The 72,089-nt window shown below is 30.0% G+C and overlaps 1 protein-coding gene across 2 annotated transcripts; it reads left to right on the top strand.

The window, feature by feature from the left end:
* Positions 1–15,217: 15,217 nt before the first annotated feature.
* LOC107451815 (coronin-2B) lies at positions 15,218–43,058 on the top strand. 2 transcript variants are annotated; one of them, XM_087166287.1, is made up of 12 exons: positions 15,218–15,377; positions 16,649–16,846; positions 17,456–17,572; positions 22,129–22,281; positions 22,820–22,984; positions 26,837–26,956; positions 28,572–28,676; positions 32,321–32,530; positions 35,377–35,490; positions 36,236–36,405; positions 38,856–39,006; positions 40,774–43,058. In XM_087166287.1, exons 1-12 carry the CDS (start codon positions 15,339–15,341, stop codon positions 40,906–40,908), a joined length of 1,677 nt encoding a protein of 558 aa, XP_087022413.1. In that variant the 5' UTR covers positions 15,218–15,338; the 3' UTR covers positions 40,909–43,058. The 2 variants fall into 2 exon arrangements, with proteins under 2 accessions (XP_087022413.1, XP_087022414.1); XM_087166288.1 differs by lacking the exon at positions 35,377–35,490.
* Positions 43,059–72,089: the final 29,031 nt, after the last annotated feature.

Below are 72,089 nucleotides of genomic sequence, written 5' to 3'. Positions count from 1 at the left end.
CATGACTGGACAACAAGGACTGCAAATTTATGTGCCGGATATAAAATCTAATTTAAGATTCTTAATGATAAAAGACAATGAAATATATCTTCATTCCTCTGATTAACTATTTTAAAAATAGCATTTTTCTTTAAGTTATAACGTTAACAATTTCTTTTATAAACTTTATTGATAAAGTTGGGTTTCCGCCTCAAGAAGGTTGACTATTTGGAGTTTCGTAGTCAAAAAATTGGAAACCGCTGGTCTACACAATTTTTCTATTTTTTTTTTTTTTTAAATACATGTTATGAACTGTTTTATTTTAATCAATTTGACATCAAACAGAAGATCATATTCAAAAAAAACTTCCAAAATTGCAGCAAAAGTACTGAAGCCACTCATTGAAAACAGAAAATAACACACCTATTTTTTTTAATTGGAATTGTCCAAAAACTCACGGTTTTTGTTTCAAGTTATTTTTTAAGGTAAAGTAAATAAATTTAAATCTGTTAGTAAATTAAAACTGTTAAATAATTACTTTAAAATACAGTTACTTCAAAACTGCTTTTCCAAATTAAAATTTTTTCACCCGGCACACAAGATTACTTGATTTCTAATAATTATATAAAATTAAACCTTGGTAATTTGCTTGAGCATAGAATGTTGTTCATGGCATGAGACATGGACTTTAACAAAAAGGGAAGAGAAGTTATTAGGAACCTTCGAAAGGAAGGTCCTACGAACCATCTTTGGCGCTATCCTCAATAATAACAACTGGAGAAAAAGATATAATTTTGAAATATATAGGATCTTTAATAGTGATGATATCATTAAATCTATTAAACTAAGTAGAATGAGATGGGCCAGGCATATAGTGAGAATGATCCCAGAACGAACAGCATTAAGAGTCTTTAATGCAACCCCCTACAATAATAGGCCAAGAGGAAGGCCCAAAAAGATATGGAAAGACTGTGTGGATGAGGATTTTGCCATCCTAAAAATAAAGAACTGAAAATCAATTGCTGGGGAAGGGCAGAATGGGAAGAGCTTCTGAGGATAAGGCCCAGGCTCACAAAGGGCTGTCGTGCCAATGCTGATGATGATAGAATGTTGTTTAAGTTTGATTAGCTTTTGAATATTGATATATATATTTTTTGGAAGAAATATTTTTTTATAAACATTTAAAACATAGAGTTTTTTTTTAATTTAAAAAAAATTAATTTTCAATTTTTCTTGAGCTAGGAAACTTTTGGAAAGAGCATGTTTGAATACCTAATAATTTATTTCGAAGCATATGATTTTTATGAGTTTAATCGCGCTTGCAATACGACATGGCATCTTTTTTTTTCCCTCAAATTTTAGCTCCAAAGATAATTAAATAAGAAAAATTTGTATACCGAAATGCTTGCATTTAAATAATGTATATGCTTTTTTAAAACTGCTGTAAAAAATTACGACTTCTTAGTGAAATTTTAGATAAAAAGCAGGAAAAAAAAGTTCTACAATGATCACCCTATTGAAAAATGATGCAGAATATTTCTCCTTGGCCTTGACTATGACTTCGACTTAACGGTATCGGTCGAGATGAGAAATTAAAACGCAAATTTATAAGGGTGGTACGATTTTTTTTTTCATATCAATTGCCGTTTTAAGTTATATAAGCGTTGTTACATTACAGTTCAATAATTTTTTTTTAAAATTTTCATAATGTGCAAAAAAAGAAATGATTTTGAAAGAGTCGTGTTTTTGAAATTTGATACCTCAGAAAAAAAATACACAATCAGTTTCTCTAAAATTTTATAATTTGCAATTTAAAATTTTATTTTTAAAATGATGCAAAAAACTTTATACATTGAAAAGTTTAAACAGTTTTTCGACTCTTATTAAAAACAATAAAAATAATGAATATTTATTAAAGTTATTTTTTGCGTATGGAATTATATTTGGGTGAAAGAGTTTTATAATTATGTGCAAAAGTTTTTCAATTTGCAAAAAAAAATTTAAAAAAAACTCGAGATATGGCGAAATACGCAAAAAAGTAAAATTTACCTTAAGGCGTCCAAACTTTGGATCATTCTCCTGATCAAATTATGGGTACCATATTTCCCAGATTGCAGCTACCCCTTATATTTTGGGGGTCGGAAATCCGAATCCGTTGAACAGAAAGGTGTGTTTATTCAGAGAAAGTTTGTCTTTGTGTCCGATTTCGAATTTTAATATATCGACTTCACTAATTAATTATCATATTTGAAGTCACCCTTTCGAACCTTTAAGATTGAGTCCTAGAACGTGAAGATCAGATCATTAAATCTAAAGTTATTCAGGGTGTTCTGTTTTTTATTTTTCACTCCGTACAATAGATATTTTGTTTTATAGCCGTCGTTGAACAGCCGACCCAATTTTTTGTGTTTACGACTACTAATGTTCAATTCCGTAATTTTATAATTTTGAACCCAATCCAGAAGACAAGGAAACTTCTGGATCAAATATTGAGAGAAATTTGCATCTTGGAGGACTTTTTGATGGAGCTAACCAGCATTGCAGCTAACCTGCACATGGAGAAGAAAACCACGAAAACATTTCACGGTTATCCTGACTGTAAGGGGACTCTCTAACGCATGATGCATCTACCTCTGAAGATATTTTACGTCAGCACTGTTGTTGATGCTTGACTATCAGACTAGTCTTATATTTTCGGTTATTATTCAACCTATGTAATACGACTGGGTGGTTGGGTCGTATCGAAGTTCCTTGGGTCGGAATCTCTAATCAAATCTTTATCTCTGAGGCAAAAGTATTTGTTTTCTGACCCAGATTTTGAGCATAATGAAAATAATTTTTTTTTTTTTTGTGAAAAGGTTGTAAAGATCTCAATGTATTTGCAGTAAAGTTAACATATTTAAATACTGCTATACAAATAAGAATTTACCAGAAATATAATTTATTGTGGTAGGATGAGAATAAGAGCGTGTGAGCTGATTACATTCTGTACCAAACTAATCTTTGAACTTTCAAAAAAGCCATTAAATCTTCCTCTTTTTAGAATGGCATGCTACGTATTTAAGTTCAGACAGTTATGCAGAAAGTTCTAATCAATGGGAAAAAAACCTGCTTATTAGATGACCGTTCTAGTAATAGGTAAATTTTACTTAAATTGTACTCAATACCTTAATGTGTATCTTAATAGTATACAGGGTGATTCTAAAAAGATGGGCAAAATTTTAGTACACACCCAAGCAAACAATTTTTATCAAAGAATGCATGGTCAAAAACAAAACGCAAAGGTGCTAGCTCATTTGGAAAGTTGTTTGATGCAAACGTGAAAGCTCCGTTCCTGTTGCGAGTTACTGCGCTGCGTTACTTGTCGTCAAGCTTTCGGCCGCTGCAGGGAAAGTTCGTGATATGCCTGGTGTGTTTCAGAATGTTCGCCGTTGTACTGCGTGCATAGCCGCTGCCGCCACTGTTTTGAACACTTATTGTAATCACATGCCATTAAATTTGCTTTTATAACTTAACGTCATCGTTCTTTGTGCCTCATATAAGAACATAAACTTTGACGCCCTCTAGCGGTTTTGCGTTTTGTTTTCGACCATGCATTCTTTGATAAAAATTGTTTGCTTGGGTGTGTGCTATCACTTCCTGAAATTTTGCCCATCTTTTTAGAAACACCCTGTGTATAAGTTTAATTTGAGTTCAAAGAACTAAGTTTTAAAAAGGTCATTATATTTTGAAAATGCGTTAGTTTATTGTGGAAAAATTTTAGTTGAACTTTCAATAATTCCCTTAAATTCTATTTTACAAGAATGCTAAAACACTTCCGATGAAATCCTAAATTATAAATTTATAAAAAGATTGAACATTGCGGAGAACTATGTCTGGATTAATTAAAAGTATTTCCTTGTCAGGAATAAGAAAACAAAATTATGAAACATATATTTAAAGCAGAGATATTATAGACTTTTACAAAATAAGCTATCAAATATACACAATAAAAAGAATATGCCGATAAATTTAAAATAAGCAGCTTGAAAATAAACAGATTTAATTCGGAATAATTACTCGCAATTACTCAAAACATTTTACAAGCTCTTATAATAAATAAAATCTAAATTGATACGGAATTTTACGCAATATTTTTACAGTGCTGAAATTTACTGAAGTCTACGTGATATGAGGTATCTATCTTAGCAGTTTGAAGGTATGAACCGGAAGTTTTGTCATTACAATAATTGGGAGTGGTAGACGGCCGCTCTGCTTCCTTTTACTGTTTCACACTCTTTCAGCAGTTTCGGAGCTTCTCGACTCTTTCATGCAAGCTTCTGAGGTAGAGCAGTATATCCTCGTACTCTGTAGAAGGCTTCTGAGGTAGAACAGTATATCCTCGTACTCTGTAGAAGGCTACTGAGGTAGAGCAGTATATCCTCGTACTCTGTAGAAGGCTTCTGAGGTTGAGCAGTATATCCTCGTACTCTGTAGAAGGCTTCTGAGGTAGAGCAGTATATCCTCGTACTCTGTAGAAGGCTTCTGAGGTAGAGCAGTATATCCTCGTACTCTTTAGAAAGCTTCTGGTAAATCTCAGTAGCATTAGTTACCGTAGACAACATGCGAATATGAGCAGTTTTCAGTTAATATTACTTTCATATTTAATATTAAATATTTGCTACTGTTAAAAACGTTTAATAGGTTCTATGCTTTTACGCTAAATTTTTAACTGATTTCATTAGTAGGATGTTAAATTTTCTAATTTGGAATTTCTATTTCAAAAATTTTAACTTCAGGATAAAGCACTTTAAAACTGAAATACCAAATTACTAACAAATGTCAAATTTTATTCAGTCTGAGCCCGTGTAAATGCTTTGTATTTAGCAATTTACTCATGCATAAGAGTTCTTTTAAAACACAGTAATCGTTGGCATAGTAATTAAGCTTTATTTAAAATAAAGTTGTCTAGTATTCAAATTTAACTTTTTGTGATTAAAATTTAATTTCTGCAACCTATAAAATTGCTTTAAAACTGTATAGTTGATCCATTTGTCGTGAAAATTTAAGTCATATCCATTCACTCAGACTTTTGTTTCTATGTATTTATGCATCATATTATTGAATTGGCAATTTTAAAATAAACTATGCATTCATCCCCTCTTGTAAGAGACCAGATGCAAAAAAACCTTAACACTGCTGGTTAAAATCAAGGTGTTTTTTACAAAGCATGTAAACTAAGATATTTTAAATAATGAAGCTAATAAATTTTTAAAGAATATTCATAATGGTAACAAACTTTACTGCTTTTCGAGATGGTAGTTAAGATTTTCACCTGGAAATTTGCAAAGGATATAAACTGTAATAGAAATAGTTATTTTCCGGATCATATGCTGTAACAGTTTGTTTTAAGTAAATATTTAAACCATCTCTTGTACAAATACATTGTTTTATTAAATGTAAACTCATGTAATATCTTGAATAAATTTGTAATTTTGAAGTTATTTTTAGTGTTATTGCTCAATATTACTTCTATATAATATATTTAGATTTTTAAAGGCCATTCAAATATTATAATAGCCAGTTTTTGGAAAATTTGCACTCGCCCCTCTTGTTAGCAATTGCACTTCCATCTCTTGTGTAAGAAGGTCTAAATGTTTTTTCACTAACCTGACACTAAAATAATAGAGTGAGAAATCGGCTTCAAATTAAAATGATGCTAGTTAGCAAAACTAAAGTGTTCAATTTTATAAAATTTCTTGTTTAATATTCTTTAGGAATCTTGTGTTTACTTTCAGTGGTTAATTCTTGACATCTGAAGAAAAGAAATTTAGTCCAATTCTTCATTTCTTAACTTTGCACTTGGAAAACTTTATTTCAAATATTTTTTTTTCATTTTAGAAGTTTTGAAAATGTGATTTTAATATTATACTTAAGCATTGCTCATACTCCTCACCCTTGTGGGCAAAATAATCTCAAACCCCTCTCAGTTTTGCTTTTGTAATATTTGAACGACCCCTTATGAATTCGAATAGCAAATAAAATTCCATAATTGAGCTGCTCCTTAAATGCAGCCTTCCTGAAAGACAAATTTCGCACTAGATGCTCATGCTTTCAAGCACATACTGATGGAATTCGTTTGGCGTGCTTTTTATGGAATTTTCGCCAATAAATTCTGCCTTCAATTTACATCGGATACTTATTTTAATGCATATTAATCCAAATTACGGAAATATTGACAAATGTAAAAATAAATTAGTTAAATTTGAAAAATATATCTATACTGATATTTTTAAAGTACAGCTTGATAAACATAGGTGCATCAAATACGAGAATATCACCTACAATGATAATGAATACGAAAAAGTCACTATCATTATTTGTAACAATAATTATCCATTGTTAGGAAATTTAAATGTCAAAGATAATCTCTATATATATTTCTCTTACACGGCGACAAAAAAAAGCCTCATTACAACTCCCCGAATGGCAATGCTAGAAAATCGACCAATGATTGCCGCTAAAAACGTCACATGCCAAATCTAGCTGAGGTGACTCAACATATGGCGCTTTTAAAAACGGAAACTGAAATAACCAGAGAGAGCATTCTCACCAAGTGTGATCTGCTGATGACAACCTAACCAATATGGAAATGAATGGGGGGAAACTGGATCCTACCACGTGATTTTCCGACCAATAAACATGCGCCGACAACAATGGAAAACGCTGTCAGACCATTATGATTTTTTGTTATATAGAGAAACGTTTTCCTATAATACTAATCTTTTTTTTAAAAAAAATTGTATTATAGGAATGGTATTATAGAATTTGGGTTGCGAAGATTACGTAACAATTTTCGGGAGTTGGCGAACGTTAGCGAGCAGGGGGCGCAGCTCACTAGTATCTTAAATTATTGAATACGATATTGTGAGTCTTTAGGAATTATACTTGTTGCAATGAAAATATCGACCGATGCAAAACTATGAATTAAATTGGACAAATTGGTTTTCTTTGACATTTCACCATGATATTCATATCCAATCGGTAAGAGGAATTGATGATGAATCTGAAAAGCTGTCACTACTAATAAATACTCTAAACTAATAAATAGTAATAAATATTACGTATAACTAATAAATATTCTAAAATGTTTTAAACTAGTTTATAATAGTTCAAAATTTTTGGTGTGTTAGTGTAATAAAAACGCTAAAAGTTACGATTCACATAACAGGAAATAAGTTTTTTCTTACATGTGCAAGGGGTTGAGCTAGGTTTCGAAATAAAATAGGGGCATGCGGGAATATCAAGAGATTGGCAGAGAATACTTTCCTGCCTCAAGTCCCTGTTTCGCAACTGCCTTAGACACAATAGTTATTTGTAGACACAACGTAAAACTTGGAATAACTATCCAATGTGCTGATAGGAGTTGGTTGATGGTAGGTAAACAGAAAAATATATCTTGGATATATACTTTTTCTCTTATTAGAAGCTGAGAGGCAAAAATAAAAGTCAGTGTTTCTTTAGAGAGACAAATCACAAAAATACTCTTACAACTTTAGAAAGAAGAATCTTGAAATGGTTCTCATGTGACTTAAAAGGGATCAAAAATTCAACAATTTCTCAGGGATTGTAGTCCCAGTTCAGTATATTTGCGACTGACAAAAGTCACAATAAATAGTCATGGAGACTGCTGTGACCTTCTTTACTTTTTATGACGCCGCTTTGACAGTCTGTGCTATATGGGTAAAGAAGCGGGCTTATGCGCTAATTGACTTGATACGTGTTCTGATCAGCTTGCTTTTAAAAAAAGGTGCAGAGTCTTTACTTTTTGATGTGATTTACTCTTCACAGTATCTCTAAAATACATTAAAAACTGGATTTAAAAACTCTGAAAACACTGTAGGTCGAAATGGGACTTTCTAAATTCGTTACCACCCTATAGGTTTAGGTTTCAACAAAGCAACATGAATAGAATCATGACTCGACTTGATTAAAGTTACAAAAAACTTATCAATTAATTTTGCTTTATTTGAATTCAACATGTTTTTAAGATCATTGGTGGCAGTTATTGAAGTATGTCTTAAAAAAGAGGTTTTTTGAGTATTAAATATTGTTTGAATTGAAATTGAATAAATCTTGTCGGCCAAAGCATTTGAATTTCTATAATATTGTTCTATGCAACGTAGTGAAAGATTAAGAACTACAAAAAATACAAATTAACCAATTTGGTAAATCGTAATAACTTTCATTTTAAATTATTTTTATTGAAATTGTGCGAAATTGAAATCTTATCCCTCTTAATATTCGAAAATAATGCTTTTAATCGAATTTACAGAAGCCATGTGTAAAATACGTTATGAATTTTAACTAGTCAACATACTCTTATGGTTTTTCCTGAAGATTTTAAACTGGCATTCAAAAATATAGCAAAACATTTGCTTTTCTATCTCATTCTTATATATATTTAATTTGAAATGGTTTAAAAAATGATCATGAAAAAAGATTAAGTCTGCTTAAGCAATGGCAAATTATAAAATTATTTTTGTATCCTATGAAATTTTTATATTACCACTTGGAAAAGAGTATTTTTGGGAAGACCAAAAGTTGGCTGATATATTTTCGCTTTAGAGAATTTAATAAAATCTTCTCTGTTTTAATTTTGCCAGTAATTAAACAATAATTAGTATAAAAACTGGAATATAATATTTTACTGAAGTCCCGTAGTGGTGTTGAATTCGATCCACAGTAAATTGAATATCACAGTCGTGACAGAGTAAAGACAGGGTTTCCAGTTAAATACCGACCAAAGTATCACTTGGCTGCGGTGGTCAGTAAGCGGGAGGGGTTCAACCTGTCTAGGAACTGAGGATGCACGGTATTGGTCCTCGTTAAACTGCTCTACAGAAAAGTGCTGAACTTCAAATTCAGGTAGTCGGGCCGCCAAAGGAGGAGGAAGCTATTCTCTCTTCTGAGGATCAAAATTGTGATGGCATGTGTCGTATCATCCTCAGGGACGATTCCCCGACCAGGGCCAATAGCCCATTGTGCAGCCCTCATGCGACGCAAATAACGTGCCAACCATTTTTTACATAAAATTTGCTGTTGTTGTTGTTGTTGTTAATTTACGTCGCACAAGAGCTGCACAATGGGCTATTGGCGACGGTCTGGGAAACATCCCGGAGGATTATCCGAAGACATGCCATCACAATTTTGATCCACTGCGGAGGGGATGGCACCCCCGCTTCGGTAGCCCGACGACCTGCGCGCGAAGCCGAGCACTTTACGGTAGCACAGTTTAACGAGGACCAATATCGCACACCCTCGGTCCCAACGCAGACTGATCCAAGTGGTCACCCACCCGCACACTGACCGCAGCCAGTGATGCTTGACTTCGGTGATCTGCTGGGAACCGTGTCTTAACGATCAGTCCACTGCGGGACACTTAAAATTTGCAACCATCAATTTATTTTATACTTATCTTTATTATTTATTTTCAATCAAATCGTCCTGAGCCGCGATGGCTCAGGGGATAGAGGATTTGCCTTAGAATGAGGTGAACCGACTTCGAATCCCGGTAATAGTTGATAGATACGAATTCCGCATCCGGCTTGCACTCGTAACAGTGCTGACGTGAAATATCCTCAGTTGTAGATTGATCAATGGTTAGAGTCCCCTTTGCGTCAGCCTAACCGTGGGAGGTTCTTGTGATCTTCCTCTCTATAAGACGCAAATGTAGGTTAGTTCCATCAAAAAGTCCTCCACCATCCATCAAAAAGCAAATTTTTCCAAATTCTTGATTCAGGAGTTCCCTTTTCTTCTAGATTGGATTCAAAATTATAAGGCTACGGAGTTGAACATTAGTCGCTGTGCACCCAAAAATTGGGTCGGCTGTTCAACGACGGTTATAAATGAAATAAAATAAAAGTCTCTAACCGACAAACTTTTCCCAGCTAATTGTGCTAATTTTGAATGTCAGACTGCTAAAAATCAATTACTTATTTGGAAAAATACCTGGGAATATCGTCTTTTTTTTCATGAATAATGCGCGTTAGCTTTATTATTTCTATATATTTATGGAAAAAAAATTGCTTATAGACACTTTTATACATAATTGAAACTTTATAAAAAAATAAAAACCGAATTCATCACTTAAAACTATTAATACGATACAATTACACTTAGGTAATTCAATTTCAAAATATACACTTTTTACATTAGAGCAACTGAAGCAAAACTATTTTAATAAATAGTTTCTAAAAGTTCATCAATTCACAACTCTTCAGCGATGCAAAACCATTCGAAATAATTGCTCGAAACATAACGATTCTTTCTAAATTGAATGAATATAAAAATAAATGGCTAGAAAAAGATTTTTATTAAAATGCGTTCAGAGTCCCTAGAAACCAAACATTCGAGATTACTTTCATCATTTCGAAACTACTGAAAGTAAAGCATCACTATGGAATAAATTATAATAAATGGAACAGGACTATGTAGTAATAAGATAATACATAATGGTTTATTCTTTTTATTTTATCTTTAAATCTCAGTTAAAAAGGTTTTTCGTCCCGCAGTGGACTGATCGTTAAGACACCGTTCCCAGCAGATCACCGAAGTCAAGCATCACTGGCTGCGGTCAGTGTGCGGGTGGGTGACCACTTGGATCAGTCTGCGTAGGGACCGAGGGTGTGCGGTTTGGGTCTCGTTAAACTGTTCTACCGTAAAGTGCTCGACTTCGCGTGCAGGTCGTCGGGCTACCGAAGCGGGGATGCCCTCCCCTCTGCAGAGGATCAAAATTATGATGGAATATCTTCGGATCATCCTCAGGGATGTTTCCCAGACAGTCTCCAAAAAGCCCATTGTGCAGCTCTAGTGTGACGCAAATGAAAAACAACAACAACAACAACAAAAAGGTTTTTCCTTTTGCAAGGATGAAAACTAGAGAATATTCTCATTCGCAAGATGCAAATGAGACGATTCACCTTCAAACCACAAAGCACTTCTTTCGAATCCCGGAGTGTGTGAGTTAATCACTCCGATGGTCGAACTATTGCAAACAATACCTACTGGACTAAGATTAAGAGCTTCACCATCCAAGGGATGTTGGCGAAATAATTTGCCGTGGATTCATCTGAGTTAAAAGCATTGAAGGCTTTTGCGATCAGAAACATACGTTTTCACAGGAGAGAAGTCCCGCAGTGGAGTGATCGGTAAGACACCGTTCCCAGTAGATCACCGAAGTCAAGCATCACTGGCTACGGTCAGTGTGCGGGTGGGTGACCACTGGGATCAGTCTGCGTAGGGACCGAGGGTGTGCGGTATGGGTCCTCGTTAAACTGTTCTACCGTAAAGTGCTCGACTTCGCGTGCAGGTCGTCGGGCTACCGAAGCGGGGGCGCCATCTCCTCTGCAGAGGATCAAAATTGTGATGGCATGTCTTCGGATCATCCTCTGGGGTGTTTACCAGACCGTCGCCAATAGCCCATCGTGCAGCTCTAGTGCGACGTAAATTAACTACAACTACTGCTACCACGGGAGAGAAAAACACATTCAATCAAGAAAATGGGAGAGCTTGAACTAAGCTGCTAAAACTCTCTTTAAAAGTGATTACCTACCAAGTTCTGATTTCAGTTCGTCAGTTATTTCTAGTTTAGAGACAAAGGAGATGCTTTGCTTAGCCTATTCTGGATGCAATCTGGTCGTTAATCTTGACAATTATTATGAGATGTAAAAGGAAATTAATTACCTAGATAATAAAGAACAGCTGTTGACGACTAATGTCCTGATCCGGCAATACAATATTACTTTTTCTCAAGTAGATTATGAAGATGGGAAGTGCTTAAAGTGAAGTTTTTCAATGAAAACGATCATCAAGTATATTTTATGCAGTTTTTGAGTGCTTTTTCCACCTTTGTGAAGTTTACGAACTTTTATGAATCGATTTTAGAGCGAAAAATTTAAGCCGTGCTAACACACACTTGATGCTGAGAATCCTCTCTTAAAACTTTTCTTCCCAATTTAAGAACATATTTTTTTTTCCTTTCAAAATCAAAAATTTTTATAAAAAATAAAGCCTTGAGCGAAATATGTTTAAGAATTAAAATAAATGCTCCAATTATTCATGATTTGAAGTGTTAATTTAAAAAAATCGTTCACAAGCACACTTTTTTCGTATTTCCTTGAGTATTTTAGATTTAAAAAAAAAAAAATTGTTTATACGTATTACAGGGATACCACAGGTGACTATAAATGTAAAAAACGGTAGAAACTAAATAAACTTTTATTTATTTATTATCTATTTAATTATTAAATCCTAACTACCACGATTACTTACATTTCAAAATATTCCTATTTAATAGTACAAAGTATTCTTTGCATTCATTTTCAATAGTAAATTGGAAAAAAATACTATAAAAAGCTGCCTCATTTTAATTTCTTTTAATAACATTTTGAATTTCACCTGTTGGCACTCTTTGTATTTTTAGTCCCCCGTGGTAACCCTAGTAATGTGTTTTTACCACCTACTTAATCATAGTTATTGCTTTTTTCTAAATTAAAAATGATCTGAGCCTGCTTACTAGCTTTAGATGGCATTTTGCAGGGTTTCCACCAAACTTAAAAATTCAGAAAAGTGACAGCAAAAATACTTCATGATATTTGTACATATTTATGCACACGGTATTAACTGTTGTTACAACTTTTAGTAGTGGTAGAAAGTTTACTTTAAAGCTTGCAGGAATTTTCTTTTTTTCCGGATAACTCCTTAAAATTTATAGATCTGGTAGGACACCATATTGTGGTGGTAACAAATGTATGCCGTATGATTGAGCTTCGTCTCTTCATTGTAATCACATCAAAGCTCTTTAAGCCTTTGAAAACATTGCATATAAGAAAGTAATTCGAAGTATCAAATTCTTCATTCTTTGTTTTGTTTCTACTCTATAAGCACTTGGGTGGGGTTTCAATGTCATGTACGCGTACTTCAGTTTCACTTTCGTCATCTTCGCTAAGGGGGTCTCTTGAACTTTCTGATGTATTTGAAAGGTAGTACAATCGAAGTAAGGAAAGACAAGGCAGGGTTCGTACGCATCTGGAAAAAAATTAAAAACTGGTATCAATTTTGTTATAGAGGAACAGAAAGTTTTTTAATATTAGCTCTCACTTTCAAATTAAAATTTCATAACCCTCCACCTTCTGATCTGCATATATTTAATCAAAGAAAATAAATTAGTCTGGTAGCTACAAACATAAATAATATTTCAAAAAATACTACTGACATAATAATATTCAAAATTACCACTTTTTAATTTTTTCGAGTTGTGTATGACTCCTGCAGAAGTAAATTGATCAGGAAGTGAGAGTTAAGTAGCTAAACATTTTATTGAAACATGGAAAAATTGATTTTGGGTGCCTTTTTCAGTTTTCTTGATTATAAACTATTCAAATTATTGGTTTATGCATGATAATCAATCACTATTTACAGAAAAAAAAACAGAAAAAAAACAAGATACACTTTTTATTTATACAATATAATATATCCTCCACTTTCGAAAAAATATTTTTTTTAAAAATAGAGTAAGACAAAGCTGTTTATACTTAGTTTTTTTTTTTTTTTTTCAATGGCATTTATAAAAAGTAAGATTTCCTTGTGTGTCTACTCCCCCCTGAGTGTGCCCATGCGCAAAGACAATATTGAAAGAGACCAAAATCCACATGGTTATTCTCTAAGGAGGACATTCTTCCCTCTTTATTCGTTGGGAATATTAGCATGAAACTCAAGTAAAAACTTTTACATAGAGAACTTTCAACAAATAAAAAAAGCTAATTCAAGAATACACAATTAAAAAATAATGAACTATAAATATATTTTCCGAGCAAACAAAGTTTAAAAAAAAGGATGAAATCGGTAATTTGACTCTCTTGACCCTGCACCTTGATTTTTTGAGTTTAGATTGCAGGAAATATATTTTAAGACTTCCATGAGGATTAGATTCAGCAACTATATATTATACAGTTTTGAGTTCGACATAATTTCCAAGTTTAAAAAAATTAATCGGTTTTAAAATAAAGACAGGTAGGTCGGTATTTTATTTAGGTCGCACTAGAGCTGCACAATCGGCTATTGGCGACGGTCTGGGTAACATCCCTGAGGATGATCCGAAGACATGCCATCGCAATTTTGCTCCTCTGCAGAGGGTATGGCTCTCTGATGACCTGCGCGAGAAAACGAGCACTTTTAGGTAGAACAGTTTAATGAGGACCAATCTCTCGTACCCTCGATCCCTACGCAGGCTCGTAAAAGTGGTCACTCACACCCGCTTACTGACAGCAGTCAGTGATGCTTGACTTCGGTGTTCTACTAGGAACCTTGTCTCAACCATCAGTCCACTGAGGGACTAAAATCAAGACAGAAACTATCGTGCTTGTGAAAGCATGCCTAGTGTTGCTATGGGTAAAGAATAAAGAGTTCTGCTATGTGGCAACTGTAGCACATTTTGATCGCTATGGTGCGTTTTTGCCTTTTGTTTGATTTCCTTGTCGCAAAATTATTTACTTCAAAAATATGTTGTTGTTGGTAATTTACGTCACACTAGAGCTGCACAATGGGCTATTGGCGACGGTCTGGGAAGCATCCCGGAGGATGATCCGAAGACATGCCATCACAATTTTGATCCTCTGCGGAGGGGATGGCACCCTCGCTTCGGTAGCCCGATGACCTGCCCGTGAGTCGAGCACTTTACGGTAGCACAGTTTAACGAGGACCAATACCGCACACCCTCGGTCCCCACGCAGACTGATTCAAGTGGTCACCCACCCGCACGCTGACCGTAGCCAGTGATGCTTGACTTCGGTGATCTGCTGGGAACGGTGTTTTAACGATCTGTCCACTGCGGGACTTCAAACATATGAGTTGGTGTAGTTGTAGTTCATTTACTTCACACTAGAGCTGCACAATGGGCTATTGGTAAAAAATATGAACATTTCTGATTTTCTTGAATACTCTTTTTACACAGGAGAATGAGTACCATGGTCATTCAGATAGCATTCGATTGCACGTATTCACTGCAAGCGAGTATTAGGGACTTCCAAGTGCAGCAATGATAAATGGAGAACCAGTGAGTATTTCGCGGTATAGCATTTTCCACCAATGAGACTCTCCCTCTAAGGCGATTAGAAGTGCGTGTAATGTATTTAGTGAGAATGGTCCTGTAATCTAATCTAAAAGTTTACCTAAAAGCGTACCGGGGGGATTTTTTCTTTAAAAACAGTTTTTATTATCATCACAATCAATTTATCAATAAAAACGCAAAATTTTTTCTGCATTCTGCATAAGGGTGTAAACAAATAAAATTAATAGTGAATTACAGTTATTAGAAAAAAATGATAGATATTAATTCAATAAATAAGTGTGAAGGAAAGGTGAGTGAATCTAACTTTATATGTTGGGTTTTATTGCTTAAAAAAATGTTTTGGTATTTTGATAAAAAATTGCAAAAAAACTTTTCCTATGTAACTTATAGATTCATTCAGTATGTACGCTTTTACATTGTTATTTAATATAATTTAAATAATTTTCAAAGTCACCCTGATGAAACATATTTTGTCTTTATTTTCGGCATGTTATTTTCCTGATATTTGTGCGTGCTCAGAACATCCTAGGAAATATTTGTTTGTTTGTGCCAATTAAGTGCACAGACTATAAGTTCGAATTAAGTGCACGTGCACACCTTGCTTGTGTCATCTAAAATCGCCAAGCCTCATTAGGGTTTTCGGACTTGTAAAGATTAAAAGAAAAAAAAATTCTAATATTTCTATTTATTTTAAAATATCCTTCAATAAGGATAGATTTTTCAAAGTATTTTTTAAAAAAATACTTGAAATGCCGCTTAAAAAATACTTATACTACTTATCCTTCAAAAAATACTTGAATTGGATTAATTAAAATTCGACACAGTAGGGGTACACCCATAGGACACAGGACTTCTAAATTTTTTTATTCCTCTTTTACTAAAAGCAGGCTTCTACTTAAAATACCAATTTGATACCTACTTCCATTTCTTAATTATTACTTCTACGTAGAAAAAAAAATCTATAAATCAAGAAAAGAATAATATTTGAATTATCAAGGCATTGAATTCCTACTGATCAAACACCTACATCAAGGAAGAGCAACCGTATAATTTTATATTTAAAATTGTTGTATAGCTCATTCAGCTTTTCGTTAATAAGAAAAAAAAGGAATTTTTTAAAATCTGTGTAGGTATTGATCTGTGTTGATCAATTTCGCTAAATCTGAGGGGAATTACAATTAATTCCCCACAAATCTGCAGGTACACCTTTTTATTAATTTCACATTAGAGAATTACATGTCTCAAGGAACTTGTCATAACATGTTTTTTGTCTCCTCCCCACTTCGGTGTCTTTAACAGGCTATAGTGCGTATGTATGCAAAATCACTGAATCAACATGAAACTTAATTCTTTATGCAATAATGCCTCTTTATACTTCTTAGTGTTTATACTTAATTATTAAATTTTTTTATATTTCAAAACTGAACTCAACAGGTTTTTGTATACTGATTAAGTTTTAATTTTTGTTTCACCTCTACTATCTGTAGCTAATCAGGCTAAGTAGTGCGTAGAAATCAATTTTTATTTGGGTTTTATGTAAGTGTTTTATTTTTATTCCAGTTGTCCTTCCGTGGAATCAGGAGCAGCAAATTCAAACATGTTTATGGCTCTGCTGGCAAAAAGGACAAATGCTTCGACGGCATAAAAATAACGAAGAATGCTCATGACAGCTCATTTTGTGCTGTTAATCCGAAATTCATAGCAATTGCAACAGAAACAGCTGGTGGTGGATCATTTTTAGTTATTCCTCTTGAAATGGTATGTATATATGCAGTTTTACAGTTTTTTTTTTATAAATTTGACGTGTGTGTATGCGTAGTATATGTATATAAATTACTTTTTGCATGGAAGAGTAGTCAGCTTTCATATTCAACTGGATCTTCTTCAGCTGCATTGCCTTGAAGTAATACAGCTTCAAACGTGTAGTTGCTTGGATCTCTATGCAGCATATACGGTTTGTTCCTTCAAATTACTTCAACATGGGACGTGGAACGTCTTAAAGGCATTTTATCGACTAAATCCCCATTTCTATATGGAATTTTTTTTTCGAGTTAACTTAAAGCTTGTGATATTTCTGCTAAGTTCTAAATATATCGGCGAAACCAATAACGTGTTTGGAGATAAAATTGTACTTTTATATTTTGGTGAGGTGGAATTCTCTAAATAAAGAAATTTTTTTCATTGTCTACTCCAATAATTTGTTGCTGGAGCCTTTGCCCTAACTGACCTTGATAATCCATGTATTTCAACAGTAAACCCTATATAAAAAATGACTAGTATACATTTTAATTTTCTGTTGTTCAAATTTTGTTTTGCTTTAAATTTAGTTTTTTTTTTTTTTTTTTTTTTTTTTTTTTTTTTTTTTAGACTGGTCGGATAGATGCCACTGCTGGAAGAGTAACCGGACATCATGGGCCTATTTTAGATTTACAGTGGAATCCTTTCAACGACAATATCATTGCTTCAAGCTCTGATGATTGCACTGTAAGTGTTGATCGTAAACTTAAACTACTGATTTTTTGACTAATGTAAACACCTGCACGCTGTGTTCATTTACTAAGTTTAATTACTAAAATAATGTTAATAAGGTGGTAGTGTAAAAATACGTGTGAAATAATCTGAGCAATCAAGATAAAAGAAATATGCAAATAACCATTGACCAATTACAAATCAATTCTTGATTACATCAAACAGGCATCATCATCATTTAAAATAGTAGACCACAAAGTCTATAATATAAATTTACCCATAATTGAGTATATCTGTAATCTTAAACTAGGAGTCTTTAATGAGACATTAACTTGCTTTTTTATAGATGATACTTAAATTCTTTTTCCCATTTCGGGCAGGGATTTTTTTTTTGTGTGGATCGGAAGTGATAAAACAGTCTAACAAGACTAGGCCAATACTGTCTAACAGGTACCCACGCTTGTGGCAACAAAGCAACATTGTCATAAATCGTTGCAAAGTTCTTGCAGAAAGATTTTTCATTTGGGAATTTAAAAAGTTTGGTTTTTCTTTTCTGCAGAGTTTATGGAATAATTAGTTGATTATCCGTATTAGATCGTCCAAAGATTTAATCATATGAGCATTTTGCTCTTAAAGAAAAAATTAGGGGATTAAATTATCGATCATGTCAATCTTCATCTATCAAAGGGTACCTCAAGATAGAAATAAGTTAACATGTTTTATATACCAGTGAATTGGTATTTAATATTTATAGTGGAAGTTACACAACAAGTTTTTCAAAAGTTTTTTTTCTTCTCTTTTGCAGAATTATTTTCAAAAGCATATCGGAGGGAGAGATATAGTGGCGATTTTTCTATTCTCCTTTGAGAATAAAAAAATTCCGTTATAAATAAAAAATTATGAAAGTTATAAAGATAGTTCACTCTAGAAGTGATATTCTATTTTTCATGTTTATTTTAAATAAGTATCATTTTATTTTTTAATAAAATATGACTGTGAGTGTGGATTTTGCTACAAATTCAGATTTGTAACAAAAAAATCAATGAATCAATGCAGTATAGTTGTTTGCAGTTATTTGGCTGACATAAAAACCAATTCAATATTTTTCTTTTATTACACTTAGGAAAGTTTTAAATCACACATTCAAGTTTTTACTTTATCATTCACAATTTGTGCCTATTCCACCATATTTCCTTTTTTCGACAATTATTACTTTGAATTTTGTTTTGGTTTTTTAAACTTTCGATGTCTTTCATTGCTGAGTTATTTATATACTCATGATTTTTTTAATAATATCGATGTTATTATGGTAGACAAAGTTCGAATTCGGAATCCAACGCTCAACTAATCACTCTTTGATACACTACGTTTGTAGATTTTTGCTCTGTTTCAATTATTTTTGCGACAGTTAGTGCTAAAAAATTTCCCTTTTAAAAAAAGGGATTTTTTAAAAAAAAATTTATTTTACTACACACAAAATTCGAATCCATTTAAAGCTTTAAAATCCTGTTACCCTAGTTTCACAACTATCCAGATCCGTTTTTGGAAGACGTTCTAATTTGGTTCTCATTTCCATTTTCCCACCGCAATTTCATTAGTTTTTCTCTATTTTTAATAATGTGTGCAACCTGAGTCATTTAAATTTCAAAGTTTTTCAGGTATTTTTCAAACGCAGCATTTTTAAAGATTGGACTCTAAAACTTTGTTTTTTCTTTCAAAATTAAAACTTTATGAGGTATTATCGAACAAAAAGAGATTTGCTCAAGAATAAGGATCTTTTATAAGTTTTATTTCAAATACTCTTTCAAAATAAATTTCAGATTTAGCTACAGAGAAATGAAAATGTTTTTCCTAATTGCGCAGATATTCAAGCTAATCATATGATACTGAATAGATTCTTGCATACCTCTAAAGTCTCCTGTTTTTTAACGAAGACTCCTGTATTTTTTGACTATCTTCTGTTTATCCGTACATTCTCAAGTTTATCTGTATTTGTTGAAGAAATCGAACAAACAAAGCAATTTTTGGCGATAAAATATCTGTTGATGGCAAAAATACTTCTCTTATTCCTCAATGGATGGTGCTATTACCAGTACTACAGTAAGTTGAGTGTTTATAGTTTAAGTAATTATAAATAATATTTTAAAAAAGTTTTCTTTAGATTAAGATTTATATACATATTTTTTACTTCACTAAATGTGAGTGCTTATATTATTTCCAATTTCGAAATTCTCTTTTTGACTTACATGATTATGCATGATGAATCAAGTATGTACGTATGCATGATGTATCTCCCTTATTTTATTTCTTCTATGTTGGCAGGTATGGGCTTGTATTTTCGCATGTTTGCACTTGTATTTCTGTATGTTCACTCCCTATAACAATTCCCCATCGTTTGATAGGAGATAAGGCAATACCTTCTTGAGAGCAAACCACCTATTGCATAGAAAAAAGGAACATGATAATATATATATATACTTATTAGACTCCTGGCCCTATGGAGTTGTTGTATTCACAACTGATCATTTGTCAAGAGTCTGAATGAAAGTTTGATTTATATGAACACCTCAACCTTTAGATTTTTATTCTCTTTTTTAACATAGCTTTAGCTAAAGGATTCAAAGTGATTAAAAATACACTGGTTATCATAAATTAAGGAAAATTCACAAAAATCGCGATAACTCAAGAAATTACACATGGAATTTTATGAAACTTACCCACAATATACAACACATAGTAAGGTATTAAACAACATAAAAAGAAATTATCAGACATTAATAGTAGTATAGAAATTAGCACATGTATAAAATAAACAAATTGGAAGTATCGGTTTGCAATAGAAAAAGTACCTTTAATATGGAATATGATTGCCTCTAGAAGCAATACAGCACAAACAGCGATGTGTGATGCTTTCAATTATGCGGTCTATCAGTTCAATAGGAAGTGAGAGCCATTGCTCTTGTAAAGCAGTTGCAAGCGTGGCAAGGGTCTGAGGGGGCGGATTGATGGCAGATACACGCCTCCCTAGAGCATCCCAAACGTGCTCGATAGGATTCAAGTCCGGGGATCGAGCTGGCCACTCCATGCGAGTAATTGTTTCCTGTTGAAGATAATCATCAACAATGCGAGCTCTGTGTGGTCTTGCATTATCGTCCTGTAACAGGAAGCAATCACCAATTGCCCCGGCATATGGGCGCACATAAGCATCAAGGATGTTGTCTCGATAAACCTGAGCATTCACGGTTCCCCTTGGAAAGACATGGAGGTATGTGCGCCCTCCTAAGGATATGCCTCCCCAAACACAGACACTGCCTCTTCCGTATGCATCTCTTTCACGGATGTTTGATGGATGATAACGGGTCCCAGGTTCTCTCCATATCAAATAACGTCTACTGTCACTTTCTAGACTAAACCTGGACTCATCCGTAAAGAGAACAGGCCTCCATTGATCTGACGTCCAGTGGACATGTTGTCGGGCCCACTGCAAACGGTCTCTCCTATGGCGTGATGTGAGCGGCACGCAAATGGCTGGTCGTCTCGCATACAGACCACCTTCGTGGAGCCTTCTGCGCACAGTTGACGTTGACACCAACCTTCCGGTGGCTGCAGCAAGAGAGGATCTAAGATGTGTCGGAGTAGCGGTTCTATTCCTGCGTGCACTTAATGTCAAATATCGGTCATCGGCACTGGTCGTAACAGTTGGCCGTCCTTGACTGAACCTCCTAGATGCCGAATCTGTGGTTTGAAATTGCCTCCAAAGTCTATGAACCACAGATGGACTCACATTTAGCCATCTGGCCACTTCTGATTGACTCTGCCCTGCCTCTAGTCTCCCGATGGCTCTCCATCGTAGTTCTTCAGGCAAATGATGCCTAGAGGTCATTATTACGAATTGGCTATCTCAGATTTTCAATGTCGCAATCACAGTAAAATTTGTGTGCTTTCTCTCAAACTTGGACTTTTATGCTCCAGGCAGATGACGTAAGCCGAGTGCAGCGCCACTAATTTGCATATTGCAATTTTACTCAGCTACTCTTAGTGGACAACATATGCAAATTTTGCACGGTTTGGCTTACTTTTGAAAGAGTTATCGCTATTTTTGTGATTTTTCCTTAATTTATGATAACCAGTGTAGAAAGGAAATTTCAGTGGGGGAGGGGATTGAGATACTTTAATGCATCATTTTAACTTGTGGGATCTCAAGACTAAGCATGTGGGATCTGATAGTTCAATTGTTGGGACAACATCCAGATAAAAGAAACAAAATATGCCATTGTCCAAAAAGTATTTCACATGAACAGTATTTATTTCTCTGCTTTCTTGGCAATGCTAAAGAAAGATGACAGGAGAATGATGATACCTTAGTACTGAAATAGTTGAACAATATTTTCAGTGATAGATCAGGCAAAAAAATTTATATGCTTTAAAATATGGTGAAAAAATGCTTTTTTTTTAAAATTGAAATAATTTTTTTTAATAATTTAGAAGATAATATATTCAACTGACTGAAAGGTAATATTTTGTGTGGAGTCTATGACTGATATCTCTTTATTTATTTATTTTTTTTGTAGGTGAAAATTTGGTATATTCCTGATGATGGCTTGAAAAAGTCTAATATGAATAAACCGATTATGGATTTGACTGGTCATAAGCGGAGAGTTGGATACATTGTGTGGCATCCAACTGCCGAGAACATATTGTTCAGTGTTGGCTTTGATTATTCCGTGAGATTTGAATTTATATTTTATTTAATAATATTCAATAAATTTAATTTGATATTTATTTGTATGTTATTTGGTTATTGATATTGGTATCAGCCTTTACCAATTTTTGAAAAAAAAATTTATTATTGCAAATAATTGAATAACAATAATAAATTGAATAAAAATGATAAAAATATTAATATTAATACAAACAATAATAATAGTATAATAATATATTAGTAATAATATATTAATAATAATGTATAATATAATGATTACTTATAATTTCATTCTGAGTAAATAAAGTTTTTTCTGATAAACTGACAGTTGATAATTTTCAATGAAATTTTAAAGCTTGAAACTTTACAATCGATGTAAAATTTCTATAATTTTTTTAAGATGATATTTCAGGTTCATTTGTAGAACATAAACTGTTTGTATTTAAATTTAAATATGTCATTTTTTTAGTGTATTCATTCGTTTATTTTTTATGCTCTCTTACCCATTATTGATTTAAAAATATCCTATAAAATTTAACTACATAGATTTTTTTCTTTAGATTTTAGTCTGGAATATTGGTGAAAACACTCTCGTAAACAGCATATGCTGTCATCCGGACACCATTTATTCACTCTCTTTCAATCGAGAAGGAAGTTTAATTGCTACCACTTGCAAAGATAAGAAACTTCGTGTCATTGACGCTCGAAGTGGTGAGGTCATTAAGGTAATGTTCTTCACTTTTGTCAAATATTTTGTTTATGAGCATCAAATTTCAAAAGCAGTTGAGGGTTGAAAAAAAATAAAATTCAAAAACTATTAATTTTCAATTAATTTTGCTGACTATCTTTGTAATACTATTGAAGGGGATGCACATAAAGAAGAAGAAAAGAAATAGTCTCCTAACTGTTGTAAAGAGGGGGGGGTTCCTTTTGCATTTTTTTCTTTTTTATAAATTTAACAATAAAAAATCCTAATCCTCTAAACCAGAAGCCTCAAAAGTGCAATATTTTTTTTTTTAAATTTTAATATTTATTTCTAATGACCACCTGCGTTCACATTTCGTCAATTCAGGCATTTACAGAGCAGATTTGTTGGCCACTCGTTTAGGGGCACCATATTAGGTGGGCCAATGTAGCTCCCACAGTAAGGATAGATAGTACAGAAAATGAAAGAACATTTATTCCTTGCCCAGGGTTCGAACCCAGAACCTTTCTGATGCAAGGTATGTTCCCTGAACCCTATACAGTCCGGTGGGCAAGCAAAATATATATCCCATATCCATTGGGTAAACAACTCAAAGCAAGTGATTTCAATTAGTAAATCTGCCTTCAATTTTTGCAGAGCAATTTTTCTATTTTCTATTTTTCATTGTGGAGATCATCCACCTTCAGATGAGATGCAGAAAATGTTAGAATGATGTTCAGGCTGAATATTTAGCCTAAGTCTTTACCTTTCATTCTTTTTCCTACATCAGCATTTCACTTGTTATGATCACATTTTGTAAATAGTGTAAATCAGTGATCGCATGAAGCTTCTGGGCTATCACACTTTTTAAGTCCTACTGTGAGTTAACTACCTATTTTTTTTTTTAAAAGAATCTCATATTTAGTTTTTTACTCAATGAAAGAGTCAAGGTCATTTAACTGAAGCATTGGCAAGATCTACGAAAAATATTCCCCCAAGCTACTAGTAGCTTGCAATCGAGTGTTTGGCAATCTCTGGTGTAAACTGAGCTATTTCTTAAAGAAAACATGAATAAAACGCAAATGATAAGAAAAACATGAATAAAACACAAATGATTAAAAAAAAATGAATAAAACACCAATGACAGTACAAAACATTGGCATACTAGTTTTAGTTCCATATAAACAAGTACCTTCCTCTATGTCTAAACGTCAAAATAGTATGTTTAGTATACCAATTTTTTGTACTTTCATTTGTGCTTTACTGACATTTTTTGCTGTAGTCTACATAGCACGAAGTATTACCTTTTTCTTTGTTAGATAAGCTATTGCTTATTTGTATGAAAGAAAAGAGGTCTCTTTTAATTATAATTTTTTTTTTTTTTGAATTTCAAAGAATTTGAAGCATGATACACATTGTCCAATAGTAAACATTGTGATGTTTACTATTGCACATCACAATGTGTACTATCATATAATAACTGTATAATTCCAATCTTGGCTATTTATTTAAAAAAAGTAAATGTCTTTTATCCATTTATTTTTGTGTATGTGTATTATTGGAATCATTAAAAGAGAAAACATTCAAACTTTGATTTTTCTAAAGTTTACTAACTTTTTTGAAACTGAAAACCTTTTAATGTATCTAAATACCAAAATTTCTTCATACAGTGAAACTTTCTGTAACATATTTTTTGTCAGTAACATATTTTCTTTTATATGTTTTTTGAAAACGGGTAATGCATGTCTGTTTTAAGGAAATGTTAATGACAATGATGTATATATAAACACATATATATATGTAAGGTTCACATAAGTTTAATTTTAACACAGTGGAGAAAAGTTTAACATTTAAATAAAAAAGGTGACAACAGATTAGATACAGAAATAAAACGCTTGCTTTAAAGTATTTGTCGCTGTTTAATATTGTGTTTTAAAATATCTTCTCGCTTCTTAATTATAATTCATTTGAATTAAATTCCTTGTCTTTCAACCTTACCTTATACAGTGGTGGCCAAAAGTGTGGACATTTTTTTAAAATTTCCATGTTTTTTACCTTTGTGTGCTTGTAGAATTTTCACTTAAATACAAATGTTTATATATCAAATTTAAGGTAATTTAATGTAGAATTTAATAATAAATACAGTATTACAATATCTGTATTACAAAAAAAGTTATGCAGCTAATAGTAAGATCTATCTTAGATTTGCATTTTTTTAAAGTGATACTTACACAATCAATACTTAATAGGATAATCCTTGTTAAGACAGCTTCACAGCGTCTTTTCATCGAGTAAACGAATGTTTGGAGTTCATCTTTCGTAATCACATGGTGCCAAGAATCAATTATATCTTCAGTAAGTTGTCTTTTATTGAATAGACGTTTTTTTCGTACAAGAATTATTAAACGTCGCCACAAATTTTCAATTGGATTGAGATCAGGGCTGTTTCCTGGCCATGGTAATATATCTATGCCTTTATTTTGAAACCATGTTTTGCATACTTTTGCTGTGTGGAAAGAAGCTGCATTCTGCTGAAAAATAAATGGTGCGTTGTTGGGGAAGAGATCCCTGATGGAAGGTATCAATTTTGGTTTCTGGACAGTTTCGATGTAATTTTTGGCATTCAGGATGCCATCAATCACTTGAATTCGGCCCACACCATCTGCAGACATGCATACCCAAATCATGATATTTGTTGGTTTTTTTTTGTAGTTGTTTCAATGTAATCAGCATGAAGTGCTTCACCTACTCTACATCTCACGTATTTACTACCATCACTCCCAAACAACGATATTTTACTCTCATCGCTCCAGATTACTTGCTTCCATTGATTTTCTGACAATTTAATGTGTTCTTTTGCCCACTTAACTCGTCTTTCGCATTGCTTTTGATTTAAATATAGTTTTTTCCTTGGGATTATAGATTATAGTCCAAATCCTGATAACCTTCTTCTTATAGTTCTTGAACTTACTGCAATACCCGCTGCATTCATTTCACATCTAATGGCATTTGATGAAATTTTTCTATCTTGAAGGCATAGCCGTTTAATTTTTCTATCGGCAGTATCACTTGTGCATTTTTTTCGGCCTGATTTGGTTTTATTTTCCTCTGATTTCGATTTTTCATAACGTAAACAGAACTTTCATCCACCAGAACAAGTCACTGAACCACCAACTTGTCTTGCAATTTCAGCATAAGAGAAGCCATTTTCTCTTAATATGACAATTCGGCTTCTTTTTGTAAATGTCCAATTAGTTCTTCTTGTTGATGACATTGTTTAAAATTAGTTTAATTTAAAAAAAAGGACTTTAAATATTCAAGAACAACAATACTCTATTTAATTGTACTAGTATGCATGATTCAGCAAAATGTTTCCACAACAAAAACTCTTTTACCATCCAAATAACCTAAACTATAGTTACAGACATTTGAGTGGTCCTAAGAGCAGTGTTTGTGATTGGCTAGTACGCTTTTATTACAAAACACGTCCTTATTCAATACGATTTGTGTTTGTTTGTTTGTTCTACTAAAATGAGAATAACTTTTTTTGTAATACAGATATTTTAATTCTGTTTTGTCATTAAATTCTACGCTAAATTACCTTCAATTTGATATGTAAACGTTTGTATTTAAGTGAAAATTACTTTTTTTTCTTCATATGTCTGTAATTTTCCCTTGTTTTATCTTCATTTTGAACCTATATATATACTAACAGAGACATGTAAATGAATCAGTGAAAAATGCGTAGGAGTTTTATCTTTCTGGCCCATTGGATCAGTGTCTAAATTTTCTTAATTTCTTTCCCTGGTTAAAAGGTTTATAAATGTGATGCATTTTTATTGTGAATCTGTATGCAGTAAATATAATTATTATGCTCATGTTTTGCTTTTAGGAGGGTCTCTGTCACCAGGGATCTAAAGCATCCAAAGTGGTATTCTTGGGAGACACTGAGCGCCTTTTCACAACAGGTTTCTCTCGTTTCAGTGATAGACAGTGGGCTGTATGGTCTCAGGTAAACACTTATTATTATTACATATTCTGCTCAAAATATACATTGTTTATGGTAATGATTAGAGCTCCCATGGGATCAGAGATAGAATGTTGATATCGCTGAATTGCGGCCACCTTTTAACCTGGTTACATTGTCATGGCCCATCAAGAAATTGTTGTTCAAAAGTGTTTCTGTATTTATTAACTGATTTTGCCTTTTTCACCTTTGATATTACCTATTTACTGCCATTATGATTTAAGTTTTTAAATTTTACTTTAAAATTGTAAAGCGTAGCAGAGAGGAAGGATAGTGAGGACATGGGACTAGAATGGCCATCTTTAATATTTTTTTAGTCAAATTTTATCAGTGAGATATCGTAGACTTCCATGCAGTTGCGTAATTTGACTGAATATTTTTGTTCAAATTTATGAAAGTGGGTTTTTAAGGTGCAAAAGTAACTTTTAAATTCTCTCTTTTATTAAATATTTTATTGTCAGTATTTCAAAAAAGATGCAAATAAGTTAAAAATTGTACATTTTTACCTATTATGATATTAACTTTTGCTCTGTATATTTTCAATTAACCAGTATTAGGCTTAACCAAACAAGTGTCTTCCTGGAGCTAGTGTAGACATATGGTGATATGGGTAGTGTGGTTAAGTCCACAGTGACTCCATTCAACTTTCAATGGAATAATTGGTTAAATTGGTTAAATATATAACTCATTTGATGCTATGCATTTCCTAAATCAAAATGATTTTGTTGAATTGCTTAGCCTTAACAATTAATGATTTCAATATTTATTAAACAATTTAGCACAAAGCCTTTATATTAATTTACCCCATAAAGGTTTTAAGAAAATTTAAAGATTTTTTAAAAGAATACAATTTAATATAGACAAATTAAAGAAGAATTTTTGTCATACGTTAAATTAAAACAGCAAATGCTACCCCAGTTAGGGAAATATCACTAAACCATGCCCTCCTTATGTTATCCTTTTTTTTCTAAGTTAAAATTATGATTATTAATACTGATTTAACTTTAAATTGATTCCATGATATCAAACAAATCAAATTTAATAGTAATTTGTAATGTATTGATTTTGTTTAAAATGTCTTTCTTAGTATACTGAAATGCTCTATTACATTAAAATATGCCGATTTTTATTCTCGAATAAGACTTAGATTGCAATTGATCTCATTTTGACTTTATATACCTTTCTGAGTTATAAGAAATGAATACTTAATAAATTATCAAATTTGTCACTAGCACCTTAGTTCACCCACATTAGCCCCTTGTAGTAGGACTAGTGAGGATAAAAACAGCCTTTTTATGTAAAAGAAATATATTACCTTAAAATTAAGCAACTTTGTAATTCCAGATATAAACAGGTAATTGTTCGAATTATTGTTGAAAAAAATATTTGACGAATTTTAAATTATGTTTAATAAGATTTTTTGACGAATTTATAAAAAAATGTAGGTTCAATCTCTCCAAAACGAACAACCAGAAGGGAAGTAGTGTATGTTACATATGGCCTAACCCTCAGCTTTACCCTCCCATAAAATATTTCACCTTAAAAAGTTTATTAATAATGTTTTAGTTGTAAAGTAAAAAATATGTTGTTTTTTTTCCAGCACAATTTGGACACTCCACTGAGAATTGAGAACATTGATTCTTCTTCTGGTGTTCTCTTCCCTTTCTATGATCATGATACTAAAATGGTGTATGTTGCTGGAAAGGTAAAGTATTCTTTTATTTCTCTTTCATTCTTTAAAGGCCCAAACAAAATAATGTTCTTTAATGAATAATTGTTGGTTATCATTCACTTATGTGAATAAAAGTTAGCAGAGATAAATATTGCTTACCTTTGTCTTGTGCATATTCACTTGTGTTGTCTTCACTTTATATTCTTCAATAGTGCAGGAATACGTAGTGTAACTTACTCAATGAATTAAGGCATTTTTAATTTGGTAAAAAGTTAAGATTATCTTTTAAAATAAGAGCTTATTGTTAAATAAACATATTTAGTAAATATAAGTGCTTTATCAAGATGGAGGATAGGTGAGTAGGGAAATGAAACTTTTTAAAAGTTATACATTACATAATCAAACAGCGCCATTCAGAGACTAAATACTAAAAGAAAACACAAATATTTTAAATTCCAAATAGAAAAAACTTCTTTGAAAAAAATGCGCTAAAAAGCAGCAGAAATTTCAGAAAAAAGTAGCAATAAAGAAAAAGAAAATGAATGAAAATATGACCACCGAAGCCGACGTCTTCAGGGGGTACCAGCCCCGGTAGCCATAAAAACAAAACCATTTCTAATTGAGGGAGAAGCAAATGCTTAAATTAACTCCCTCAGTACCCCGATGGTTTTGCATAGAAGTCCAGGAAGAAAAAAAAAACATGTAATATAAATAACAAATTAAGAAGAGAAACTCAAACAAAATCATCAGAAAAATAATAACTCACATATTCACAGGTCAGACATCAATTTCTCAAGGAAGCCGAATGAGAAGAAAAAACTAAAACCTAAAGAAAACAACGTCCTCTATTACAATGCGCAAATGAAGAAAAAAAGTGAAAAATGTCAAGAGAAAGAAATATGTAATAAATTAATAGAATGCTTAACTGGGGCTCAGTTAAGACTTGAATTGCACCCTGTTAAAAGAAAAAAATATGAAAACCTAAAATTCTTCAATCATTTTTTTAATTAAAAAATTAACATTGCAAAAATTAAAAGGAAAATCATTATTACTCAAATTATTTAAAAAACTATTCACAGCTTCCTGAAAACTTTCAACATTATTGCAAATACTTTTGATTCTAACCAATTGTGAAAAAACTAAATTTTTTAATATTTTATTACACAAATTAGTATTAAAGTTGCAGAAAAAAATAACTTTAAATTTAAAAGCCTTTCTTTTATCAAAGACACCAATTTTAATAAAGCTGTTAACAATATCAATTTTAAAATCTAAATATTCAACATTAGAACAATCCTCATTAGTTTTCTTCAAGACTAAATCTCCAGGATAAATACTATAAATAAAATTATAATTATCACAATTAAACAAAATCAAATCATCAATGTATCTAAAAGCATTAAATTCATTATGCTCAAGAAATTTAGCTTCAAAAAAATGCAAAAAAATATTGGCAAAAACCCCAGAAAAGGAATTACCTTGTGGAATTCCAATAATTTGTTTATAAAAATCTAAACCATTAAAAAGAACATTGTTATTTATATTGCATGTTTTTTTTCCTGGACTTCTATGCAAAACTGAGGGAGTTAATTTAAGCATTTGCTTCTCCCTTTAGAAATGGTTTTGTTTTTATGGCTTCCGGGGCTGGTACCCCCTGAAGACGTCGGCTTCGGTGGTCATATTTTCATTTTTATTTCCTTCTTTTTCTTTATTCAGAGACTAAAATAATAAACAGTGAATCATTGAATTGGAAGATTAGTGATAAAATATCTATTTTATAAGAATAATATGCTATTTTATAACTATAAAGAGTTTGGAACAACTCAGGGTTCTCCTGATATTTTTGATTTTCCTGATCAAAATTATTTTGTCCTGATTTTTATCTTTTTGTCATGATATTCCTGATTTTTGTGTATGTTCAGACCATTCCATATACTACAAATACAAACCATGTATATAATTACTTAACTGTTCATAAGTTTGAATTTTTCATTATTTTGGGAATGATTCATTAATTTTGAAAAATTGAGAGTTTTTTATTTTCAATCCAACATTGCTTATTTTATGTAATTGTGCTTTTAAAAATTGCAATATTCGATATTTCGAATTTAAGAACCTCTCAATTATATACATGATTCAACCATATAACCCTACCTGTAGGATTCTTTGTTTAACATAATTTAGGAATGCAGTCATTTTAAGAATAAGATACTAGGTAAATCTTTTGTATTATCAAATTTTTATGGTGAAGAATTCAAGGTTCATACACTTATTTATACAAATGCAATAACAAATATCAAAGTGTTGATTTTTGAAGTATTAAATTACTTTTGTACAAAATTGTTGAAAAACACATTCACTGTGCTTTTGTTTTAAGATTATTGAAACCTTACTTTAAACTTATTTGATTAAGGAAGTCTAGAACTCGATTACAAATTTTAATTAAATATTGGTATGAGGAAATGTTAACTGATTGTTACTGATTATAATTTTTTTCAATGTAACAGCACTGTAAAAATGTTCTATGTATTGATCTCTAATTATTATGAATTATTCAGTACTCCATTAATAGAATTATACTGGATGCTGTTTAAACTGTCTGACTAAACAAACAAGTTTTGAAACTTAAAATAGTATATTTTGTTATTCTTTTATATTTTGTAATAATTTATGGACTGCGCCTAATATTTGTCTTATACATATGATACATTGAAAATATTTAATTTCTGAAAAGCGTTTTATTAAAATTATATAATTAAATGTGTTTTTATTTTAGAAGTAGGAATTTATTTATAATTTGTAAATTTATTTTGTTAAAATTATTTTTGTAAGCAACTGTGCTTAAATTACTGTTCTGTTCAGAATATTTTGATGAACTTTAAAGCCTGCTAGAATTCTTAAAGACCTGGAATATTTTTTTAAAAACTTTCCTTTTTATTGAGAAGCTTCTCAAATTTCCTGTTAATAACCAATTTTTTATTTTAAAATTTCTTTGTTTCAAAAGCATACATTTTGTTTGCTTTTCTTTCCTTTTTCAAATTTTTTTAACAATTTATTTTTTTCTTATATGCTAACTTTAAATTATTAAAAATTGCATTTCATAAATTAATTAAAAAGATTTTTAAAATTGAAAGAATATTGAGTGTCACAAATATTGTCACAGTATTTAAATTATTTTTATTATAAGTATTTAAAAGCTAATTTATTAAGCTATTAAGCTATAAGCTAATTTATTTAATAAATTAGCTTTAGCTAAGCTAAAAGCTAATTTATTAAGCTATTAAGTATTAAGCTAATTTCTTGAAGTTAAAAAAAGGAGTATAAAGGCATTTAACATTAATTTTTAAATTCTTTTTTTTTAAAAATAAGGAAAGTTTGGCTCTTTATAATAATAATAATGCATTGTAATATTATTGCAATATAATGTCAATTTAAATTAAGTCTGTTTGGAACAACAACAAAAAAGTTCAAGAATATTAATAACACATTATGAAAAGAAAGCTTATTATAGCTTTGTAAGGATTTGATTTGGCATAAGTGCAACAAAACATTAATAATTTTTATTCATAAAATTGAATTTTATGTGTTTACATAAATTTGTAACAAATAAAGTTGAAACTGATCTTTTTTTTTTTTTTTTTGCAATTAAGTAAAGTCTTTCTTTTTAATTATTTTAGGGTGACGGAAACATACGTTACTATGAAATAGTTAACGAGCCACCGTGGTGCCATTATTTGAGTCAATTTTTGACTGGCTTCCCTCAGCGGGGCCTAGGAATTATGCCCAAAAGAGGTCTGGACGTTTTGCGTTGTGAAGTATTTCGTTTCTATAAACTGCATGCTGTCAAGCCACTCTGTGAAACTATTTCTATGATTGTGCCGAGAAAAGTAAGTTGTTAATAAGTAAATTTATTTATTTCCATTTATGATGCAATTTCCTTATACAATTTATATAAAAAATAGATCAGTTTTAAAATTATAAGAAACTTAAAAATCTAATAACTTTTGACCAAATACTTGGATATTATACTTTACAATGAGTGAGTTATTATTGGGAACTTAACTAATTGAAAAGAATTCTTTCTTGAAGAAAATGAAAAACTTGAATTCTGGGAAGAAGTTTTTTGATCCTTTAAAAAGTTTTATATGTTATCTTTACTGTCCATTGAAACCAATATGTTTGTACTAATTTCCAGTAACCAGGATATTATTTGGGAAGGGTTGATATATTGACAATATGCTCCTTTCCATAACTTCATAATTTTTTTTATCTCCCTTACTAGTACCTAATATGATTTAGGCTAAAAATATGTAAATGAAAATAAATAGAAAAATGTATTAACGAAATACATTTTATTACATTTTTGGAGCAGAAAATTCATTAATCTAAAAATAGACTCATACTAAAAAATATGTATGTGATGTATAGATTATTGCATATTATAAAATCACTGAAACTTTGAATGCTTCTTGCTCTTAACTTCACTAAAAAATGTGTTTGGGGTTACTGAGGTGTTATCTTAGGGTAGCTTAGGCAGAGTAACCCAGATCAGAGGGGAGATACTGTACAAAGATGAATGCTGACTTTGATTGGGGGTTTAGCACAAAGTTGATCACTTTGCCAAAACAAATTTCCCTAACTACATAGTAGGGGAAACAGTGAAAAGAAACAAAAGTATCCTCAAGATAACCGGATCTAAAACAGATGGAGGTCCATAATGTTGGATTAATGCCAGGTGTAGAAAATGAAAGACTTGACTTACAAGAGGCTGTAGTGCTTAGAAGGTAGAAGTAGTGAAATACCTCTAGTAAAATAGCATGTTAAGTACTAGGAACTTGAAGGATACTTTTGTTTCTTAAAAGAAAACATTTAAAACTTTTAAAAATGCCGATGAGACTGTGTAAGGGTCAAGGAACTGGCTTCGCATTAGAAAGGTTCTGGATTCGAATCCTGGGCAAGGCATGGATGTTCGTTCATTCTTTGTACTATTTGTCCTTACATTGTGGGAGCAATGTTGGCCCACATAATATGGCTCCCTTGAAAAGAGTGGTCAACAAATCTGCCTTGTAAATGCTTGAATTGACGAAATTTTTATACAGGTGGGCATTGGGGAAGGAGAAAAAAAATTTAAAAATTGGTACTTACAAAAATTTTAATATTTCCTTTTTTTTTCACATGAAAAAACTTTGATATTTTTACCTTTTTTGTTCATGTGGGAAAGGATAAAAAAATTCAACACAAAGGAATAGAATATTAATATGATATTGTAATCACCATATTTACAACTAAATTTGTAATTATACCCTTGAAAATTCTACTAAGATGCAGGGGATTTCTACTTTGGAACAGAGAATACCCTTTTTGATTGGGTAAATTACTTAGTCCAGTGTTTTATCTTCCGTCTGTCAATGTATTCGTGTCATGATGTCTTATTGTAATTGTCTTGATGATAATAATGAAACTCTTATGTTTTATTCTCCACTTTTTATTCACTAAGTAACAAAAATACAGTAGAGCACCGATTATCCGAACCCTTATTATCCGAACGTCCAATTATATGAACTATGTCCGAATTCTTTTTTCTTTTTAAAGTTTAGAATATTTTAACTTAGCGACAATTTTTCTTAATTTAGAAGAATAAATAATACCCACTACATCTGAGGACCATATTTAATTTAAAACTTTTTTTTAACAGTTTTCTGATCGTAGCCATGCATACATGTATTTTTATACAGTTAAACCTACATACCCCTTTAGCCCTCTTCAACTGAAAATTATCTTCCAAAAATGCGAGCTTCATTTTGACCGTCTACAATTTTTGGATTGCGGAAGGAGTTTATGAATAAATAGGTGCTGAAGTTCTACAATTGAGAGATAGGTAGTCGTCACTTATGGTTAATGATTAGTGATTACCGTGCTTAGAATCTTAAATCTTGGAATAAAATTCTTAACAGTAAAACAAATGAAACTGAAGTTTCTGAACCAGTAGATCTTCCGGATGAAAAGATGCCAGGTTATACAGCAGAAGAAATAGAAGACTAGTGTCAAGACACTGAAAACGACACAGGATTTCAAACTTTAAATGATGATGAAATTGTTGCTAAAATTTTGAATGAAAATCCACAGGTGAAGAGGAAGAAGTAGGTGATCAAGTTCAAGATAGTGGACCTTCTCATATAGAAGTATGCAATTCATTAGATATTGCAATGAATTGGCTAGACTATCAATATGATGCTGATCCGGTTCAGTTGATTTATTTGAAAGGAATAAGGGATATATGACGGCTAAAAAAAGAGCATCTTCTTTGAAACAAAAGTCTTTGCTGGATTTCTTTTGCAATGGAAAATAAAGAAAAGTATGGTAAAATCAGTAATTGTCAAGAAAATTATAAAAAGCTGAAATATGAAAATTCAAAATGAAAAATAAAATTAAATAAATAAATGAAAAATATTTAAAAATTTAAAAAAACAAACTTTTAAACATGCCAGAGCTATTTTAGATAGTACTGCCAGTCAAGTGCCTAGAAAAAGTGTGAAGGAAAGTTAGTGCAAAAATAATAATCATTTAAACCGGATTTTAAACAACTTTCCAATTATCTGAACTTTTCATTATCCGAACCACATTCGGTCCTGAGCAGTTCAGATAATCGGCGCTCTACTGTATGTTGTAACTGGTTTGATATATTTTTATCATATTTACTTATTTATTATATTCAAAACTTACTTTTAATTAGTCTGAACAATTTCAAGAAGATTTGTTTCCTGACACTGCTGCGCCTACCCCATCACTTACAGCTAGAGAATGGCTGAATGGAAAAAACAGAAATCCTATTCTGATATCTATGAAGGTAAAGTAGTAGGTTTTGTATGTTTAGTAGTAACACTAGATTAAAAAAAAAATTTAAAGCATAGCTGCCAGCTTTTATGAAAAAATTGGAGGATTCCCAACTTTTGGGGAAATCTTCCATGCTCATAGAAAATATTCAAATCTTACAAATTTTTGAATTTTTTTTCTTTAAAATGTCAAACATTTTGGCAATTAATTTTTTTTAAATATTACTACAAATACTGCACTACATTTTCATTCACTTGAGGTTTAGTAAAAGGCTTAATCCTGGTTTTTTGTTCAATCAAGCATTGGGATAAATTTTTGAAGCAACATATTTAAAATAGTTTATTAGTGTGAGTAACTTTTATTTTTTGTTTCTTCCATCTTGAGAAAATTGTCTCTGTGTATGTAGTGAATGCACCTCTATATAAAATCTTAGTACTGCTAGAATTTTAATATTATCAGAATTTTAAACTCATTATTGGTTTACCTTTAAATAAGAAGGAAATGTCCCTAGCTACTACTCCAAAATGTTTCCTTTTATGTCATATATTTAACCGTATGAAAAATCTCCTTTTTTGATACTGTAAAAAAAAAAACATGATTGTTAAGTTAATCATTCTCTTTTTCTCCCTTGCACCACAAATCAAGGCCCACAAATTTTCATTTCAATTATTGAAACCATAAAATGTTAATGAAAAACTTAGAAATTATTTTATTTTCTTTTTAAATTGAATTGTATTTTATGTTTTGAAATATTATAGACTGGGGCTGGAGCCAGAACTAATAAACCAGTGGTTTATAACCCAGATCGTCAGTACTTAATAACTGCAGACAGAAACAATGAGAGGAAGTTTATATTCATTTCAGAAGATAACAAAGTTGATTACCGAGATCTGAAGAAAAAGGGCAACGAAGATGCTCATCCTAACAAGTAAAAAAAAAATTATCCTAAAAATATTCTGTTCTAATTTATATTTCCTGTTATTCCTAAACAGTTTCTTATAATGTATGTGCTTACTTCATGGACTTTTCATTTTGCTGTTAGTAACATAGTTTATCCATTATTACATTGTCCATTAATATCATTAAATACAACTCTTTATACTATAGACTTTTTTTGGGGCTGTTATTTTCTGATAGCATGAGTTTTCATTCATTACAAAGTAATGTAAATGAAATGAATTTTTATAATCAGAGTTAATTAAAGTTACATAAAAATTTTCTTTTGAAATATTTAAAAAAATATTATTATTTTGAGGAAAATTATATAAAGATAGTTTTTTTTTTTTAAATAGTGTAATGCTAAAATACTTTTGGGATTAAGATTGATTTATTGAAGGAAATTCATTTAGCTTATTACCAAAAACTAATTTGATTTCATTGTTTGAATTATATTATTTTAATATTATTTATTTTTCATAATTTTATTAATTTGATTAAATTTCTTTGCTGGAAAGGTGGGTTTTCAGAGTTTTACTTAATGTAAAGAATTGGTCATAAACTTCAACTTTTTTGAGTATAAATAACTAAATTCATAAATTCTTCGTTTATCTCTACAAATAAATTTGATGAGAAATGATCAAATGAATAAACACATAACACACAAGGGAAAATAGCTCCCCAGTGTTGGGCTCTTTTTTTTTACCTTATGCTAACCTTTACTGTTACCCACATTTATGTAAACAAAGCTTGTCATTTGTATTTTTTTTATTTTATTTATTATTATTATTTTTTCTTTTCTTGTATTTTTTTGAAGTTTTTAGCAGATGGTTTTACAAATCTCAAATGGGAAAATAGCTTCTCATCAGCATTTAAAAGTAAATGAATTTGATTTGAAATATATATATTTCTTTAGTGTGTGATAGATTTACCTATATGTAGAAAAATTATTCTTTCCTAAAGTGGAAGGCAATTTGGCTGATAATTTCTTACACACATTTATTTTATAAGCATAAAGGTTAAGGCTTTAGGAACTAAATAAGGTTAATTGATGTTCATTTTTCACTTCGTTTTATTGAGGAAACTATATTGCAATAATTGAATGCTAGACATTTTAAACTTGTTATAAACATATAATTTTTGTTCTTTTAATATCACTATTTTGGGGATGACTTTAAAATTGCCGTAATAGCAGACTTCTCACAGTATGCCATACTCATTAAAGCTTCACCTGTATTCATATTTCCTTATCTTAAACAAAAAAGATTGTGTCTGATTTGGTATTCTCTCAAAGTTTGTAAAATATCTGCTACAAAGCAAAATTTTACATAATTTAAATGTTTTGCTTTTTTCAAAAGTAATTGAATATATCCCATTATACATATACATTATAAAAACTGAATTAATACTTATAGTGATTCAAATAATTTGAGTACAAAATAATGATTCCTGCATGAGATATGCCAATATTTCTAAAGTAACTTAAGTATCTAATATTTCAAAAAACATTTTGTTTCATTTTGCATAAATATTGTTTTTTAATATAATAGAAATCTTCAATGTTGCTTTTATGTTTTTTCTTTAATTATTATATTTTATTATAATATATTTTATGTATATTTGATAAATTATTTAACGTAATCCAATTTAAATAATTACCATTTTATAAGAATTTAGTTTTAAAACTGATGCTGATTTACTACCATTGCATTTTCATCAATTTCAGTTATGGTTTTAGTATTTTGTTTGCGAAATAAGTTTTCTATAAAGAATGCAGTAATCACAATATTTCAATTTTCTGTGCATGAAACTTATATTTAACATTTCAATAAAATATAGAAATTACCTAAATTTTAACATAGTATTTAAAAAAATGTATAGATGTCAAATTCAAAAATGTTTAAAAAAAAAGTTTTTGTGGGTGAAAATATTTCTTAAAATAATTTAAATCGAAGATTTGCTTACAAATATGAGATATAAATAAATTTTATAGTGAAAAAATAGTAAGCAAAAAAATGTGTAGATAACTTGCTATTATTTTATTTTATTATAGGAAAAAACATTTTATGCTGTTTTATTTTTCACTTTCCAAACACTGATATTGAATATCAGTGTACCATATTAAAAAAATATGAACTTTGTTTACGTTATGGAATTTACTCAAAAGTTTGCAAAATATCTGCTATAAAGCAAGATTTAAATTATGCTGTAAAGCAAAATAATGTGATCTATCACATATAGTCTGTTGTACTTTAGCCTTTTTAAGATAAATTGTTATTGATATCATTACAGCCAAAACCCTTAGTTGATTACTATTGACTGACATTAGCAAATACTTAATTCAGCTAACCAAGAGCCTAAATGCTTTTTCAGTCCACTCTTCTCTAATCAGTGATTTGAAATAATTAACTCCTTTTTTTTAATAATAATGTTTTTCCTCAGTACTTCATCGTGGCAGGAAATGTCCCCAAGGCAGCTTGAACCTAATATAATCTCTCATACTCTTCCTGTTGCCAGTTTTGTCACCATCGAAGATGACAGCTCTAGTGAACAAGATGATAGCAGCTGCAGCGAATTTTCTAAAGACTCTGACGTATGTATTGTACTTCATATAATTCCATTTATTCATTGAAAGAAATGCAAATGGCTTATTGCATGGTGCATAGCATTTTTAAAAAATGCTTTTTTCATTGGGTTTTTTTTAAAATGTGAATAATTTTCCCTTTTTTAAAATGGGAATTATTTCTTTACCATGTCAATTTTTGCCACATATTACGCAAAAGCGTACTTTTCTTATTGTTCAACGTTTTCACAATTCATTCAACTACAATCTTTTTCGGCGTACAGTCGGTCCATAGCGTATGAAAGCGCCAATCATTTTACATGTTTGAAGAAATACTTGCGAGTCTGCATGTGCGTATGCTGAGCTGGGATCTGTGAGATTATTGCATTCTCATGTGCAACTCTGCTGCATTTTGCAAGATATTTTCAATGTCAAGCTTCATTTTCCACCCTCTGATATCGAACCCAAAAATCTCTTGATCATTTCATAATGGCTAATATAATCAAGAAAAAAGTTCTTTGTCAGAAACTAGTTATTTTATTATGATCATGCAAATTCTGAAAATTATGTTTCATTTTGTTAAAGTATATAGTGCTTAAAAATATTTTTTGACTGCTTCAAAAGTACTTAAAAGATGTTTATTTTTTGTTGAAAGATTTGGCCTAAAATTAATTTGATCACATTGATTAAATTTTATTATTTTAATATTATTTATTTTTTGTAATTATATTAAATTTCTTTGGTGGAAAGGTGGGTGGGATTTTCAGAGTTTTACTTAATGTAAGGAAATTCTATAGGATCTAATAATGCCTTTATAGCCTGAATAATTTTTTATCTGATACTAGGTCTTTATTGTAATGATACAAGGCCATAGATATGGTAATCAATTAGCGGAAACAATATTTTAAATTACGCAAAACATACTTAAAATAAAGTACCTTAAGTATGAAAGATAAAGTGTACTTTCTCTGAATAAACAAACTCTTTTTTTTAATTTTTTTTTTTTTTTACTGATTTTAATTCTTGGCACTCAAAATATAGAAGGTAGCTGCATTCTGAACTATCTTGCTTAAACTTGGGTTGCAATAGTTTAAGCAGGGGAGCAGTCAAAAATTTGGACCTCTTATTTTACTTTTTGTGTATTTCATCATATATCGAGATAGTTTAGAGTGAATTATAAAGTTTTTGCATACAAATATAAAATTCATTTATCCGAAGTTAATTCTGCAATTTTTTTCATAATTATTTATTATTTTATTTATTAATTACCACAACAACAAAAAAAAAAGAATTATAAGGTTTACAAATTTTAACTTAATTTCAAAGAATGTAATTTTAAATTGCAAATTAAGAAATTTGGATGAAATTAATTGAACAGTTTTTGAGTTATTAAAGTTTAGGAAGGTCATATTTATCAAATTTAATTTATTCTGCCTGTTTGAAAATAGAGCTAAATGGGTGTTATTAACATTATAAAAATAGCATTTGCGATAAGACTATCAAAACAATACAGTACACATATTAAAGCGAAAGATGCAGAAGCAATGGAAGTAGGATTGACTGCATTATAATAAAAACAATTTGTTATTGTGCTTGTAACCAATATTTTTTTATTGTCAAAATGAGGCAAAAATCCATGTGCCTGATTAGACTTTTAACCATGACTATTTGTAAAAGATCCACCTTTTATCTATAAACTACAAATGCCTGTAGTTCATAGATGAAAGTCCTATCTTTTATAAATAGAAATATTAAATTAACTTAGAATGAATGATTTAGAATTTCTTCTTTTTTCAGTTGCCTGAGACTTGCAAGAAATTAACTTCTCTTGTCAAAGAACTGCAAAATAAATTGCAAATAAAAGATGAACGAATCAAGGAGCTCGAAGAAAAACTTAGCCTTCTGCAGAATAATTTCTGCAATGACAATTGAATATTCATATCTTGTTATGTTATTTTGTATATAAGTTGATTTGACACTTTTTGTGTATATTTAGTTTTAATTCTTTTTATCCAAGTGATATTTACTCTATTAGCATTTTTATTCTCTTGAATTTTATTATTATTATTATTATTTTTGAAAGAGAAATCTGAGTACTGTCTTCTTGTTTTTCTTTAGATTTCTCATTTTTATAAAGAAGCTCTATTCTTGTATCTTTTTTAGAAACCTCAAGCGCATAAAAATGCTTTTGAGCCTTTTTGTAGTAAACTTTTTAGCTTTAAAAATGTTGAAGATTCAGCAACTTAGTTTATGTAAATTGCTAGCTATGAGCATGTAGTCTATTGTTACTGAAAACATAACTCTGAAGATCGTTAGATGATTGAATGTCAAATACTGAATTTCTTACTCTGGAATTTCAAATCTATTTTTAAATTGCTTAATGTGTTAACTGATGTTTTCATAGATCAGTAATAATGAAAGTCAATGTGCTAGACAGTTTAAAAATAAATGTTTAATGCTTATTTTATTACTCAAAGCTCATTATCTAAGCATTTATAATATGAAAAAACACAAGCTTTATATTTTCAAAACATTAAAGGCCTCAATAAATGCTTGAATTGATTAAATCTAATTAAAATATCATGTTTGGATTTTTTGTTGCTGCCAATAAATTGTTTCAAAATGTAATTTTAAATTAGTTTTGTAGGAAAATAATAATTCTGCATTGGTAACAAATATTAGAGCACAAAGATATGAAATAAATTTATGAATAACTAAATAGTTTTATAGAGATATTATATTATTATATCTTTAATGTTACTGTACGTATCTTTAAGAAAACATGCCTGTAGCATAACAAAACTTGTAGTGCACTCAAAGGTAAATAATAAGTGTAACCATTTGCTCAGAGTAAGACTTAATTTAAAAGAAAAATTTAATAAAAAATTATTTGAAACCCTGAAGTTTTTTAGTAAAAGTTTCCTTTTTCTATAATTTATTTTGAGATTACATCAAATGCTTGTTTTAATTGTGTCAGCTGTTTTCAGACTTAACTCCTAATAGTAGTAATAATGATGAATAAAAGAATTATTAGCAATTAGCTGGTGTTTTTAAAAAATTTTACTAATCACTCTTTGTGCTCATGAAACCCGAAATTAAAAAATTGATGTAGTAAACAACTAATAAAAAATATGGAACCTTGATGAAAAAACATGCTACCTATTTTTTTAGGTAACTGTGTTTTCTTACTTTATTTGCTCCAAATATTAGTACTTATAGCTGTTTCAGGATTTTTAGACAAAAATCAATAAATTAAGATTCAGCAAGTCGTTAATTTATGCTAAGTATTTTTGTCATTTTTTTGCCAATCATTGAAGCCATTTAAAAAAATTAAGACCATATATAAATGAAAATTAATATTAAAAATATGAAGTTACCAAATGAAAAATTGTTATGCCTATAGAAATCATTCTTAAACTGTGTTCAACATAAAAGAATAAAAAATTTCTAAAGAGATTTTTATATCATTTAAAAAAAAAATTAAATTTGATATTTATAACTTTGAACAAAATTGTCACTCTATTAATTTGGGCAACAAAATATTCTATTGTTTGTTTTACAATAAAAGTGTTAAGCGAAGTTGTTTGTGAGGAAACAATTCTGTTGTAAAATGAATGTTGAAAATTGAATGCGAAAAATATGTCAGTTCAAATGTTTGATCTTATGTTTATAAAACTTGCATTGTTAGCTTATATTTATTTTTGTATTGTTTATTTTATTTTTGTTTCAAATATTACTTTGTCTGTTTTAAATACTGTTTCAAATTGTGAGGTATTTGCATTTCTTTTTCAAGTTTTCATTTGTCAACTACTGCTTTATTTAAAGTTTGAATTTGACATTCCAACAAGCAACCATTATGTAGTTAAGGGCCTACCAAATATATGAAATATACATATTTTATAATGCTATGTATATTTATAAATGTCTTATACAGCATTTTTTTTTCCTTCTATGCATTTCCTTTTGTTTTAATTTATTAGAGTTACTTTTAGAAAAGTGGATTTTCTCAGTTCAACTAAATCTGCAAGCTTTTTGGGATGTTATTTTTTTGTTACATGTTATGACAAAAAAATAAAATAAAATGTTTCTTTTTTGCTTTTTTATTATGGGAATGGATCAAACAATTTATCTTTATCCCCTTACTGTATGTGTGTTCAAATACTTTTCAAAGCAAAACCATGCTATTTCATTTTTTGTAACCATTATTTTTTTTTAGCAATCTGCATTTATCTGCATTATTTTCATAAATTGGCATGTCAATTCCATTCCTCTTTAAAATATTTATGCTAACTTGGTTTGACCCTAAATATTACGTTTTTAAATGTATAGTATATAGAAAAATATCTATGGTTTTTGCTTAATCAAATTGTAAAGTTAAATTTCATGTTTTAAATGCATAATCTCTTAAATTGTAAAATTTAAAGTTTTTTCCACCTGCATTCTATAACATAGATTTAAAATTGTAAATATGATATTATTTTTTGTATAGGAAGAATTGTTTCCCTTTTCCATACGTGCCAAAGCTTTGTGCCTGACAATACATGCGCATATTTTCTGGTACATATCTTAAGAATTCCTTTTTACACGTGCCTTTTCGAGTAAACAATAATAATAAATTTTTAAAAAATGCATTCTAGGGTTTTCAAATTCTCTCAGCAAATAAGTCGCATTTCTAGCTGTGAATGAGTTGTGTTTCAACATTTTATTTTATTTACTTTTCAGATTCACGCTTTTTTTTTCTTTCTAAATACATAATAGTAACATTAAAATGTATCCTAGAAAAATTTAAATTTTAAAAAGTTTCACCTCTCGTTAACTTCATTTGCAAACATTAAAGTGTCAACATTTGCAAATGTGAAAATAAGTATATTAAGTTTGAACTAAAAAAATTTTACTATGAAGGTTTTATTTTAAACTTAATTTTTGTGTTTTCGATCATAAAAAGGGAGCCATCTAAAGCCTAATACTAGTTTAAAAATTTATGGTTGAAAAATTATCTTAAAAGCTTCTGAGTTATTTCCATTAGCTCTGTAATATTTGATTAATTTTTTAAAAATTATTATTATTTTTAGAATTGATAATAGGTTTTTTTGCTTTATTATTTGATTACATTATTTTCTGATTTAATGTGTAGGGATTTAAAATTTATTCATGTCTTTTGCTTCTGTTGAGTGCATTCTGAAGTGCCTGAAAAAGTAGTTCAAATAAGAGTGCATTATTCTGAATAAATTTTTTTTTTTAATTTCTCGAAGAAAATTTAAAAATTTTTGTATTGCATTTACTTTTTCTTGTGGCAGACTATTTCTGATTCTTTTTTCAGATTGTGTGTAATGTTTTTGGAAACATAATTTGTAATCTCATTTAAACTATATTTATGCTTCCACTGTAATACCATTCAAACTGTGAAGAGTTAGACACAAATCTTATCTATAAGATTAAAGATATTTAAACTGAATTTGGAATTACATCAGTATTAAAAGACCTGTACCTACTCCTGATTTATAATTATATATCTACTGAATGCACACAATCATTGAACGCAATTTTGAAGTTTTTTTTTCTAGTTGTATTCCATTAAAATATGTTAAATTTTTTAGTTTTAATAGAACTTGAAACTTCCACAAAATGTTTTAAATCTTTGTGTAAATAAATAATATTTTATAAAATGTTTGCTAGTGAAGTTGATTCATTAGCATTGTTGATGATTTAGAAATGCACAATGTATTGTGGTTCTGATGGTAAGATAATTTTTTTCTATCCGTACAGAAAATTGTAATTGAATGACTTTTTAGGGGTAGAGGGGTGACAAAAGGCTGCTATGTTAATTCTATGGGAGCACTATTTTCTTGCACAACTGTAATCCTTTACAATTTTATGCCTCATGTTGAATAATTAAGAACCAGATTTAAGAACTCTTCGATAGATCTCTTTGGCGATTTTAAAACTCTTTAAAAAAATATTTGCGTCAATATATTTTCTTTAATAATTTTTATTACTTTTGCACTTGTTTTAATACGTAAGTACATTCTGTGTTTCTCTTAACACTTCGCTTCTAACTGGTATAAGAGGCTAGCATGCTAAGTGCTATATCTAGAATATATCTACAATTAAATGTAGTTTTAGATGAAAAAAAAGCTTTAAGATTGAAATTTTTATTCTAGAAGTTTTTATTAAAAATTTTTTTTAATTATTTTAATTAATTATTGTTAACTAATAAAAATAAATATTTAATAATTAAAGTTTATTTTCATTTATAATTTTATTTTGTGTAAATTTTTGAGCATCATTAGGTTTTTTTTTTTTTTTTTTCATGTAACCCAAAGTTGAGCTATGATTATGATTTAAAAAGCCTAAAATGGTAACTGCACACAAAATTCTTTTTATTATAAATTATATATTCTTTTAATTTTAATTAAATATTTGTTTCCTTTTTTCTATACTAATTTCCAAGAGCTTTATTTTAAAAGTAATCTCCTAACTACTTACATTTTGTGTTAAATATCTACTACCAACATAAAAAATATTTATATATATATATTTATAGTTTGAATATTTTGTTTGTGAAATCCAATATACTGTTCTGAATCTTAAAACTTTCTATCAGAAACAATGTAAATAATGTTATGTTAATTAGAAATAGAAAAAGCTATAATTTTTTTTTTTTTTTTTTGATAAAATTTTATTCTAAGAAAATTTTTTGAATATTTTTTTCTTTATCTTTGGTGTCTAGATTTAAAAATGTTATTTTGCATGCAAAGTTGAGAGACTTCAAGTTTATAAATCAAAGTTCTTTTATTTAAAAAAAAAGAGGGAGAAATGGACAGAAAAATTAATAACTTAGCAAACTTTCCAAGACAAGCATGTGTCTTAGTTTAAACAAAAAAATTTCTAACACTAATTTACTGTGACTATAGTTAACAATTTGTACCATTAATATAAAATCACACACGTTAAAACAAAATGAAACGGATTTAAATAAAACTGTCACCAAAGTCAGATGCAACATGTGTGATTACAGCACTATGTATTATGAAAGTTCAAGCACCGTTCGCACTATCTCCCAATAACACTTTATGAAATCAAAGGTACTTTTTTATGCATAGCAGTAAGAAATGCTGTTTACATAGGATTAAACATAACAAACAGTGTTCACAATTTGTTATCGTCGAAGTGTAGATTTTGAATTTAGAGATTTTGGTAATGAGTACATATTTTCTAAAATGACTGAACATGTTTCATTATACTATTAATTAATATGTTATTATAAATTAAAAAAATAATTATTAATAACGATTTTTATTAATTAATAATTATAATTTTTTAAGTATTTATAAATAAAAATCAATATTTCTGTTAGTATCTTGTTCTTCTCCTGTTAATTATGAGTTAGTATTCAAATACTTCTAAGAAACGATCTATTTATTAAAGATTAAGTATTTTATATAAAAGACATTGTGGATATGAATCTTTTGATGAATTGTTTTTGGAGAATTGACTTTGCTCTCATATCTCCGATAAGAGCATACATTTTAATCAAAATTAATACATTTTCAAAATATTTCTGTTTTTAAGTTCAAAAGTGTTTAGAAAAAAGGTTATTTTCTCTACTTTCATCCCTAACAATCCAAAGTTGTGGGTAAATTTGTATCAAATATTTACTTGGTTAGAAATGTTATTGAAAATACTGGTTTGTTTTTCATGCAGCCAAATGTTTCCCTGCACTAAGTTGAAGCTCAACAGCATATTGGTTTGTCTTAAGTGAAAATCAAAACTATTGGCAACTAATTGTTTAAAGTCTAATTGACTGTAATTACTTTAAACTCTTCTCTGAAATTACATTTTATTATTCTGAAATTTCAAGCAGCTATTTATTTTTATTTTTTGCATTCCACTTTTACTGCTTTGTTTTTTTACACTTCTCTTTTTTATCACAAGACTCATTTATGTATATATTTTGTGTTTTAAACAGATGCTTGCTATTTTTTTTATATATACAGATTTTGTTGTGTTTTATAGTTAGGTCGATGTAGACTGTATATTGTCTTGTATTTTGTTCATCAACTGTTTATAATATATTTATTGTGTGTTATTCAGATACCAAAAATTCATCATTTATGCTTTTCTATATAATCCTTCTGCACAATGTATCCAAATTAATTTAAAATTGCAATCATTCCAAAATGTGTAAATTGAATTATATTTAATAAATCTTTATTCATTGCACTTGTTGGATCTTTTATGTTTATTACTCAAGTTTGGCAACGTAATAAAGCAAACTATATGAATAAAGAACAAATATAAAGTACAGAAATGGACATACTATAGTTCTATGAGCAAACAACACTTATGAACACTTAAATTGTATAAACAAATTTTGTGTTTAGTATATATTTTGAAAATTATCTTTCACCAACTTAAGTAATTTAATGTATAGAAAAAAGAGTTCAAGTAAGTAAGTAGAGTAACTCTTATAATCTTTGGCAGCTCATAAGATTGGTCTTTCCTCTCGCTGTTCACTTTGCTCTCTAACATTATATATTCTTTAGCATGGCTAAAGAATATATAATGTTCTCACCATAGATATAATATTATATATTATTATATCTACTATATTATATCTACTACTACCCCTATATTAGTCCCTGGTTCTCACTTATATATTCTTTGGCATGGCTTTTCTTATTGAAACTGAAGTGACAAATGTTTTTCGTTGAATTTTAATGACAAAATAGTTTATTTAAATATATTAAGGGTCTGAATTTGATAGAAAAAAATCGGTTTGATGTAATAACATTATTTATTTTTAGTTTAAGGTTTGTTAAATGCAAAAAAAAAAATTAAAGATTAATTATTAGTTTCGCTTTATTATGTGTTCGGTTACGAAAAAATTGTTACGATTTTTGTGACACATTCTTCATCATCTTACTAAGTTAAACTTCGAATTCGCTTTTCGTCAAATGTATTTTTGCTTTAATTGTTTTTATTAAAGAACCAAAAGTAATTGAGTGAAACGGAAAGGTTGTTGAAGCTACTCATGTAGGTTTGTAACACAGAAAATAATATTGCATAGTTTTTTTAAGAAGATTTTTCTTTTTAATAAAAGTTCTTTAACATTTAAAGACATCGTGATTATCCCCTCCTTTTTTTGCCGGATAATTGTTTTTCACAAATATAACATAGATTTTTTATACCTTTAAACAAAGAAGTAGAAGAATATTAGAGGTTGCAAGCTAACTTAAATGTAAAAAACATATATATAATTCTATTGACTCATTATCGAGAATACAAAAACACTCAAGATTTACTAATTTAGTATAACAATATTTACTCAATTTAAAATAAAATGCATTATTAATTATCGGTAAAAATAATAAACTCCCATATTTATTAAACGTGAAAATGTTGATAATTCATGTCTGTCGATAATTATCTCTTCTTATTGTGTTTCAGATAATGTATTTCGATAAAGTAAGAATTTAGTTAAAATTAGATCTTCTTAGAACGTGTTATAAAGCATGTGGAAGTTATAGAACGTGTTTTTTTTTTTTTACCAATTACATTCTAATTGAACTGTTACAGACCAAATACACATTGATTGCACTGTTGCAATCTATTTTTAGTTAATAATTATAATTAATTTACTTTCTTTTTCGCTTTATATATTAGATATTAATTTTTATATATATTATCCTTCAACGTACCGTAGTCAGACAGGCAGAATAACAATTGTCGAAATCCAGCTTAAATATTTTAAAAAATAACCAACATTTTGTGACGGCGTGTCTCAAAATATGTGTAACTTTTTCTCTTTTTATTGCTCTCAGAATCCTGGATACGTAACGTTAAGATAATCTCATACAATCTTATTTTGAGAATTTTTAATTATTTACGATTAGAATTTCAGAGAAGGATTAAGATATTCAGAAAATGTTTAAGCTTAATGTGTTATATTTAAAAAAAAAATAAAAAAAGTTTTTGTGAGAATCATTAAATAGGCATTATTGATCATAAAATTTTCTGTGTGAAAAAGGAATATATATTTTTTAATACACAGTTATTATAATAATAAAAATAATAAAATGAACTAAAATATAAAAATAAAAGTAATTATTATGCCTTATTTTTAACTTTGGAAATAATAAAATTTTTAGTAAAAAAATAAATTAATGTTTTAAAAGCAGTTGGGCACGTTTAAAATAAACTCGACACAAGCATACACTAAAGAAATACTTCTATCAATGCGAGTCTAATTTCAAGTGGGTTGAGACTACTTGGTACAGTATAAAATACCGTTCTATAGCTTCACAATACAGTTTTTGCAGTAAAAATTTCTTTTTATTTCAGATGGGTAAAAAATTCTCAAAATTTAAATAAATTCAAAAGTAAGCAAGTGAAATACATATTTTAATTCATAATAAAAAGTATTTAGAACAAAGCGAAACAAATTAAAACTTATACTTTTCCATTGTAGATTTTCGTTGAGTATTAAGTATGATGCATTAAAACATTTCTAACAATTATACATCTGTTTTATTTAACTCTAAAAAATTACAAATGAAAAATTTAATTTTTATGCTTTGCTTCCAATGAAATATAAAACAAGTTCTTTTTTTTTCCTTCTTCAAGAATTACTATTCTAATTAATTTTTCATCAAATCTGAATTTACCATGTATTTTGGTAATTACAGTCCCAGAAATTTATTCCCTCCCCCCTTCAAAATCTTCTTTCTACCGTATGGGGTACAGTCAGAAGAAATGAACCATTTGCATAATCCACATGAACCCCTTTCTTCATGAGTGACTGACAAACGGTACGTTGCTGGATTTTTTTATGTCCATTATTTTTCCTGGAAAATTTGGAGCCAAACAATCACCTCGTCCCCTCTTCGAAGAGTCTAACTTTCAACTTGACGTTTATCATCATTATAAATGAATTCCTCAACACTAGCATTAAACTTATAGCGCATTCCCCCCCCCCCTCCAACCAAATCATATGATATTCTCTTTTATACCTCTGGTATAAGAGTATTTAATACTGTCTTCCAAGGTGTGCTTGTTTCAATTTCAGTTTTTGTTTGTTCTACATATAAAAAGAATACTTTAGTATTTGCTGCAAGAATAGATGCCAAATACGTGAAATCTTTTGCTGACTGAATTATGAGTCCATCTTGCGCCATAATTTTTTGAAGAACGAAACATTAATTAATAATAATATAACGATTTTAATTAAAGTGATATTATTTAAGATACAAAATGGTCAAAACTTTGCTACCGATGAGAGTACACACTCTTTACAGACGATATTATTAAAAAAAAAACTTTTATTTGAAGTGAAATAAAGAGACAGAACGATAGTACAATTTTTTTTACAGACGATATTATTGAAATAAAAACTTTTCGGAGTGAAGCAAAGAGACAGAAAGTAATAATTTGTGGTGCTTAGAATTTTGTGTATTTAGAATTTCTTCAATCAACTTATTAAGAGATAAGCACAGTTACCTTACAGAAAAGTAAAACCATAAGAGTTATAAGAGCAAAGAATAACACTACAGCTATCAAACTTAATAAAATTAGATTGAAACTGATAATAGATGGATTTTAGATAAGGAAGAAAAAAATCTGCTCTCTATGATTTTCAAAGAATTGACACAAATGGCAATTGAGGTAAAATTTTGAGTTATAAACGATTTCAATATCTCTCTTGCATTTTTCACCGCTTAACAAATTCCCTTTTTTACTTATATTTATTACTTCTTCATAGCCATTATATAGCCACTTACTTATTTTTATATTTTTAATGTACAACTACTATTTTGTCTTTTATTAAACTTTACTAAATTTTAATGACCAACGCTTCCTAGAATTCTTTTCTTAAAATTCAGAATATCATTACCTAAAATTTCAAAACTGATATTCTGTTAAATGAATGTTTAAAAGACCCATGCGTAATATTTTCATTTAATATTATTTGCTTTTTTTATATACTAATTAATTTAATTTTATATTTATTAATTTGAATTGAGAAAAACTGAAATGTTTATCTGATTTTATACTTACAAAAAACAAAAACAAAATTCTTGTTTTTTAAGACACTTGTCTCACAACTGTGCAATAGCTGTGCAGTATCAGATATCAAAAAGATTTTATTCCTAATATTCCTCAGTTTCGTCTTATATTCTATGAGAGCTGAATCAGTTCGTGAAGTAAACTAAAGACGATTTTGATATTGTTTTTATCTTAAATTGAATTATTCACATTTACTGAAACAGCCGAAATATCAAGATTAAATGCCTTTATTAAAATAATTTTTAAATAACGATAAACATCATAAACACGATATTTTATTCGCAATATTCCTCTGCTTCCTCTTACCTTCCATGAGAGCTGAATCCGTTCGTGAACTAAACGGAAGGTGCTTTTAATATTCTTTTATTTTAAATTTAATAATTTAAATTTACGCAAAGAGCCCAAATATCAAAATTTAACGCATTTACTAAATTTTTTTTCTAAGTCCCAGGTTTTGGAAATACGTAGTTATTTACAGTTTATGTTATTTAAAATGTAAAGAACGGTTGACATTTTCGCATCGATTTCATTTTTTGTTTTGCTTATGTTAATTTTTTTATGAACAGTAAAGACGAAGGTATTCAACAAATAATTGAATGATATAATTTTATTTTTGATTTTTCTTTAACGTCATAAGATGAAAAGTAGGGCATGCTTTTTAAAGGAAACAATTCAATAATAGTTTTGACACGAAGTATTTATCGACAATGTTTATGGTAATTATTTAAGGAACAGGTGTCTAGTCTCATGAAAACTCCTCTTCATCTACGATTTAACAAATATCATTAAAGTATACCAATTAATGAGAAATTTCTCATCTGAAGAATAAATTTAAACATAACACTTAGGAAACTACACCGTAAAATGCATGGAGTGTAAACAGCTTTGATTAAGAAATCCGCTTAACACTCTTTCCATTTAACGAAATTATTTAAGTTTTGATAAAGTTCAAAGTTGGTTCAAATGCAGCTAGTTAAATGTATGAAACTCGAAAAGGTAATAAAACTAAAGATATAAAAGTGGATTTTTATTTTACCAGCAAAGATAAATTCTTTCTCCGCTATCAAGATGATGATTTTGTGCATCGCTAGTATATTTCTGGGCACACTTTGTGCGGCTCAGAACAATATAATTTCTCAGGCAACTCTAGGTGACTCACCAGTATTCACTAGTGGTTCAGTGTCAGCCACTAACGGTCAGTTTAACCAGCTACCACGAGCACCATCCTCCGGAGTTTCTGTTAGCTCGTCAGCTGGAGTTAGAGCATCCGCTCAAGTCAACATACCTTATCCTGCTTGCCTAGCATCAAATCCTGATGACGCTGTCACAAGTTCCTCTCCATTTGCATATGCCCTGCTTGAAGGCTCTTTCACAAATCCATTTCTGAGAGGTTTTTACAACACTTCATTTGACACGTCGAGCTTCTATGACACCATCTATGACGAAATAACTGAAACGCTATCTAAAGGTAAAAGTCAGATACTTGCAGGATCTTTTTCAATACTTTTTGAAGTAACCCTTAATAGAATGACACCGCTACTCAATGCTGTCTCAATAACAAATGCGATTAGTGAAATTCTTGGCGAACAAGGCATTGTTATAAGAAGTGACAAGGAAGATTACATCGAGCCATACTTGACATCCATTAGCAAAGCCATATCTGCCTCAGATGGAAGTGCTAAAGCTCAAGCTCGTGCTGTAGTTAGTGGGCTTTTAGAATATTTGGACTATGTTCGTATATTGACATATTACAAATTTCATGAGTTTATAGATATCTTAGCTGGTGAATATTACTCAGCAATTCATTCTACTTGCAAACCATCAAGTTTTGAAACTATACCAAGACCTTAATTTCAACTGAACGTGTTTTAACAATTTCAAAGTTTTTAATTTCAGAGTATTAGAGAAAAAAAGAGGATACGAGTAATTAGGCATTAGTTAGAATATTGAAATATATTTCTTTTTGTAAAATTTGAGTCCTATTTCTATTTATTTCCAAACACTCTATACAAAAAATAATAAAGTAAAAATATAAGGCATAAGGAACAGAGCAACGGCAAGTTTATATAGTATTAATATTTTATAATGAGTACTAATAAAGTAAATTGCATAGATTTATATCTTTTATAAATTGTAATTTCGTGAACTTAAATTTGTGCATTTTGAACATAGAAATCGACTTACTGAACACAATGCTAATAATGTAAAAAAATGTTTGAGAGATCTCATCTTTTTTTAAAAGATAGATCAGGAATTTAGATTACTTATTCAGCTTGTATACATTTTTTTGAAAATAAAAAAATGTCCTTTTTTTTATTTTTTTTGTCATAATTTTTCGATTATTTCAGCGGAAGCATTTCTAAATGTTTTTGTTAATATATTTGTATAATGATATAAATTATGTAAATTTTTACCGAGTACACAATTTTTCGCTAGCAATGGAAAAGTGTTGTACACTTTACATTTGTTAGCTTATTGCCTTAATTTGCATTTGTTAGCTTACTGCCGATGGTACAAAATGCTTCGTAGGAGATAAATAAATATTGCTAAGAGATTAAAACTGATTCTACTTTAAAAATTTCTTCATTTGAATCAAGAAAGGCAGGGTTTATCGGTTCTGGGAGAAACGGTCAGGCAATTTATCACGTTTTGTTTAACAAAATATGTATTAAAATATGTATTGTTATTTTTTTATTTCAGATTTTTAAAAAAAAAATTATTTTTGAATTTAACGATCTGATTAAATGTATAAATAGTACTTGATATTATTGAACAATAAGGCTGCAATTAAAATTCTCTAATATCACCAATTACAAAAAGGTTAATATTATTATTTAATTATTGCAAATTCATTACTGATATAAATAAAGTCAGTTATTTTTTTTTCAATCAAACTAAAAACATTAAATTGCGAAGACAGAGAGCCAACTTGTCGAATGAAATGTTAATAAATTTAGATCGGAAAGAATTTTCAAAATTATATTATTCTTGGCTGAACAAGTCCTTATTTATTTACAAGCAGATGTTTAATAAGTTTTAAAATTACTTGTTTTGAAATAAATGTGTGTAAAATTAAATGGGTATAATTAAAATATATTTATTCATACTAAAACAGAAAGTCATTTAACATTCTACAATGAGCACATTAAAATGTGAAAATGATATAAAATGAATAATGAAAAATTATAATTTGAGAGTTACATTCTTATCTGTAAAAAAGATATGTTATTTAATTTATTGATTCTATGAATTTCCTTATGATGATCATTTATTATCAATGAGATTTGATATCAATGGTTTATTACCACATTAGTTAATGGATAACTGTATAAATAGTATTTTTTAGATAAATCTGTGATTTAAGAAAATCATGGGATTAAAAAAAAATCATGTGATTTAAATCAATGCTATGACATCAACATTTTCCATCTGCAGTACTGAGGGATTGCCTTCCACACCTACTCACAAATTGGCCATAGTTGAAATTTCTAATACAATTAATTTCCATGACATAAAAGTTGAAAGTTGACAAAAAGTTCAATTTTGTTATTTCGAAAATTACATTCCTGATATAGAGAAACATTAACTGAAGTAAAATTCCCATTTGGAAATGTAAATTATAATAACTCGTATGAATTGCATCACTAGTATCTAAGGAATAGTAAAAATATTTCCAAGATGTAGCAAATGTAAAGAAAAACTTGTAATAAAACTATTAATCTGCTCGGAATTTTTGGCAGACTTCAAATTTAGCGGCCCTGGGCAGTAGCCCATTTCTCCCATCCCTAAACGTGGCTCTGAAAAGAGGAGTTGAGCTCCATGGAACCATTTTTCCTCAATTTCTTCTACTTGTTCCCATTAAATTCTATTAAGTGAATTTAATGAGAAGAAATTCTTTATTAAAAAATAGTTTTAGTAATTTAGAAAATTTCAATGCTAAATTAATTTTCCCTTTATAACTTAGATTTACATATTTTTTGATTTGACAAGCAGAAAAAATGGCTCCATGGGAGCTCAACTCCTCTTTTCAGGGCCGTATAAAATTATGAGTCGCCAAAAATTCCGGACTGATTAATAGTTCTGTTGCACGCTTTTCTTTGCATTTGCTAAATTCTGGATATATTTTTACTATTCCTTGGATACGAGTGAATTAATTCATGCGAATTATATTTACAAATGTAAATTTTATTTATTAAAAATTAAATTTGATTAACTAACTTCAGCTTTTTAATTTCATAAAATAAATTTATGTACAATGCGCAAAAAAAAAAAAGAAAACTACCCTGAGTAACTTATGATTTAATGATCGGATCTTCACGTTCTAGGACTCATTCATTATTAAGGGGTTGATCTCAAATATGCTAATTTATTAGTGCAGAACAGATTATATGATTTTAATGTTTTAGTAATTTTTTTGCAAACAAAAAACATGCTTAAGATGTTCATATTCTGGGAAAGTGTTTACGCAATACTATTTCATACACTTGCATAGAGAGCCCTAATGAGAAATGTTTTTGTCTCATCTGGGATTCTACAATTTTTCCTAGTTTAGCAACTTACTTTGCAGTTAGCCGGCTTAAATTAGATGAAAAAAAAACAGGTACGGATCTCAATTAAGAACTTTGCATACAATCACAGGGTGAATAAATAATAACACTTATTCTTTTTGATCAAGAATATTACAAGTAATTATTCTTGATCAAAATCCGACGTTTGAAGGTGGTTTTCTTAGCAAAACTTGATTTTTAAACACATACAAAACGTTATCGAACTTTTCATGGTTTATTATATTCTGTCCATGGAAAAATTATTCAAATCTTAAGAAACATTTAAAAAAAAAGAAGATATGACTTGTTTTATGTAGAATTATTTTAAGAATAATCTTACACTTGTCGATTAATATTAATAAACTGATTAATTCAATAAAAATATCTCGAGAAATGGCTATTATGTCTTAAGGCTATTTAAATTAATTTTCAAGCAATTTGGATAAAATTGGAAAAAGCAATCATATTTAGATACCTCAAAAGGGAAATCTTGCATTTATGAGCATTTTTGTTTCGTAAATATTTTAAATCAAAATAGTAAGGAACAATCTAAAAAACATTGCAGTATTTTCTTAATATGCAATTGTAGATTCGCTAAAAAAGTACTTTTGTTAATCTCATTCTTTTAAAAGAACTAAAAAGGAAAATCTTGGAAAAAGGAAATCTTGCATTTATGAGCATTTTTGTTTCGTAAATATTTTAAATCAAAATAGTAAGGAAGAATCTAAAAAACATTGCAGTATTTTCTTAATATGCAATTGTAGATTCGCTAAAAAAGTACTTTTGTTAATCTAATTCTTTTAAAAGAACTAAAAAGTGATTTGAAATTGAATATCGGATTTCAGTTTATTTAAAAGTTTTTTTTTAATTTTTTGCTGATATTTTTCTGTGTTAGTTTTTAGTCGAAATTCTGAATCATTAGTCGTATTTGGGAAATGTTAAAAAGGAAAATAATATTAAAGGAATAAAGAATAGCTTTAAAACATAATAATTTCCTTTTTCTTTATTAACTACACATTGAACTGATGAAAACAAAATTAGAATAAAAAGTTTACATTGCCGAAAAAAAAGTTGCCAAATGCTATTTTGTGTACTTTTACGTTTAAGCTTTTCGAACTCATAGACAGAAAGAAAAAAATAAAATAAATAAAGAGTAGTTGATCAAAAAAATCTTTTGAGGAGTCATATACCATTTTGAGAGGGCAAATTTGGTGACTATACTTTATGATTAAAAACTTAATTTGCTTCAAAAAATATGAAAATAGTAATAAAAGGGGAATTTTTTTTTAACCAATTAAAAAAGTCTCCTGGCGTGAATGAGGAAAACGAAAAGAATTTCAAATAAAAATCGTAAAGTTGACTACGAATTAATGGAAAATAAAGGTGAAAAACAAAACTAGAAAAACGCGGTAGCCGGGAAGGCCACTGCGATTTTTCTAGTCTTGTTTTTTAACTTAATTTTTTTTTTTAAGCTTCTACTTCACTTTCTGATTTTGCAGTTTTTCTACTTTTGTTCTCACCTTCATTTTCCATTATATCGTTGGCAAATTTGGCGACATTTTCAAAATTCATCAAAAATTTTTGAAGCTAAATATTTTTTTTAAATAAAAGTTTTATCATCAAGCTCATCTTTTCGCTTCAATTTCTTGGGATTGAGTTGTGATGTCTCACGGAATAGAGCGCTCACCTTCAAATGATGTGAACCGGGTTCGAATCCCGGCGATGACTGATCGATAAGAATTCCGCATCCGGCTTGCACCGACCGCAGTCCTGACATGAAGTATCTTCAGTGGTAGACGGATCATGGGTTAGAGTCCCCTTGCCGTAAGGCTAAGCGTGGGAGGTTCTCGTGGCCTTCCTCTCCATGTAACGCAAATGCCGGTTAGTTTACTCAAAAAGTCCTCCACGAAGGCAAATTTCTCCCAATACTTGATCGAGGAGTTCCCTTGTCTTCTGGATTGGGTTCAAAATTACAAGGCTACGGAGATGAACATTAGTAGTCGTAAAACCAAAAAAAAAAATGGGCCGGCTGCTCAACGATGGTTATAATATTATAATTATAATTATAATATCCAGACAACTGAGAGCAGCGATGGCTCAGGGTATAGAGCGTTCGCTTTCCAATGCGGCGAACCGGGTTCGAATCCCAGTCGATACGAATTCTGCATCCGGCTAGCACCGACCACTGTGCTGAAGTGAAATATCATCAGTGGTAGACGGATCATGGGTTAGAGTCCCTTTGCTGTCAGGCTTACCATGGGGGTTCTCGTAGTCTTCCTTTCCACGTAACGCAAATGCGGGTTAGCTCCACCAAAAAGTCCTCCACGAAGGCAAATTTCTCCCAATACTCGATCCAGGTGTTCCCTTGTCTTCTGGATTGGGTTCAAAATTACAAGGAGTTCAACATTAGTGATCGTAAACCTACAAAATTGGGTCGGCTGTTCCACGACGGTTATAATATCCATCCACCGTAAGAAGATTGACAGACAAAAAAAATTAATTCAATGTGGCAACGCGTCTTTTTGTTTAAGAAAATTGTAAAACAACTATTTAGTTCCAGAAATATAAACTTCCAATCTCATTCATCATTTTTTTTTATGTATATAACACTTGTTGCTGACCCCGTTTCGATTACGACTACAAGTTAACAACTACGAATGATGAACTCTGTAGCATTGTAATTTTGATCCGAATCCAGAAGACAACAGAACTTCTGTATATAGTATTAGGAGAAATTTGCCTTCGTAAAGGACATATTTGATGTAATTAACTTACATTTGCGTTACATGGAGAGAAAAAGTCACGAAAATTTCTCATGGTTAGCTTTCCACTATTTCCTAGTACATAAATAAATTACTACTACCACTCATCTACAATGGAGAAATGAACTAACTTGGTGCCGACTCATTTTTGCAAAATTGTTGAATATCTGGTGATTTGTAATATATTTCCATTTTCCAACTCTTCGAAGAACATCATTTTACATCGTTACCGCGTCTAGTTTTTCAAAATAGTCGACACGAGGCTTTAAATAAATATCATTAATATGTCACACCTCGTTTGAATTCCTCATCTACATATGAAATTTTAGATTAAGCAATATAACAGAGGCTAATTAAAATATGAGCAATAACTGTTTAGAAATGTCATGCACATTTCGCCGTTTTAATGAGATTATTAAAGTGTTGGGAAAGTTTAATCATCGCGAAAAAGTAGTTAAACTAAAGACATAAAATTTAAATGCTGAACTGATGATATAAAATGAATTTTCAGTTCGTGATATTCCCACATTAGTTTTTTTCACAAAGGCTAAGACTTCCTCTGCTATCAAAATGATGATTTTGTTGGTCTCGAGCATATATGGCAACGTTACTTTTAAAAAGTAACGAGTAAAAGTACAAGTATTTTTTAAAAAAGTAACGAGTAAAAAGTAAAAAGTTCTTATTTTAAAAAGTAACGAGTAAAAAGTAAAAGTACAAGAACTAAACAAAAAAAGTAACGATCTAAAAGTACATTTCTAGGAAATCGAAAATTCAAAGTAACCTAAAATTTTATTGAATAATATTCTTATGTTCTTTAATGTTTTTTTCAAAATTGTTGTATTTTATTTAATTATTTGTAATTTTGAAAGTTATGAAAATTAATTTATTTTTGAATTCGGAAGAATATTATAATATAATTTTATAATATAATCGTAAAATATAATTTTAAAATCAAATATAATTTTAATATCAAACTTTTTATGGATTTGCACGAAGAAGAAATTGTATCTATTGATTTTAATTTTTAGTTTATTATTTTTATTTATTTAAATTACCATTGATTTAAAATTGTTTTACTCTTTAGAAACCCGTTTTAAAAGCACAAACATAAACAACGCAAACACGGGGTTTCAGATAGCTTTGTGATCTTTGAGTTAGTAAAAAATAATTGCAGAATAAGTTGAAACAGAAGGTATTTAAATACGAAGATACCTGTGAATGCATAGATATTGCACATTAATTTCATAAATTAAAAAAGCATAAGCATTTTTTTTAATTTAATAATTTTTTTTTTTTTTTTTTAAGAAAGCTTACCGAGTTTTACAAAAAAGTAACGATTTCATTCGATATTTCCGTTACAAATACTTGTACCCTAAAAAAGTAACGAAAGTACAAGTAAAAGTACTAAATTTAAAAAGTAACGAAGTACAAGTAAAAGTACGTACTTTTTACTTGTACCGGCGGTACAAGTAACGAAAGTAAAAGTACTGCCATATATGGTCTCGAGTGCGTTCTTGGTCACACTTTGTGCTGCTCAGAACAGTATATTTACCCAGGGAAGTGTGGGTGGATCAGCATCTGCCGGCCAATTTGGCCAGCTACCACGAGCACCATCCTCTGGAGTTTCTGTTAGCTCGTCAGCTGGACCGTCTGGAGCTAGTGCATCCGCTCAAGTCAACACGCCTGGGCCTTATCCTGCTTGCCTAGCATCAAATCCTGATGACGCTGTCCGAAGTTCATCTCCATTTGCCTATGACCTGCTTGAAGCTTCTTTCACGAATCCATCTTTGAGAGGATTCTACAACACTTCATTTGACACGTCCAAAATCTACCGTGCCATCTACGATGAAGTTAAAGAAAATTTGTCCAAGGATAGAAGTCGTAGACTTGCAGGATCTCTTTCCTTCATTTTTCAGGCAGGACTTCCTAGAATCACACCCATACAGAATGCTGTCTCAATCACAAATGCCATCAGTGAAATTCAGGGGGAAGAAACTATTGTCATAACTGATGACAAGGAAAAATACATCGAGCCGTACTTGGCAAATGTTAGCAAGGCACTATCGTCCGCAGATGGAAGTTCAGAATCTCAAGCCCGCGCTGTAATTAGTGGTCTGTTCGGATATTTGGACTACATCAATGCTTTAACTTACTCCAAGTTACTGGAATTTATATCAATCTTAGCCGGGGAACATCGTTTGGCTGTGTATTCCACTTGCAAACCATCAAGTTTTGAAGCTATACCAAAACCTTAATCGATTGAAATAATAATCGATGAAAGTTTTTTTTTAAAGAAACGATAATTTTTAGTAGCAAATAATTTTCATTCCTTTCAAATTTCGTGTTTTAAAGATATCTTCAAGAATTGTATTCCTTTTAATTTTTAGATAAGTTTAAAAAATCTTTTTATTACATTGGCATTTTTTTAAAAAAGTTGAATTGTTTTCCTTTTGTAAGTTTGATTCTTGTATTATTCAACTTCCGGTGCTACTTAAAAGTAAAACAACTTCAGATATTTTGCTGAGCATATATATTTCTATTTGTCAAAAACATTTGTAAATAATAAAATTTCTTTGACACTGGACTACGTTTTGTGTATAAATTGAAATTGTAAAACGTTTATGTTATTCAAAATCATTTTATAGACTAATCAGTTACAAGTGCTCATTCTGCAAAATGGACATTAGTTTAACGGACTAATAACATTAATAACTGACTACCTCTTCTATATAATTGAGTACATGTAAATGAAATTCCTTTTATGACGAAAATGGTTTTTAAATATTAGACGAATTGTTGCACTTAAAGCTGCGCTTTAAATTAAAATGTATAACTCATTAATTCAACTTTCATTAACATTTTTCAAGAAATTAGAAAATAAATGATACATAAATACCTGTCAGCAAATTCACTTTAAAAATCCGTATTTTGTGTTTGCTGTAATAAATCTGTAACTTGAATGATCTGCGCAATATTTCACCCCGTCGTGTTTCTCGTGTCTTCATGCTCCCACGAAATGTTTCGTCAATCATTTGCAGGAACTCTATTTTTTTTTCATTGCTGTATCGGTTAACTACAATATAGTATACAGTGGTGGCTAAAAGTGTGGACATTTTTTGAAAGTTTCGTGTTTTTCAACTTCGTGTGCTTGTAGAATATATTAATTTTCACTTAAATACAAACGTTTATGTATCAAATTGAAGGTAATTTAATGTAGAATTTAATAATAAATACAGTATTACAATATATGTATCACAAAAAAAGTTATGCAACTAACAGTAAGATCTATCTTAGATTCGCATTTTTTTAAAGTGATGCTTACACAATCAATACTTAGTATGATGACCCTTATTTTTTAAGACAGCTTCACAGCGTCTTTTCATCGAGTGAACGAGTGTTTGGAGTTCATCTTTCGTAATCACATGGTGCCAAGAATCAATTATAGCTTCAATAAGTTGTCTTTTATTGAATGGACGTTTTTTTCGTACAAGAATTTTCAAACGTCGCCACAAATTTTCAATTGGATTGAGATCAGGGCTGTTTCCTGGCCATGGTAATATATCTATGCCTTTATTTTGAAACCATGTTTTGCATACTTTTGCTGTGTGGAATGGAGCTGCATTCTGCTGAAAAATAAATGGTGCGTTGTTGGGGAAGAGATCCCTGCTGGAAGGTATCAATTTTGGTTTCTGGACAGTTTCGATGCAATTTTTGGCATTCAGGATACCATCAATCACTTGAATTCGGCCCACACCATCTGCAGACATACATACCCAAATCATGATATTTGTTGGGTTTTTTGTAGTTGTTTCAATGCAATCAGCATGAAGTGCTTCACCTACTCTACGTCTCACGTATTTACTACCATCACTCCCAAAGAGCGATATTTTACTCTCATCGCTCCAGATTACTTGCTTCCATTGATTTTCTGACAATTTAATGAGTTCTTTTGCCCACTTAACTCGTCTTTCGCGTTGCTTTTGATTTAAATATAGTTTTTTCCATGGAATTCTAGATTATAGTCCAAATCCTGATAACCTTCTTCTTATTGTTCTTGAACTTACTGCAATACCCGCTGCATTCATTTCACATCTAATGGCATTTGATGAAATTTTTCTATCTTGAAGGCATAGCCGTTTAATTTTTCTATCGGCAGTATCACTTGTGCCTTTTTTTCGACCTGATTTGGCTTTATTTTCCTTTGATTTCGATTTTTCATAACGTAAACAGAACTTTCGTACACCAGAACAAGTCACTAAACCACCAACTTGTCTTGCAATTTCAGCATAAGAGAGGCCATTTTTTCTCAATATGACAATTCGGCTTATTTTTGTAGATGTCCAATTAGTTCTTCTTGTTGATGACATTGTTTAAAATTAGTTTAATACTTAAAAAAAGGACTTTAAATATTAAAGAACAGCAATACTCTATTTAATTGCACTAGTATGCATGATTCCGCAAAATATTTCCACAGCAATAACTCTTTTGTCATCCAAATAACCTAAACTATAGTTACAGACATTTGATTGGTCCTAAGAACAGTGTTTGTAATTGGCTAGTACGTTTTTATTACAAAACACGTCCTTATTCAAAACGATTTGTGTTTGTTCTACTAAAATGAGCATAACTTTTTGTGTAATACAGATATTTTAATTCTGTTTTTGTTATTAATTTTACATTAAATTACCTTTAATTTGATGTATAAACGTTTGTATTTCAGTGAAAATTAACATATTCTACAAGCACACATAGTTGAAAAAACATGAAACTTTCAAAAAATGTCCTCATTTTTGGCCACCACTGTATATTAAAAGTATGGTATTATTTACTAGTAAAATTTTTTACCTAGTTTTAAAGAAAACAAACAAAATGTTTTGTTTAGATAGGAGAAAAAAACAAAAAATTAACTAACTCTCAATGTATTCGACAAGAACAAGCAATTTAGTCAAATAAATTATTATATGACAATGGTCAATCTATAATTAAGCGCAGTAGTATTTGTGCTCCAACTCTTCAGTTTTTTTTTAATCTCAAAGATTCCGTTTCTCCACAAAATATTCAAATAATACTTCATTGCTTTCTGAGTTTTAGTTGCCTTGTACACTTTATTGTTTCTTAAGATTAATGAAATTGCTGCAATTCGGGAAATATATTTTTAGTTCAGCCAGAGAAGCCGTCAAAAAAAAGTGGAGGCCTTCTCATCAGTTTTACTAATAACTATCTTTGCGCTGTAAGACTTGAATTATTGACTTCGAAAATATTTTTTTCGACGCAGTTAAGACACTGCGCGGTTAAAAAAGAGGAGCCTTCCCTCTATTTTTAATTATTATGTTGCTCCTAATGTTTCAAAACTTACTATCCAACCACCGTAAGAAGACGATTGACTGACAAAAAAAATTGATTCTTTGTGGCAACGTGTCTTTTTTGTTTAAGAAAATTGTAAAACTACTATTTAGTTCCAGATATATAAACTTTTAGTCTCACTCATCATTTCTTTTTATTTATATAACCGTTGTAGTCGACCCCGTTTCGATTACGAATACGACTACGAATGTTGAGCTCCGTAGCATTGTGATTTTGAACCCAATCCAGGAGACAACAGAACTCCTGTATAAAGTATTAGAAGAAATTTGCCTTCGTGAAGGACTTATTTGATGGAATTAACCAACATTTGCGTCACACGGAGAGAAAAACCACGAAAATTTCCCTCGGTTAGCTATCCACTATTCCCTAGTACAGTGTTTCCCAAAGTGTGGTAAGCGTACCCCCAGGGGTACGGGAGCAGTTTAGTGGGAGTACGCGTTCTTATGCGAAATATCTTGCAACAAACGAAAATTTAAAAGAATTTTATTTAAAAAAAACCTAGCCATAAAAAATTACGATTACATATTTTTCTATGGGCTATATTTTGCAGAGTTAGCAGTTAATAATTAGTAGCGTCAAGAGCCACTTGTTATTTTCAACTTTTCCGCAATTTTTTTTATAGTAAAAGTTTGTTATAAATTCTACTTATTTTGATTATTTTTATAAGATATAATTTTTATCATTCTTGAAAAATAAACATGAGGAGTGTACTTTAACATCATTCTGGCTGCAAATGCAAAATATGTATCCAGTTTTAACAGAAAAAGTTGTGAAATATATTTTGCCTTTTCCAACTTCATATTTATGTGAAGTAGCTTTTTCAGCATTCGAGGACATTAATTCGAAAAAAAGAAATAGTTTATTGGCCTTGGAATCGCATCTCAGACTAAAATTGACCACAAGAGAACCGAATTATGATTAACTGTTATCAGAGCAAAAACAATATCACCCTTCTCACTGATGTAAATAAACTTATTAGCAAAACTTTATACCAAAAAATAAAAATAAACATAGTTTTAAAAAATTGCATTCAGTTTTTTATTAAAGGTACACAGCGTTACGAAAAATTTAGAAGGGGTACACAAAAGTCATAAGTTTGGGAAACGCTGCCCTAGTACATAAATAAATTACTACTACCACTCATCTCTAATGGAGAAAGGAACTAACTCAGTACCGATTCATTTTTACAAAATTTTTGAGTATCTGGTGATTTGTAATATATTTTCATTTTCCAACTCAATTAAGAACATAATTTTACGTCGTTAACGTGTCTAATTTTTCAAACTAGTCTACACGAGGCATTAAATAAATATAATAAATTTGTTACACCTTATATGAATTCTTCATTTACTTATGAAATCTTAGATTAAGTAATATAACAAAGACTATTTAAAATGTAAGCAATAACAGTTTAGAAATGTCATGCACATTTCACCGTTTTAATGAGATTATTAAAGTGTTAGGAAAGTTTAATCATCGCGAAAAAGTAGTTAACTAAAGACATAAAATTTCAATGCTGAACTGATGATATAAAAATGAATTTTCAGTTCGTGATATTCCCACATTAGTTTTTTTCACAAAGGCTAAGACTTCCTCTGCTATCAAGATGATGATTTTGTTGGTCTCGAGTGCGTTCTTGGTCACACTTTGTGCTGCTCAGAACAGTATATTTACACAGGGAAGTGTGGGTGGCTCAGCATCTGCAGCTGCCGGCCAATTTGGCCAGCTACCACGAGCACCATCCTCTGGAGTTTCTGTTAGCTCGTCAGCTGGACCGTCTGGAGCTAGTGCATCCGCTCAAGTCAACACGCCTGGGCCTTATCCTGCTTGCCTAGCATCAAATCCTGATGACGCTGTCCGAAGTTCATCTCCATTTGCCTATGCCCTGCTTGAAGCTTCTTTCACGAATCCATCTTTGAGAGGATTCTACAACACTTCATTTGACACGTCCAGAATCTACCGTGCCATCTACGATGAAGTTAAAGAAAATTTGTCCAAGGATAGAAGTCGTAGACTCGCAGGATCTCTTTCCTTCATTTTTCAAGCAGGACTTCCTAGAATCACACCCATACAGAATGCTGTCTCAATCACAAATGCCATCAGTGAAATTCAGGGGGAAGAAGCTATTGTCTTAACCGATGACAAGGAAGAATACATCGAGCCGTACTTGGCATCTGTTAGCAAGGCAGTATCGTCCGCAGATGGAAGTTCAGAATCTCAAGCCCGCGCTGTAATTAGTGGTCTGTTCGGATATTTGGATTCCATCAATGCTCTAACTTACTCCAAGTTACTGGAATTTATATCAATCTTAGCCGGGGAACATCGTTTGGCTGTGTATTCCACTTGCAAACCATCAAGTTTTGAAGCAATACCAAAACCATAATCGAGTGAAATAATAATCGATAAAAGTTTTTTTTTAAAGAAGCGATAATTTTTAGTTGCAAATAATTTTCATTCGTTTCAAATTTCGTGTTTTAAAGATATCTTCAAGAATTGTATTCCTTTTAATTTTTAGATAAGTTTAAAAAATGTTTTTATTACATTGGCATTTTTTTTAAAAAGTTTAATTGTTTTCCTTTTGTAAGTTTATTATTCAACTTCTGGTGCTACTTAAAAGTAAAACAACTTCAGTTATTTTGTTGAGCATATATATTTCTATTTGTTAAAAACATTTATAAATAATAAAATTTCTTTGACACTGGACTACGTTTTGTGTATAAATTGAAATTGTAAAACGTTTATGTTATTCAAAATCATTTTATAGACTAATCAGTTACAAATGCTCATTCTGCAAAATGGACATTAGTTTAACGGACTAATAACATTAATAACTGACTACCTCTTCTATTTAATTGAGTACATGGAAATGAAATTCCTTTTATGACGAAAACGGTTTTCGAATATTAGACGAATTCTTGCACATAGAACTGCGCTTTAAATTAAAATGTATAACTCATTAATTCAACTTTCATTAACATTTTCCGAGAAATTAGAAAATAAATGATACATAAATACCTGTCAACAAATTCACTTTAAAAATCTGTATTTTGGGTTTGCTGTAATCAGGGTTCGTTGATTTAAATCAGCTTGATTTAAATCACGATTTAAATCATGATTTAAATCAAATGATTTTTTTTTAAAAATCATTGATTTAAATCAACTAATTTTTTTTATCTATATATATATATATTTCAAAAGTTAAAAAACAGTGTTTTAAATTTTTGATACTTTTATTATTTTCTTTTCTTAGTATTAAAATTTAATTTAAATAAATTGCTGCATTAATTAATTTTAGTTAACAAAATTACTTTCTTGGTGTGTGTTAAATTCCAACACATTTGAAATTACAATTTTAAAAATCGTTTGATTCTTGAGATTGAAAGTATAGATTAAAGTAAACATTTAATGCTGTCTTAATATAGATTTGCATAACTGTAGAAAGTAATTAGTAAACATGAATTTTTTTCAAAAAGTAATACAAATAATGTTAATTAAAATTCTACCTTTTGAATGAAAAAGCGTGAATTAAAATCTACATCATATTTTATTGCTGGAAAATGTATATTTCTGAAGCTTGAGGTTATATTAAAAAGAAATTACCCTAATATGCCAAAAACAGAGGAGAAAAAAAAGGGCTGATGAATTCAGATGTTTTTTTTCCTAATATAGTGTCATTCTTCCCTTTCAAACTCTTTCGGTGTCTATTTGATGCAGTAGGGTTATTAACTGGTATTTTTTTTATCATAATATGTTTACAGTATCTTTGACATTATCTGATTTTCCATAAATAAATTTTGTGAAAAAAAATTCCAATGAATATATAGATTTTCTAATTTTTTTTTTTAGTTTAACTTATCTATTTTCATATAGAATTAAAAATAAATATTTTAATATAAAAATAGATAGATTAAATGCTTATTTATTTTTTGATGAATGGCTACATTTATAAACACAGTCTGCTACATTTATTTTGTAATTTTAAAAATCAAGAGAAAAAAAAAGAAATCACAATTTTAAATTAAAGTTATGGTTTGCTAACTGAAACTTTGCTTTAATAGTTAAAGCACAGGGGTCTGTCCAAGCCGGTACCTTTACAAATTCAACTTTAGGAAAAATGATAGAATAGTCACACAAAATACTTTTTCTTAAAATTTTATTTTTTTGTCTCGTAAGAAACAATAAATCCATATTTTTACTATATTTGTGTTGATCTTTTAATATATATTTTAATATATATTTTAATTTTCACAAAATAGGTACCTCTCAGAAAAACCAAAACAGACCCCTGAAATATTCTTTAAATTCTCTATTTCATCTAGTCTTTTAAATTTTAATCATGCATTTTTTTCAAAATGGTTGCTATGCATTCAAAGCCATGTATTATAATGCAAAATAATTTTAGTTAGAGCGTCTAAAATATTGTTACAATATAGTTTTAATATTAAGTTAATTTGATTAAACATTTTTAATTTTTTTTAATCATAAATTAAAGTTCATACAGTGTATTTGAATAAAAATCAAAAAAATCTGATTTAAATCAAAAAAATCTGATTCTTTTGATTTTTTTTAAAAAAATCAAAAAAATCACGAACCCTGGCTGTAATAAATCTGTAACTTGAATGATCTGCGCAATATTTCACCTCGTCGTGTTTCTCGTGTCCTCATGCTCCCACAAAATGTTTCGTCAATCATTTACAGGAACTCTATTTTTTTTTTTCATTGCTGTATCGGTTAACTACAATATAGTATACAGTGGTGGCCAAATTTTTTGAAAGTTTCAAGTTTTTCAACTTTGCGTGCTTGTAGAATATATTAATTTTCACTTAAATACAAAAGTTTATGTATCAAATTGAAGGTAATTTAATGTAGAACTTAATAATAAATACAGTATTACACTATCTGTATTACAAAAAAAGTTATGCAACTAATTGTAAGATCTATCTTAGATTCGCATTTTTTTAAAGTGATGCTTACACAATCAATACTTAGTATGATGACCCTTATTTTTTAAGACAGCTTCACAGCGTCTTTTCATCGAGTGAACGAGTGTTTGGAGTTCATCTTTCGTAATCACATGGTGCCAAGAATCAATTATAGCTTCAATAAGTTGTCTTTTATTGAATGGACGTTTTTTTCGTACAAGAATTTTCAAACGTCGCCACAAATTTTCAATTGGATTGAGAGCAGGGCTGTTTCCTGGCCATGGTAATATATCTATGCCTTTATTCTGAAACCATGCTTTGCATACTTTTGCTGTGTGGCATGGAGCTGAATTCTGCTGAAAAATAAATGGTGCGTTGTTGGGTAAGAGATCCCTGATGGAAGGTATCAATTTTGGTTTCAGGACAGTTTCGATGTATTTTTTGGCATTCAGGATGCCATCAATCACTTGAATTCGACCCACACCATCTGCAGACATACATACCCAAATCATGACATTTGTTGGGATTTTTTTGTAGTTGCTTCAATGCAATCAGCATGAAGTGCTTCACCTACTCTAAGTCTCACGTATTTTCTACCATCACTACCAAAAGTGATATTTTACTCTCATCGCTCCAGAATACTTGCTTCCATTAATTTTCTGACCATTTAATGTGTTCTTTTGCCTACTTAACTAATTTTTCGCGTTGCTTTTGATTTAAATATAGTTTTTTCCTTGGATTTCTAGATTGTAGTCCAAATCCTGATAACCTTCTTCTTATTGTTCTTGAACTTACTGCAATACCCGCTGCATTCATTTCACATCTAATGGCATTTGATGAAATTTTTCTATCTTGAAGGCATAGCCGTTTAATTTTTCTATCGGCAGTATCACTTGTGCATTTTTTTCGGCCTGATTTTACTTCATTTTCCTCGGATTTCGATTTTTCATAACGTAAACAGAACTTTCGTACACCAGAACAAGTCACTAAACCACCAACTTGTCTTGCAATTTCAGCATAAGAGAGGCCATTTTTTCTCAATATGACAATTCGGCTTCTTTTTGTAAATGTCCAATTAGCTCTTCTTGTTGATGACATTGTTTAAAATTAGTTTAATTTTTAAAAAAAAGGACTTTAAATATTCAATAACAGCAATACTCTATTTAATTGTACATACTAGTATGCATCATTCCGCAAAATATTTCCACAACAATAACTCTTTTACCATCCAAATAACCTAAACTATAGTTACAAACATTTGATTAGTCCTAAGAACAGTGTTTGTGATTGGCTAGTACGCTTTTATTACAAAACACGTCCTTATTCAAAACGATTTGTTTTTGTTTGTTCTACTAAAATGAACATACCTTTTTTTGTAATACAGATAATTTAATTCAGTTTTTGTATATTAAATTTTACATTAAATTACCTTCAATTTGATATATAAACGTTTTATTTAAGTGAAAGTTAATATATTCCACAAGCACACAAAGTTGAAAAACATGAAACTTTCAAAAAATTTCCAAATTTTTGGCCACCACTGTATATTAAAAAATATAGTATTATTCACTAGTAAAATTTTTTACCTAGTTTTAAAGAAAACAAACAAAATGTTTTGTTTAGATAGGAGAAAAAAAAACTAAAAATTAACTAACTCTTTATGTATTCGACAAGAACAAGCAATTTAGTCAAATAAATTATTAAATGACAATGGTCAATCGATAATTAAGCGTAGTAATATTTGCTCTCCAACTCTTCAGTTTCTTTTTATCTCAAAGATTCCGCTTTTCCTCAAAATATTCAAATAGTACTTCATTGCTTTCTGAGTTGCCTTACACACTTTATTGTTTCTTAAGATTAATGAAATTGCTGCAATTTGGGAATTATATTTTTAGTTCAGCCAGAGAAGCCGTCAAAAAAAAGTGGAGGCCTTCACTTCAGTTTACTAATAACTATCCTTGCGCTGTAAGACTTGGATTATTGACTTCGAAAATATTTTTTTTCGACGCAGTTAAGACACTGCGCGGTTAAAAAAAGAGGAGCCTTCCCTCTATTTTTAATTATTATGTTGCTCCTAATGTTTCAAAACTTACTATCCAACCACCGTAAGAAGACGATTGAACCGTTGTAGCCGACCCCGTTTCGATTACAAATACGACTACAAATGTTGAACTCCGTAGCATTGTAATTTTGAACCCAATCCAGAAGACAACAAAACTCCTGTATAAAGTATTAGAAGAAACTTGCCTTCGTAAAGGACTTATTTGATGGAATTAACCAACATTTGCGTTACACGGAGAGAAAAACCACGAAAATTTCCCTCGGTTAGCTTTCCACTATTCTCTAGTACAGTGTTTCCCAAAGTGTGGTAAGCGTAACCCCAGGGGTACGGGAGCAGTTTAGTGGGGGTACGCGTTCTTATGCGAAATATCTTGCAACAAACGAAAATTTCAAAGAATTTTATTTAAAAAAAAACCTAGCCATAAAAAATTACGATTACGTTTTTTTCTATGGGCTATTTTTTGCAGAGTTAACAGTTAATAATTAGTAGTGTCAAGAGCCACTTGTGATTTTCAACTTTTTTGCAATTTTTTTTATAGTAAAAGTTTGTTATAAATTTTACTTATTTTGATTATTTTTATAAAATATAATTTTTATCCTTCTTGAAAAATAAACATGAGGAGTGTACTTTAACATCATTCTGGCTGCAAATGCAAAATATGTATCCAGTTTTAAGAGAAAAAGTTGTGAAATATATTTTGCCTTTTCCAACTTCATATTTATGTGAAGTAGCTTTTTCAGCATTCGTGGACATTAATTCGAAAAAAAAGAAATAGTTTATTGGCCTTGGAATCGCATTTCAGACTAAAATTGACCACAAGAGAACCGAATTATGATGAACTGTTATCAGAGCAAAAACAATATCACCCTTCTCACTGATGTAAATAAACTTATTAGATAAACTTTATACCAAAAAATAAAAATAAACATAGTTTTAAAAAAGGCATTTAGTTTTTTATTAGTGGTACACAGCGTTACGAAAAATTTAGAAGGGGTACACAAAAGTCATAAGTTTGGGAAACGCTGCCCTAGTACATAAATAAATTACTTCTACCACTCATCTATAATGAAGAAAGGAATTAACTCGGTACCGATTCATTTTTGCAAAATTTTTGAATATCTGGTGATTTGTAATGTATTTTCATTCTCCAACTCAATTAAGAACATAATTTTACGTCGTTAACGTGTTTAATTTTTCAAACTAGTCTACACGAGGCATTAAATAAATATCATCAATTTGTTACACCTTATATAAATTCTTCATTTACTTATGAAACCTTAGATTAAGCAATGTAACAAAGACTATTTAAAATGTAAGCAATAACAGTTTAGAAAATCATGCACATTTCACCGTTTTAATGAGATTATTAAAGTGTTGGGAAAGTTTAATC

Source organism: Parasteatoda tepidariorum, chromosome 6, assembly GCF_982258835.1.
Source record: "Parasteatoda tepidariorum strain Cologne lab strain chromosome 6, Ptep-v5.0, whole genome shotgun sequence".
Classification (NCBI taxonomy): Eukaryota; Metazoa; Arthropoda; class Arachnida; order Araneae; family Theridiidae; genus Parasteatoda; species Parasteatoda tepidariorum.
This window is presented reverse-complemented; position numbering and strand designations above follow the sequence as displayed.

Excerpts from the sequence above, each read along its gene's own strand:
- LOC107451815 (XM_087166287.1), top strand. The coding sequence starts at position 15,339 with ATGATAGATATTAATTCAATAAATAAGTGTGAAGGAAAG. Across the intron at positions 22,282-22,819 it reads GTGTTGGCTTTGATTATTCC|ATTTTAGTCTGGAATATTGG; the intron begins GTGAGATTTGAA and ends TTTTTTCTTTAG. Across the intron at positions 36,406-38,855 it reads GAAGATGCTCATCCTAACAA|TACTTCATCGTGGCAGGAAA; the intron begins GTAAAAAAAAAA and ends GTTTTTCCTCAG.